Source organism: Copadichromis virginalis, linkage group LG7 (assembly GCF_057382275.1).
Source record: "Copadichromis virginalis isolate Kocher_CV1m ecotype Utaka linkage group LG7, C_Virginalis_male_GT1.1, whole genome shotgun sequence".
In the NCBI taxonomy this organism is placed as follows: domain Eukaryota; kingdom Metazoa; phylum Chordata; class Actinopteri; order Cichliformes; family Cichlidae; genus Copadichromis; species Copadichromis virginalis.
The window spans coordinates 32157685-32229773 of NC_140624.1; the positions used below are offsets into that span (position 1 = coordinate 32157685).

At 40.5% G+C, this 72089-nt stretch overlaps 2 protein-coding genes across 2 annotated transcripts; one reads left to right on the forward strand and one right to left on the reverse strand.

The window, feature by feature from the left end:
* The first annotated feature begins 1733 nt into the window (after positions 1 to 1733).
* Positions 1734 to 31751, forward strand: LOC146705415 (netrin receptor DCC-like). The gene is made up of 5 exons (XM_085461000.1): positions 1734 to 1764; positions 3505 to 3861; positions 15418 to 15705; positions 26501 to 26651; positions 31195 to 31751. The coding sequence occupies exons 1-5, from the start codon at positions 1734 to 1736 to the stop codon at positions 31376 to 31378; spliced, it is 1011 nt and encodes a 336-aa protein (XP_085317126.1). The 3' UTR covers positions 31379 to 31751.
* A 17956-nt stretch (positions 31752 to 49707) lies between these two features.
* On the reverse strand, positions 49708 to 52446 carry LOC146705416 (uncharacterized). Its single transcript, XM_085461001.1, has 2 exons — positions 52058 to 52446; positions 49708 to 51559 (listed from the first exon to the last, which is right to left on the reverse strand). Exon 2 carries the CDS (start codon positions 51553 to 51555, stop codon positions 49708 to 49710), a length of 1848 nt encoding a protein of 615 aa, XP_085317127.1. The 5' UTR covers positions 51556 to 51559; positions 52058 to 52446.
* Between the last annotated feature and the right edge of the window lie 19643 nt (positions 52447 to 72089).

A 72089-nucleotide genomic window follows, 5' to 3' on the forward strand; every position in this document is an offset into this window, starting at 1 on the left:
GGGGTCAAAATGATCATGAGAACGGTGAGCAAAGATCCCAGAACCACACGGGGGGACCTGGTGAATGACCTGCAGAGAGCTGGGACCAAAGTAACAAAGGTCACCATCAGTAACACACTACAACGGCAGGGAATCAAATCCCGCAGTGCCAGACGTGTTCCGCTGCTGAAGCCAGTGCATGTCCAGGCCCGTCTGAAGTTTGCCAGAGAGCACATGGATGATACAGCAGAGGATTGGGAGAATGTCATGTGGTCAGATGAAACCAAAGTAGAACTTTTTGGTATAAACTCAACTCGTCGTGTTTGGAGGAAGAAGAATACTGAGTTGCATCCCAAGAACACCATACCTACTGTGAAGCATGGGGGTGGAAACATCATGCTATGGGGCTGTTTTTCTGCCAAGGGGACAGGACGACTGATCCGTGTTAAGGACAGAATGAATGGGGCCATGTATCGTGAGATTTTGAGCCAAAACCTCCTTCCATCAGTGAGAACTTTGAAGATGAAACGAGGCTGGGTCTTCCAACATGACAATGATCCAAAACACACCGCCCGGGCAACAAAGGAGTGGCTCCGTAAGAAGCATTTGAAAGTCCTGGAGTGGCCTAGCCAGTCTCCAGACCTCAACCCCATAGAAAATCTGTGGCGGGAGTTGAAAGTCCGTGTTGCTCGGCGACAGCCCCAAAACATCACTGCTCTCGAGAAGATCTGCATGGAGGAATGGGCCAAAATACCAGCTACTGTGTGTGCAAACCTGGTAAAGACCTATAGTAAACGTCTGACCTCTGTTATTGCCAACAAAGGTTATGTTACAAAGTATTGAGTTGTATTTTTGTTATTGACCAAATACTTATTTTCCACCCTGATTTACGAATAAATTCTTTACAAATCCTACCATGTGGATTCATGGATTTTTTTTTTCACATTCTGTCTCTCACAGTTGAAGTGTACCTGTGGTGCAAATTACTGACCTCTGTCATCATTTTAAGTGGGGGAACTTGCACAATCGGTGGCTGACTAAATACTTTTTTGCCCCACTGTATGTCTGGAAGAGTTTGTGGTCAAATAATAAAGTGAAGACTGGCTTCATGTTACAGATGAAATATGAAGATAAAGTGAGTGAGAGGCAACAAAGAGAGAAGAAGAGAGTAGAGACGAAGGCTGAGCAGAGACTGATAGCATCAAACTGCAGGACAACGAGGACAAGGACAAGCTGATGAAGTGACTGGCTCTGAGCGTGCGTGCGTGTGTGTGTGTGTGTGTGTGTGTGTGTGTGTGTGTGTGTGTGTGTGTGTGTGTGTGTGTGGTGGAAGTGAATACAGATAGAGCTGTCAAGATAGTGAGTTACTGATAGAGAGAGAGGGGGACGACTGCTGAAGGAGAATCAATAAGAAGGAAACCATGAAGGAAAAGAGAGCGCAAAAGAAGAAATAAGAAAGGGAGAAGGAGCAAGATTGAGATAAACAAGGGATGATGTGTGGGGAAGGAAACTAGGATGTTTTGGAAGGAGTGAAGGATCCTAAGGTATGGGTGGGGGATTGGCTGCAGGCGGAGTTACCTGTGATACCTGTGATGTTGCTCTTCTACAAGATTCTTTTCTGTACTGTAAGTGTGCTGTTAATGTTATTGTCTCTCAGTATAACACACTTTAATACTTTTAAGGCCTTTTGTTTGTTAATAAAAGGCCCTTAAAATGACTTTAAGCACCCTTAGCCACGCTCTCTTAGCCTCAATATGACAGATGGGTTTGCAGGGTATCTGCCAGGTGTGTTGTTTGGAGAGATGAAGGTGGGAAATTGTTGTGAGTAACAGCTTTGTAGCAGCTAACGAGCCTAAATTAAGAACAATTAACTTGATTCTCACCATTTTTTTTTTGAAGAGCCAGTGTTAAGTACATTAGAATAAAGTACCTTTGGTTAATTTGAGTTGTACTGCACATGCATCTATAAATACATATATTGGGAATCCGTTGTTGGTTGACAAATGTTTCAATTAAATCGTTTTATTCACTGACTGTGATGTTTGTTGGCATCCACCTTGTGCGTAGAGTGTGGTTTCAGATTCATTCTGGTTCTGTTTTTGCCTTTTTTGTTGAGTTCAGTTTTATTGATAAAGTGCCAATCCACAAGATAAGTCATTTCACGGCTCTTGTTATAGTGAGGTAAGGAGAAACCTGATAATTTGCAATGAAAACACACTCAGCACTATATTGTTATACGAGAAAAGGATGTTGCTTTGCTGAAAGCAAATCCCAGTTCTTAGAGATAAAGACTTTTTTATGAAGTGCTGTTCGTTTTATTTCTCCGGTCCCAATTGGAACAGGCCCAACTGGGATTAACTTTTATACAGAAGTTTTTGCTCTGATTAGTTTTCCTATAGGAGCAACTGAAATGAAAAACAGAAAAAAAGAACATCTGCTGCTCTTCAAAGTCAACTCTGCGCTGTGACGCTGTGACTCCAGGTCGTTCTAAAGCCTCCATTCAGGTTTTCCGGGAAATGCGGAGACGTTGAACGGCGGCTTTGACTGAACAAACTGCCTCTCTGATCACGATGAAAGACGTTTAAGCAGACTCAACATCAAAGAAGGGAGGAGATGCCGCCACTGCTCGCCTTTCAGCAGATTAAAGAAAGTCTATAAACCTGAAAACAAAGAATACAGCAGGTTCCTGTGGCTTTGATAGCAGTGATGAGTTATCCTGCTGAGTGAAGCTCTACAGGTTGGGGGTTAATACTCAGAGCCACACTCTCTTCTCTGAAGAGACATGTCTGGCAGAGCTAATGACAAACATGGATAAAAACACGAAGCAAAAAGAGGATAAAGCATTAGAAAATGTATTAGAATTCTAGTCCTGATTGATCTGCTTTAGAAAACAGAACAAAGCCCTGAGTAAGGCATTATTGGTTTGGAGTTCAATTTTGGAAAAAAATGACAGGAACAAAAGTACATAAAGCTACAAAAAGAAGCAACAAGATGCACCTTTAACTTCAGTCATACTATATATGTATATATAATGCATTTACTGTCACACTGTGTGGGCAGTTACTGGGTTTCAATCAGTGGTAGATGTTTTGACCTGTGCTACGGTATACAAATTGCTGATTCCTGGGGAGTTTATTTATTAAATGAATTATTTCTACAATGTTTATGTTGGTTGTCTGTCTGCTTTTGTGATTGTCCAGTTTAACCGGTGAATACGGGCGGCATAAGTGTTGTCTTCCAGAAATGTGCCCTGGATGTATTTGTATAGAAAGAGAACAGTACAGACTGAACACTATCACCTCTGAGGATCTTTTAGCAATTTTGTGCTTTGTATTTTTTATGATTTAAAATCAGCATAATATGAGATTTGTTTATATTTTTATTATTTATAAGTATAAATAATTAAATAGTGATTTGCAGATGTGTGTTAAAGCACACCTGTATTTGATGTAGATGAGTTTATTTGTCCTGTTGGTGTCTTGCTTCCCTCTAACTCCTTTTCGTCTCCTTTGCTTTTTCCTGCAGCCTCAGATGCCTCCTCATCTTCTTCCTCCTCGTCTGGTCTTGGAGGTTTTGTGGACTTCATTTTCACCCAGGAGCCTCAGGACACGGTGACAGTACGCGGCAGTGTGCTGCAGCTAGACTGCCAGGCACAGTCAGATGCTGTGGCAGGACCCCCCACCATCACATGGCGTAAAGATGGAGTGCTGCTTAGCACGGTGGTCGATGAGCGACGGCGACAGCTGAGTAACGGCTCGCTGCTGGTGCAAAATGTGATGCACTCGCGGCACCATCGGCCTGATGAGGGAGAATATCAGTGCCTCGCCACGCTGGATGGACTGGGAAGCATTGTGAGCCGGACAGCAAGAGTGACTGTGGCAGGTAAGAGACTACTTGAATCTACAAGTATCTATTCATTCAAACAGACTCATGAACTCAAAATGCAAAAATGTGATTTCATAGTTCACACTTAAAAGTAGTTGGTTTCTCAGTTTGAAGATCCTGTAATTTTTAGGAAACCATGAAATCATTTTCTTTCTCATCTCTACAATCATAACAAGTTCTGTAGATGAACCATTTTCACTCAGTTCCAGTTAGTTTAGCTTCTTCGATATAGTTTTGTGAGCTAAACCTTTGCTTTGTGAGGGCCAAATGCTCTGGAAACTTTTGATCCACAGTTGGCGGATGAAGATGCTAGATGTTGTTAGCTGTAATTGTGATTGGCTGAGTCTTTAGCAAATTGCTTTAGTCACCCATACTTTGTCTGCAAACACTCTTCAAAAGAAGGGCTTTGAAATAAAAGCTGTGCCTCACCATGCATTTAGATCAAGTAGGTTAGACTATTGTAAAACTTTATTCGCAGTATAATGCAAATCATTGGAACAACAACTTCAACTCCATCACAATGCAGCAACCACTGTCCTGAAACTCACACGGAAATGTGAACATAACACTCCAGTACTGAAGTCCCTTCACTGGCTCCCAGTTCAGTCCTTTTAGAAAAGCAATGCAAGCTCACAATGCTTTGACCCGTCAGTACATCTCTGACTGGTCGGTCTCTATAACCCAATCAGACCTTTCAGGTCACCAGGTGCCGACCTGTGTTTTTTTTTGTGTGTTCCCAGAATTAGATGTGTGCTCAGGGTTCTCTCACTGTGGTCTAGTTTGTTGGAACAAGCTGGCTGCTGACCTGAGGTCAATTACAACAGTGTGTGTTTAATTAAAAAAACACACACTCAAAGATTTTATGTGATTTTATATAAATACACATTTTTCCAGAGGCCACTGACTGGTCCATGGGTCTGCTTGACTGGGGCTAACAGTCGATTTCACAGCAAATACCATCAACTTCCAGCAACCATTCACCAACTGATTGGGAAATACACATTATTCCCTCCAAATTCATGCTTGCCAGATGATTTCTAGCCCTCTGTGCTTTGAGCTTTAGCTGTTAGTAATTGTAGCTCACAAAACTTGGAGGTTTTTCTTATACTTGGTGTGTGAGTTAATTTATCTTTAAACATATATTGATATACTTTATATTTGAATCTATTCATTTGAAGTTTAATAACTTTAGCCCTGTCCTCTGAACCTGCTAATATTAAAATATACAACAAATAAATAAACAGCACATTCGTGCTGTTAGAAGCCATGGTGCCCCTCAGGAGTCGTTTTCAATCTCCTTTTCGTTGTGTGACTGGTTTTCTAGTATGTCGCGCAAAAATAGAAAAAAAGAGAGTCATTCAATTGTTTTTCATAGACAAATGAAATGGGATTTGGATGCTATAAATAGACTCAGAGTTGTATTAAAGATTAAAGCACAGATTGTTTTTGACTTTGTCTTTGACTGTCAACCATAATCACACCAGCTGGTATTTGTTGGAGTTGTAAGTTTGGGTTCTTGTGTATAGCCTCATGATTTTTGGTTGCTGATTTTGTTTTGTTTGTTCCACTGATATCAACCATCATGCATTGTAAGAACACATCATTTGTTTGTGCATTTTGCTTGGATACAAAAAGAATAGAAGCGATCCAGCATGCACTGAATACGAAATCACTGGACTTGAAAATAAGAATAGAGCAACATTGTTGAAAAACCTTTCCTTCAACTGACAGATACAGATGTGTCTGAAACCTGGGCTTTGTAAACAGTAAATATTTGCATGTTGTCCACATGTGTATTTACATAACATACAATTTCTATACAACAGAAGAGAAAATGTAAGCATAAAAAAACTGAACAAATGGCAAGAGTGAAAGAAAGAAATAATGAGCAGAAGAAGAATGATATAGAAGGAGATGATTGAATGAATAAAGAGTATCGGAGAGGAGATTCCCCTCATTTAGATTAACATGGCCACAACACCTTCACCTCTCCTTGAAAGTTATAGCAACACAACACACATACACACACATGCTCCCATAATATTGCCGTTTCCATTTATTTTGCTGTTCATATTTACTTAATAACACCAAAGTAATTCACCTGTAATGTAATTTAGTAAGTGGAGCGAGGCTTAAGATCAATACAGTTTATGGAAGACATTAATAGAAAGCAGCTCTGAGGCTTTAGTGCATCACCATGACCATCAGTCTGCGCAGCCTGTTCTGTGTGCACTATGTTGTATGACAGCTTATTGAAAGTGTGATGGGATTAAAGACAAATGCAACTAATCAAATATTCTGTCACACAACAACACGCCAGAAAGTGACCCGTGCGTGACATCTCAACAGGTAAAGATTAATGCAGTCAAAAGCAATTCAGAAAAAATAACATTCAGTAGCTTGTGAAGTTTAACATTTATATTGCAGATCTAAACAATTTGGAAAAAAGGAGAGCAGCTGCACAAGGTTTCAGACATTTATAATCGTGTAGTAGCTCATTGTTACTTTTACTTTTGGAGGTTTTTCATTGCCACACTGGTGGTTAGGCAGTTTATTGATACATGCTGGCAGTAGTATTTTTAAGTGGTTTTGCATTTTTTAAGTCAAAAAATAATCGTTATATTTATGAATCACTGATATTTTGTCTTTCTTTCTATTTGTGTCAGTGTGTTAAAAGTGCATAGCAGAGAAAGTGAAAAAGGCAAAAAATAAAAAAAATTCTTTTGGGAAACTTTGAAGTGGCTACACCCATATATCCAAAATGTAACAGATTGAGATTCTAAATGAACTCACAGAGCAGTTAAATTATCCATGGAGCCCAAAATGTCTTTGTTGTTGTTGTTGTTTCTTGTTGTTTCTTTGCTTTTAACATAAAACCCTATGGGGATCAACTTACTTTTGAAGACAACCTTATGTGATCAGCACGTCTCTGCTGACTAAAGTTTTCTGCCCTGGATATTGCAGCATTGTGAAGACATAAGGATGAGATAAGTCAATGTCAAAACGCCTACTAAATCAAGATGACTCTGAGTGTAGTCAAACCCCTCCAGGAGGCTGAGACAAGTCTGAGTCAAGATGAAATAAGGAGGGAAAAACAGGACAACTTGCTCATTTCATGGTCTGTTTGGCATGTGAGTGAGGAAAGAATAAGTGGAGCTGATATGGTCAGGCCTAAATTGATGCACCAAAATACAGCGCTGGGCACTGCCTCGGCTCGGTACTGGCCCAGAATCCACTGGTTATATGAGCTGCCTGATACCAGTGCAATGGTAAAATGGTTCCAGCTATGGTGACCAGCACTGTGGGACATGCAGCACACCACTTCATCACCGAAAGAACTCACTGTGAATTTTAAACTCTTATCCAAACCTGACCTGAATCATTAAACACACATGTTCCAATCAAAGTCAATTAACCCACATTCAAGCATTACATTAAAATATGAATCAGCCCTACCTCCATGTCATTCACACAAACGCACACATAGACACGCATGGGCAACACTCAAGCAAGCACACAATGCATTACATGGCAAAATGCTAATGAAAGGCAGAAGCTTAAAATTCAATTAGCAGTCTGGCTGTGTGCGCGTGTGTGTTCAGAGATGACTGTAAACTGGGAATTAATTAGAAACACTGAACTCTCAGAGAGAAAGCATATCAGACTGAACAGAGAAGAAACGCTATTGAAGAATGAAAAGAGAGAACAAAGAAAGTGAATCTATTGCTGAAGGGTGGTAGAATAAGAAAAGAAGAAAAAAAGAGACATCCTACACAAAGTGAATACCAAGGAAAATGAAGTGGAAACACTGGGAAAAGAGAGAGATCAGATCATAATGAGGAGTACCCGTTTATGAAGAGAGTTTAAATTTAGACTTCATTTATCTACAGAAAAGGCACATTTTACCATTGAGGTATCTGTTGCATTCAGGGTCTATAAGACCCTAAACAAACATTTGAAGTGTCGTTTAATAGTGTTTAAAGAAAAGAATGATAATGTAATTTATTTGATTTCGAAACCAGTCAAGCCCGTCATATTGTTATAGAGCATGGTGTAATGTATTTCTTACTTTTGGCTTTCACTTTTCAATTATCTAACCTACTGCTGTTTGTTTAATAATTCAGGTATTAGTGACATTAAAGGAGAATAGTTAATACTTATTGTGACTGCACCATAAGCCCTTTCAAATCTGCTTTCATGGAGCTCATAAACCCTCATGAATCAGTTGTTTATTGCTTCCACAAGAATTTAAAGTCAAAACCTAAACAGACAAAATGCATTATTTACCTTATTTCTGAATAACTTAAACCTGTACACAGATTGTGCTTAGAGTATACTACTTAGTGCATGTGGGGGGGTGGCATGAAAAGGGAAAAGAACAAAATAATGCTTGGACACTGCTGGCACGGGGCGCCTACATAAATGCAAAGCAGGAGATGAAGCATCGCTGAATATGTTTCCAAACCACCTTCATTCCAAGCCAAAGACTAGAAAATATGGTGAAGCAGATCTTTCCTTTGGTCTCCTCTGCAGAATTGGTTTTCCCTTCGTCGGGAGCACCACTGGGCTCTCCAAATCACAGACAAACAGTATCCCACATTCTTGATTTTTAGTTCACAAACACTTGTTGTAATGACTAACTACTCCTGACATTTTGGAGATGTTGGCTCTTTATACAGTAAAGTTACAGTGAGATACAAATAATATCAGGCTGATCCTGCCACGATTTGTTCCCCGGTTCAAATCCCAGACAAACAGTATCCAACAGCTGTTTATGTTTTTAAACCTATTTTGCACAGAGAGGCATTTTTTGAAAAATTTATTGATAGCAATGTTGAATATTATTACACAGGAAAAAAAACAACTACACGTAAAATAATTACACCGTGACGCCTCTGCCTTTGTAAATGGAGGGACATTAACTCCGTGTGTATGTAAGCGTGTAAAACCTGCAGATAGTCAGATTAACAGTATTTTGTCTCTATCTATATACTCTCTAATTCATCTCATGTAAACAATAACATGGCGCACAGTGTGACGTGAAAAAAGGCACACCTTTAATGTTGCGTGACGAACTCTGTATTCCTCGTCCACACATAAACCCAAAAAAGGAGTTTTAAAAATCTCAGTTTTCGGTGATTCGAAACGCCGTTTACGTGTGGACGAAACAGCTGCGTTTTCAAAATTACCCGTGTAGGTGCGGACGTAACGTAAAAGAGTTTATTTCATTACTACCTGTAATTTATTGCAGATTACTTGTATTTGCTCAACTGTTTACTAAATGAGCAAAATATGGGTGTGTGGTTGGAGGATGTGTTTGTGTGCGTGCGTGGGGTGGGGTGGGGGGGCATATTTTTTTCTTGTAAAACAAAGGGGGGCCCAGCAAAAAAAGTTTGGGAACCACTGACTTAGTGTATACTTGAGGTTGAAAAGGTCATCTTGTAAGTATATGCACTTACTAATGGCAACTGCTCACTTTATTCTTTGTCATTTTACTCTGAGTATACTCAAAATAAATAAGTTGCCCTAACTTAATCATCTTAGCAGATGTTGAGAATCAATAAAAAGCGCTGTTTAAAATACACTGTAAAATTAAAGGGCAACCAGGGAAGAGAACCTAAAATAGGAGTGATATATTTGGTTTTTTTTTCTTCAGTCTGGTGGCAGGGGCAATGGTGATTATAGGTTTAAAATGATTTCTCAGACCACACAGTGGTGGAGGTGTAAAGATGAAACCGCCTCCAGCATGCCCATTCCCAATTAGCCATCAACTCTTAGAGGATTTGTGCCAAGTCCCAATTAATGCTGGTGAGGAGGAGCGAGGTTCAACCCACAGAAGCAAATAATAATCGTTCCCAAGGCAAAGACTTGAAGCAGGAACGTCCCGCAAAATCCCTCCGCTGCCCTCGCCTGTTTGCTGTGATTTGCATGTTATTATTAGTCTGAGTCATTTTGATCTATTTGTGTAATGAGGATGAAAACAGCAGGAGACAGCAGCCACCACCATAAAAATGTATTTGTTAGTACATATATATATTTTAAAATGTTTATTTAACACTGTGTGTTTGTGTATGTCAGTGGTTTATTTCCAAAGACAGGAAGTTTAAGTACTTTAATGCTGAGTTCAGGGTCAAAGTTTATTCTTTTCTTTTAAGTGTTTCTGTTCTCCTCCATGTTCTGTCCTCCCCATCATTCCTCAGTCTCGACGGACTGATCTATTTCTCGTCCTCTCAGAATTTCCGTCCTGCTGCTTTCCTTCATTTTCTTTTGTTGTTTCATTCTTTGTGATCAGAATTTCATCTCTGACTGAAGATCTCCTTTGATGCTCCTCACTTTTGATAAATGAGGCTCAGTTTTATTAAATTCAAACAGGATGTTCTCAGATCCCATCCAATGAAAACAGACACAGTGTCTCATGGAATACCAAAAAAATCTGCTCATCGGATTTCAGTTTCTAGAAAATGCCAAGAAAAGGGTTGAACAATATAAAATTTAAAACAGCTGCCTTAAGAACATTTATTAATGTGAACTTAAGAAGAGCACGTTAATCTAATATTTTTTTAGAGTGCAAAGTACTGAAGGAGGACGAGTGACATGACCTGAACTTTAATGATCCTTTAAGTTTTTGCACTTTTCCATTGAATTAGAGAAATCAAGTATTAACAATTAAGCATGGAGACTTACTCATAGATTTGTAATAGTAAACTTCTAAAGCAAAAAATACGTTCAGTGTACTCATCATCCTGTAAATTTCAGTTGATTAAATTTATATTTGTCGGCTAATTAACCATGATTATACATGACAAATCAATTCACACATCTTTATTTGAACAGAAGAGGTCATTTGCATCAGTCAGTTACAAGGTAGGAGAAAATCTTATTGGTAAATTTGGAGTTAGTGTTAACTTCTCTTCCATTTTCAGTCCTTTCAAACCCATCCAGTCATGCTGATCTGACAGGCCAGTTTTGTCCCCCTGGGCCACATATTTAATGAGTGGAGTTAAATGCCTCACGCATAACAGACCTTAAAGTTTACACAGCTGCATCTTAGAAACCTCCACTTGTTGGCCTTGTTCATGAATATAACAGCTATGCAGCAAAACATGTCCCAAATCATAATTTTGCCTATTAGGTTTAAAATGGATGACTGATTCTCCAGCCAGCGTAAACTGCAGTCAGCCGGCACAACAGCTGATTAAATATGAAGCTCTGTCTGGACAGACATCTTTTCAGCCACGGTCGTCTCATGAGTGTCTGGTGGAAGAGAAAACACTTCTATTCTAATCAGTCCAGATGTCCACACAGGCTGTGGAGTAGGCTGAATTTTACCCTGTAAATGAATCCTTGAATCTCATTTTTATTGTGCTTTATGTGCACAGCATCATTGTGTTTTACGTCTAGAATTAGATTGACAGCAGTATTTATTTTGTGAAATTATATTCATATGTCCTGGCAATGAAAAAAGCCAAAGGCTTGCTTGTCAGCTTAAATCTTCATACTGTTCCCATGAGTCCTACTTGTACATTATTCTATTGTAGTTGTGGCTAAATAAGCAAAATGAATAAAAATGCAAAAGTCACCTGATGAGGGCTCAGGTTTTTTTAATGCTCAGCATTAACCTTTGACCAAACAGTGCAATAGAAAATACTGTTTTCCATCTTATATGTTACTTTAATGTTTGGGTTAGACAGGTAGCAGGGTTGGTTAGGCCTCCAGGAATGAGTCCTAGCAAGTAACAAAAACAAAAATCTGTGTGTGTGTGCCATTTCTTCCAGCTGCAGGCAGCATAGTGATCCATACAGGAGAAGACAGCAGCAGAACTTATGTAAGATGCACACTCCAAATTCACATCAGTGTTACCGTCGTCTCCGATATGCGTGATGTCACAGCCGCTCAAGTCCCCGCCGCTGTGAAACCCTGTATCCAGCGGCGGCTCGTCTGACGATGCGAGAGTCAAACTGGAGCTTCTTTAATGTCTCAGAACAGAAAGAGAAGAAAGCTGACGTTTGTTTCCGAGTTCAGGTTTCCCAGCTGTTTGTGTGTCGAGGTAAAATGGAGGAAGCATAAACCGATTCAAACCAGCATGAAACAAAAACACAAACCGCAAGAAAATCAGACCCCAAACTGCGTTTTCTCTCTTTTCCAGATGAAAATATTTCAGAGTATTTGTATGCTGACAGAAATGTAGGACTCCTGGGATTTTCGAAACTTGCTTAAAACTCAAGAAAATAAACATTGCTTGTCTATCAAACTTTTTCTACATGAAGCAGGTGATCTTTCTCCAAAATGTTATTTTAAACTTGTTAAAATGCACCTACAAGACATCACATTTTGAGAAATTAAGGACAGTAAATGGTTGAATGTATATATGTATGTTGGAAGCTCAGCAGTTTGGATGCCAGAAAACTGACTTAAAAAACTAGGCCCTGAACTAGGCCTTGTTAGCCATCAAACGATACATTTAAAACTGATTATAGAGACACTGCTATGCTAATTTCATTAGTTTTATACATTTTGTGTGATCACAAACTAAAAGAATTAAGAGTAAATAACAAAAACAACATATACAAATCTTAATATAAGTAGTGAATTTACTCAGACAGGCCCAGATATATTTGGATGCAGATAATACCCATCTGAGAGAATGACATCCTGAGCCACTAATTTATTACTCAGCAGTCCACTTGCTCTTATTTTGACATTTCAGTTGCTGCTAATAACAAGCCCAGGCACTTCCTTTCTTCTCTTCCCCTACAAGCTAGCTCACCTGCTGTGTCCCTATTGTCATGGTGCTTGCTATTCAGCTGCATCTCCGTGGGTTTCCTCAGAGGTATTCCAGCTCTACCATTTTGGACTGCAGCTTGTGTTGGTAGTTCTTTTTATCCTCTGATAACCTTGATTGTCTCTCTAACCAAAACCTGCACGTATTACAGGTGTACACATGTGTGCACACACGTGGAAAACGGACTCTATCATGATGTAACAGCCGTTTTCTGTTTGTACTGTGTTACCAATTGAAGCGATTTTCTAAAGAGTTCAAACGCTGATCATCCTTCTGCTTGTATATTCTTCCCGTTCTTGCATGGTTTACTTCCTGCACCAATGTTAGCTTAAAATTCATGTCACCCTTGACCAGTGTACTAGCTCACACCTGTACTGGTAACCAAGCACAGCTGCTCCACTGGTCCCAACATCGACGGGATAAATAAAGACAAATTTTCCTACTTAATTTATGAAACAGAAAAAAAGAGCTAATTTGAATGCTGGATATTAGTCCACTCTTAGTGAGGGTTTTGTAAACGGCTTTGTGGTGTAAATATAGCTTAAATATATCAGAGTTTACATCATAAAGACACTATAAATCCAGGTGGATGTACACCTCTGCTCAGGCAGCATGTGGTTGTTGAGACCTGCCTTGCTTGTTTATTTTGTCACAGTGCATGGATGACCAAACCTCTTCCCCTCTGAGATTTATGTAGGTGTCTAATCTTATCATAATCACAATATTTCCTACCTTTTGCCTCGAATACTGACTTCCCTTGGAGACTTGTTGACATGGAACCAGCAGAGATGTTGCACACAAGTACTAAAGTGGATGAATAAAGTGGAATATGTCAGGAATACAATATTCACAGCTGTGTCTTTGAAGAGGAGAAAAAAACGAGCCCACGCGAAGACCTGAATGAACTGTATGTCAAAAAGCTCAGATTCTCATTTAATCAATTAATCCGCATTACATTCTCAGAGAGAATAGAGAGGAAAACAACACTGCTCTTCACTGAATTCCTGACATTCCTGCACCTTCTTCTTAATCTACTCAGAGCTCCCTGCAGCCATGTTGAAATTAAAACACAACTGCACTAGAGCTTCAGATAATAAAATGCCCTGCAAGAGCCGAGCGAGGCCGGCAGTCAGAACATTCCTGTGTTTCTGTTGCTACAGGCTGTTTATTGTTGAAGGGAATCTGATCAGACGGGAAACTGTGTGGGTCCTGAACACAGCAGGCCCTACGTTGGTTGGCCGCGCTGTCCCTGTCTCTCAGTCTCTTGTCTGACTTTCATCTGTCCTCCCGCTGGTCCCAGTCTAACTCTCTCTGGAGTTTTTCACATTTTCACCCGCTGAGTTTCGCTGCTTCTTCTGCTCCATCTTTGTCTTTATTATTTTCTCCCTGTTGACCTGAGAAACCTTTGCTGTCAGCTCCCTTCTTCTTCACCTCTGCTGCTTGTGTCTTTTGTTTCTCACGCAGAGGCTGTGGGTATTAACGGTAATGTTTTCATGTCGCATTTAGACTACACAGGCTTTTCATCTGGTTACTTTGACAATGTAGGTGATTAAAAACCACAAACTGACCAAACAAGACCTGCTTGATTCAGTTTGATTGAACTTTATAGAACACTAATTAACGACAACCAGGAGCTCAGGATGCTTTATATTGAAAGCAAAGTACAATACTAGAGAGAGAGACACAGGCAATAGTGGGAAGGACGAACTCCTGTTGAACAGGAAGAACGACGTTAATGACATGCAGTGGTGGTGCTGGAGCGACAGTCACTCATTGGAAGTTAACTACTTAATCTCTACTTCCAGCCACAGTGGTTCTTTGCTATCTTTACACTGTTTCCAATCATAGTCTTGAAACCACACTGCACATTCTTAATAATCAAAGTACAAATGTAACATAATAGAAGTGGCCATCCCTATACTTCTAGATTATCTGAACTTAAGCATGTACCATAGGATGAAACTTTGCACTGCAGCATAATCCATAAAGGTGACCTGGGTTGCTGCAACTGCTTTTTAATTTCTTTATGCTGACTCGGTGCCAAATGACCTAGAGCGGCTTGCTATTTATATTCTCTCCCACAAAGACAGCATTAAAAGTATTGGACTGCACTGTTTGCAAATGATAGTTTTTAGGCATATTTAATAACTCATTTAAGCATTTATATATTTTTTTCCTGTGTGACTATGACATCCTCATCGATTTATTTGTGGTCTCTGTATTCTAGCCAGTTAGTGGTGCTTTGTGTCTTGTGCTTTCTGGCTTGCTTGTTAGTTATTTCTGTGGAGATCCTCTCCGGTCCAGCAGTTGAATGTCTGAAGACCACCATGTTTGATTGCAGCTGGTGGAGTAGTTCTTCTACTGATCTGGAGAGCTGCTAGGAGTTGGATAGGCACTCTAACCAGAGTACTGGTTCATCGTCAGTAGTCCAAGGTCACTGAAGCAGCAAAAACTAAAATCCAAGATGATGGAAGTTAGATACATTATACGAAAGAACAAAGTGATTTATTGCAGTGTACACAGTTCAGGGGAGCTTTTCCCCTTGTAGTATCTGCTTACACAGTTCTGATTTGAAGTGTACAAAACCTGAAGCTGCTGATTATTTTCTCTATCTTTTGTTTTCTTCTGGGTGAGCCTAAGAGATAATTCCATGCAGAGAAAACTGAATACTCTCACACACAGTTTTCAACAAAACCCATTGTGTGTATATATTTACACTAAATGACTTGTTGTCAATACTTTTCTTACTCACAAAACTCATTTCCCAACAGGTCCACTCAAAGTGGTCGTCCCCACTGAGTCCGTCTCATCGTACCTCGGCGATACTGCCCTGCTCCGCTGCGAGGTTTCAGGTGACCCAACACCTGTCATCCGCTGGCAGAAGAACCGAGAGGACTTGCCACTGACCTTTGAACCTGACTCCCGTCTCGCTGTGCTGCCATCAGGTTCGCTGCAGGTCAGCCGAGTCCAGCCCCCGGACTCGGCTACATACCGCTGTCTGGCTGATAACCCCAGCAGCACCAGGACGGGGACGGACGCAGAGCTCCGTGTGCTCCCAGGTAACTGATGGAACAATGATGCCCTCCAAACACATGATTTTAGATCTATTGATCGACTGGCTCACTGATAACTGTTCATTGGCTTAAAGAACTTTTGAGACTAAGTTGATTTCATTTATCTTGTTGCGTTGCAATATTTTGGCATAATGTGTTGATTGTAAACATGTATAATACATGATGCATATTTCAAATGTTTGTATTATCACAGTTAAGTGGACTGGTTTAGATTTCCAGTCCTTTTATGGTTAGGTGCTGCACCAGCAGTTTTTACTTAGCGGTGAGTTATACTTTTCCTACAGTCATCACTCTGTCAGGTAGTAATTCTTGTTCATTTCCTCCCAGTCCTGGATGTCTCATTTTAAAATGAAATGTGATGTAATGAATATATGTGAATTTAATAACACGTCTCCGGGCTGAGAGGGAGCAGCTTCTCCGCGGTCTGCAGGGAGTCTGTCAGCCGCTGATGGTCCGTACACTCCACATCATCCAATTATACGAGTCCATACGCCGTCCACTTCATCACTCAGATTACAGCTCGTGTTAGCTCACGCTCTCCGCAGTTAAACACCACTTTGAGTCGAACTGGTGAAGTGTTCCCGCGTTCGTTCCCAGCGGGGGCTCCGTGCAGCCGAAGCGTCGACCTTCAGAGGGATAATCACATGTACTTTGCATTTCAAAGTACATGTATTGACTCTCAGCTAAACTGCTCTTTCATAAACGCACACAGTGACACAGAAAGCCACATTCACAACTCAACTTTTAAGAATTACACAAATATGAATAAAAACTTACAATAGCTTTGTCAGAACAGACAAAACTTATAAGTACAAAACAAATAAAATATAACTGAAATGAAGTTATAAAGACGGAAAAATGCCAAATGTGATCATTTGATTACGAATTATATAGTAGTCTGTAATGAAGATTTTATTACCAATCAACTGAGCCCATCCTCATTACCAGGACATCAAATGCTGGTGTTTTGCTGAAGTTGGCTCCACAAGGTCCTTTATCATCATCCCAGGATACATGTGTTACAGCAGGAGTGAGAATTTTCACCGCTCTTGCTTTAGGAATATCATGTTTTCTGATCCATGAGATCCCGCAAGATGTGGATTTCAGAAGTGTCCCAGAAGTGGTTCCTTGCAACACAGATAGTGCTGTATCCATCTCTTAATGCAAACCCATCAAGCTGCATGGAGCAGATAAAGAAACCATGAAGTCAGATACAAGAATGGCATAGAACAGCTATTTAAATTTCAAAATAAAAGACCCCATGCGGACTAAATACTCTGCATCTGACTGAAAGATGTGCAGAGAATGGAAAAACAGCTTCAGAGATGCAGTGTCACAGGTATACTCTTGGGGTAGCATTTTGCATTTTAAGCACAATCTTTCCTTAAAAGGACTCAATTTTGGTGACTGAACAAGAACTGGAAACGTTGCCACTCATGGTGCCTACTTTCTTAAACAGCTTTTGAACCCACTATTAAAATCATTTAAAACTTAATACAACCATCAAAATAATGTTGTAAAAAATTATTAACCAGGTAGTAAAACTAAAAATGACCGTTAATTTGACATTTTTTAATAATTTTTACTACCAAGGTGAATGAGTATACATTTATCTGGATTAAGTAAAAGAAAACAATGTTCAAGTTTCAACAATAAATGTTGTAACATTATTATTATTACTAGTAGTAACGATACCAACAACAACAACAATAACAATAATAATAGCAAAATTCCAAAATATAAATCAGTGCAGGTTTTGTATGGCATACATACTGTATTTCCCGATTGCATTTAATTGCATTTAACCGACTGTTGTTGTAAGCCTGGCGGAGCATTTTTATTTTTGAAGGCTGTGTATCTGCTCTGCAGCATCCTGCAGAGATGTGGCTGTAATGTGCGATTCTCACAGACACTTGACACAGACTCAGCTGCCTGAGTCGAATCTGTTGCCAGATAAATGGACACTCAGTCGGTTCACACATTCAGTTTGAGTGGTGAAAGGGCAGAAAACAGAAAACTGTTGCAACATGTAAGCTGAACGAAATCTGGCTTTTTTAGCCTTTAGTGAAGCAGTTTTCCTTCCATTTCCACATGTTGTGAAATATTTGATAAGACTTGTACTTTTATGAAGCGAAAATCTCGACCTGATTTTGGTGTCAACAGAAACAAAATGAAAAAATTTAGACTTGTTACCTTTGATGTATAAAGTTTGTTGGTTTTAGTCTATTAAAGTTTTGGTTAAGGGTGACATACAGTGTTTCCCCACTGTGTTGCAAAGCCACTGGCTTTGACAAGGTTTTCCCTTTAATCCTTTCATGTTTTTTTTATCCTCTTTTCTCTTTGATGTATATGACGTTTTAATGGGTCACATGATTAAACTTTAATCATTCTAATCCATGAAGATTTGATTAACTTTGCCTTTGTAAAGTTTTTATCAAATGGAGCCATCAGAGAAAATCTGACGTGAAAGGTCAGGGATTATCACGTCTGATTTCTCTGAATGATGCCTCGCTGTGTGTGTGGCCTTACACTGCATTTCTGCTCAGGGCTCAGCTCTACAAGTATGGATGGAGCGTTAAGATAAAATGATGTAATATAACTGGTTTGGTTACCTCATCAAAGTAATGTAACTTATTTCAGAAATGTTACTGTATGTTTGCATGGAATATGGAGGCAAATTACATTGCAAACACCCATAAAAACATGGTGTGTTAGAAGGTATGGATTGAAGTTGTCAGTGGACCTCTTTTGGCTTAGAGCTTGGTAAGATTCACGTTGGCCTTTTTACATGTTTTTTTTAAACTAAATCGAATCAGCATGGATGACCACTCCAAATCAACCAAATCAATTGAGAAGGTAAGAGAAGAGGTCACAACTCTCATAAACAGGTTGTGATCTCTTTGGAACACATTTTTAATTTTTACCTTTCCTTTCTGTTTTGCGCCCTCTGTCTCTAGACACATGGATATATGTTTGATTTTGTAGTCAGTTCCAGTTTTATTTTGTTGGTCACTTTCCTTTGGCACGTTTTTAACCTTTAAACTATACACAACATGCCAACCTGTCATCTTGGTATCCCCCACTGATGAACAGTAAATTTACAGTCAGCAGCTAATTAGCCTAGCTTAGCATGTATTGTCGATCAAAGAATGAAAGTAAGAAACTGTTGTGCTACAGGGGTGCAATGTGCCACAGAGTTTCAAAGACAGGATTATTTAATTGTCCCTCTCTCTGCCAACCTGTTCTAAAGAAAAACTGCAGGTATCTCAGTTATACAGTGAGATTCCCTTTGAAGTCAATGCCATGACCTAACGGTAATTCTGAGACCAGTTCAACGTCCTCACAGATAAAGTAAAAAAGTAAAACAACAAACTTTTGTTATCATATTTAAACAAAACAAGAAACTTTCAGAATTCAGGTATTTGCCACCTTGGGATGAGAACACATTCTATGAACCCCTTCCAACATGATTCTAATATAAAAGTAGGTGGACAAAGCCCACAATAGACTCTTAGGAAAATATATTTTTCAAAATAAAACACCTTCTGCTGGAGAGGTACACTCTAAGATACTGCGATCATATCCTTGATGGCAAGGATTTGTGCCCGTGTACCAGCTTTGAAAGCCTTGCTACAATGTTGCACCTTAACGCAGCACAGAGCACTTAAAAGTTTCATTTGCTGTCTAGTCTCACTGACCACCTACAGTCAATTTAGAATCTTTAACCTAATTAAAATCTTTTAACCTGTCATTTAGGTAATTTAATCAATTAACCTAAATGACAGGTGCCACATGGGAGGAACCTGGAGAAAGCCAACCAGTAAGATTCAAATCCCAAATCTGTGACATGGAAGCACTATTCTCTGCAGCTCTGCGCTGATATAAGAAACAGCATAAATATGCCTTTTGTACTTCTGAGGAACATATGCAAGCTATGAAAGATTAAATAGTTACACATAATTACTAGGGGTGCAACGATACACAAAATTCACGGTTCGGTTCGATACTTTGGTGTCACGGTTCGATATTTTTTTCAATACAAAAAAAATGTTCATGCCTTTTTAATTTGTCATTTATTAAAATTATAAATATATATTTTAACTCAAAAGTACAGTTTTTAAATTTAACCCTAACCCTTGTGCGTGTTTTTTATTTTGACAGCGAATGCGCACCTGCGGACCACTTATGTGCAGCCCTGGTTATTTAGCTCGTCATATTGCAGCCACAGAAATTATTTTGTCCATGAAACCATAAAGCTGCACTTTCTTTTTGCCTTATAGTCTGATTTGTCATAACTTCTCCGTTTTGTGGTAAGCTTTTCTTTGGCTGTCACTTCTTCACCCTGACCTGTCTTATTTGGCTCAGCATAACTAAAATATATATCTGTCTGTGAAGGTTCTCAGTCATCCAGGTCATCGTAGTCAAATATATATCCTGCTGCTTTTACACACGCACTCACATAAGCTCAGCGATTCTCTGCGCGATCAACCTCTCACATGTTTAAGCTTGCTGCGGGAGATTTCACTTGTCATGTTTGCATAGTAAGCTAACGATTGATAAGACGATGTCAGAGGAATTGGTCCTAGTTAAATTTACCCTTTTTAATTTTTCATATTTATTTCCTATCTTATTCATAGCCTTTTCCTTTTTTGTTTTCTTTAGGTCACGAGCAGTTGTCCAAGCATTTCACTACATATCGTACTGTGTATGACTGTGTACGTGACAAATAAAATTTGAATTTGAATTTGAAATTATCATCACTCACAGATCAGTGCTGTCGCTCTCTATACACAGTTCGCACGATTGCAAAGTGAAAGCAAAAAAACAAGCGCAAATTCAAACGCGACTTCAATATGTCACATATTGACAGTGGCTCACCGATGCCAATGACATAATTACCCAGCTACATTTCCGAAAGAATGCAAAAGCATTGACATATATTTTTCCTTCCTACAATAGCCCGACGGGCAGGGCAGAGATAGATTTTGGTAGCCCGACTGAAAAAATCGCTAGCCCCAGGACGTCAGGCTAGCGATATTGCAAGCCCTGTATCTGATTGAGGAATCATGCATCTTTGGAAAAGAGAGTTTATTACAGAGAAATGTCTCTTTCCAAAATAAAAGCTATACTATCCGCTTCTTCTGGGCTATATTCTCAGCAGCATAAGGAGAATCATGTGCTAACAGCTGTCTAAATGACTCGGCTAAAGTTAGTAGCATGCTTGTTGTTTTTGTCTTTGCACTAGGATGATGTCGGCGTAAATGTGCAGTCATATTCGTTGTGTTCCCACTAGTGCTTTCAGGTTAATCTCGTTGAAATGACCTTAACGCCACAACACGGCAAATCTCCGTTAACGAGCTACCGCCGATCGCCCCGTGCATGGGGCTAGACGGCCAACACGTTAACGAGCTAACTGCGCTAACACACTAGTTCCCACCCATGTAATTGAGCATTGCATGGCACATCCAACATACTGTTTTACTTTAGTCCATGACTCGCTTACCTTCAGGGTCATACGTCACATGAAAACCAAAATAATTCCAAACGCCAGATCTGAATGAGGGTGGGGGAGGTGCCCTGCGCTCTTCCTTCTGACTATGCTGTCTGTGTTGAGCGCTCAGTGGATCTGCGCTCGACAGTGCAGCCTAGGCGGAGTAGTCGAACGCAGATTCACTGAGCGCTCAACACAGACAGCATCGTCAGAAGGAAAGTTGATAAAATAAATTACAAATGTTGTATTGTTCGATACATATGCGTACCGAACCGAAAGCACTGTATCGAACGGTTCAATATCGATACGAATATCGTTGCACCCCTAATAATTACCTTGTGGCTCAATATGCAGTTAGCCTTATGGGGTGCATCCATTCAGACTGTACCTCTGTGGTGTTATAGAAATTTAAAACAAATGATCTACACATAAGCATGTTGTCTTTGTGAGGTTTTAATTTGCCTTTGCAAAGGGGTCAAAACAATAATACAGAATGCAACAGCAATTTGCATCACTTTTAAGAAACAACAACAACAACAACAAGTGTAGACGAGCAACATTTTCTAATTACCACTGTCCACAGAATACATTCAGAAAATTCCATATAACATAACTTACAGTAAAGTCCAGTACATCTAGTATTAAAACATTACATAAAGACATAAAGACAAAACATGATAGTATGGATCCTTCCATTGAGCCAGGCCAGCTTTTCAATTTCCCGTGACACGGGACAAAAAATACGTTTCTGAGAGTCGTTTTCAAACTCTGTCTCTCAGACTCCACTGCAGCAAGAAAACACTTGGAAATTCAAGTATGGAAATTTCTTACAGGAAGCCTACCTTAATTTGCTAAACTCAAACTGCTGGTGCTTCATTTTACCTTCAGATGAACCCGAGTTACAAAAGGACAGAAGAACAGAAGGCAGGATCGCAGCGAGCCAAAGATGTCCTCTTACATCCTGCTGTGAGATACACTAAAGCTTAAAAATTAAGCCTTGGAAGTCCTGATGAACAAAAAAAAATCAGCAGGTTAAATCCTATCAGAATCCAGACAGGACCGGGATTAATCCACTTACCTTGGAAATGGGATTTGTTCGGAAACAGTGAACAAAGAAGTGCCTTGATTTTGATCTCTTACCACATTTACTGACCCTAAAAACTTAGCTGTTTAGGGTCAGGGTGTGTTTATATTTATCACTTTAAAGATGAGATTTTCTAGTTTCTGAAACTATGCATATTTTGTTCTTGGCTAAAACACCCTAATCCTAACCATACACTTAAGTGGTTGGTTGGTGATGTGGTGAAGGCTGCAACCTTCGTTATAACTCAGTGCAGAATCACAAGTGGGTAGGAGGAGTACCGAAAGCTACCGACTACACCAAACTGGGAAAATCCACACAGTCCCAGATTTTTCTGGTTTGTGAATTAAAAGTCCACCTTAAATACAAATAAATACATAAAAATAAAAGGATTATATATATTAGATTTACTTTTCTAGCATTTAAAAGAGCAACTCTTAAGTCTGTGATTTATTACCTTTATTAGTTTGGTGCAGCATGAAAACTAAAGAAGAAACAAGGTTGTAAGATGAGAACATGGTAATAACATGATGTGAGAACACGCCTCTTGGCCTGTTGGGTACAAATAATAACTGAGTGTGTTTGTGCAGTGAACTGAGCTGAAGGTCTGGGAAAAGGATGACTTATCTAATAATTAGCTTCGAAAACGCATTAAAGGGACAGTTTATCTTTGTTTCAACATTTCAGAGGAGAACAGCGCTGAATATATTTGTCGTCGTTCCTCAAAGGTGTTGTGTGTCTTTGTCTGCATGCAGTGAATAGCTCGTGACTGCGCGTGTGTCCTCCTTGTTGTGATGCGAGGTGTGCCAGTGTTTCATCTGATTTGCTGACAGCCTCCTTGGGCGACGTGCCTGTGAAAATATTAAAGGATCAACGCTTCTGCTCAGTGATTATCTCCGTGATCCCTCGCTCTTTACTCGCCTCTGCGACCAGCACACACAAAAAGAAAATCTGCTGCGTGGACATTTCTCCCGCTGCTTCTTCTTTTCTTTGCTCGTGTTCACCGCGCGCGGTTTTCTGCTGATGATGCTTGTTTTACGTTTCCGATTCTTGTGGTTTCTTTCTTTTTTTTTTCAAAATCATGAAGTTGCACAGCTTTACATCTTATTTATTATCCATGTGTATACTTTTGAACCTCACAGATGGGATCCTAGTACAGGGAACACTTGCTGAATTAAATATGTAAATATGTAAACGGGTAGACAAACGGGCAGTTTGTTGTGTAACTTAAACTGTTATTGAGGCAGTTTTTGTATCAGCTGAATCTGGGTTCAGTACAGGTCAGTCACCTCAAGGTGCTTCATATTGTAAGGTAAATACCCTGTATTATTCTAAAGAAGCACACAGTGTATAAATTATGTAATTCTGTATGTAAAACTGTATTTTCATAAGTTTTCCGACTCATAAAGACCTCCCTCATGGCTGTTCATGCTACACTAAAGTAAATAAAAAACAAGTGAACAATTAAATTACACAAAGTTCCTGTTTTTCACTAACTACAATAGAAATGTGGGATTCATATTAACATATTCCACTAATAAACAAAGATTTTCAGTTTTAGAACAGGACAGGAGAGTCTGCACAACGAGCTGACGGCATGTTTTCTGTCTTTTTATACATTTCTTACAATTGAAGAGTCATGCTGACAGATGGACAGATTTACTACAGAAGTATTTTTTTTTTAATTTTGACATTAAATGTGTAATTTAACTTCTATACATTGACATAAAGGGCAGTTCCACTGGTTTGGCGCTCTTAAGGTCAAAGTGACATCCCTGCTCTTGGTGGTACTTGGAAGGAAAAGCAGCCTTTTTAACAGGCTGGTTGGGTATTGAGGGCAATGAGAAAAGAAAGGCTGATTTTAGTGAATTTAAAAATATGGTGGTACTTGGTGCCAGGTGAGCACCATCAACCATCTCTGACGAATGTTTCCAGGGCACCTTATTTAGACTTTAAGGCAGTTCTGGAAGTAAGAGGTCTGACCTACAAGCAAAATGTACCAAAGAAAGGGTCTTAATTATTAAATTAATTTAAGCTGTAGATACGGTATAGTTTATAAAGTCAAGCTAGAATGAGCTGTAATCTGCAAAGGGTCACACAAGTTTGAAAAACTTGTGAATCTTAGAATATTCATGCTCTGATCACCTTAATTCACTTTCAGGGGGAAACGGCTCGGCTGTTTCTTATTTCACGACGAGCAGCAGATGTGAAATAACTTCATGCCTATTCAAAGATAAGGAGTAAAAGATGATTACAAAATATTTCACGTTAGAGGTGCATATTGGTGTGTGTCAGTGCCACTGGCGGATGATGGTGATTATGATAATGATGTAACTTCCTGTCTACTAAAGGAAATAGTCTGGTTCTGGGTCTAGTCACTCTGAGTCAGATTTGCTTTCACCCTGAGGGGGTGCCCGAGGATGAACACAAGCCTGACCCAGTATAGATGTCGTGTGTGTACGTGTGTGTACGTGTGTACGTGTGTACGTGCGTGTTCCTTCAGGCCCTTAGGTTTTCTTAGATGAAAGCTTGTGTTGGATATCAGACCACTAAACGCCTTTGCCAGTGGATGAAACACAACGCGACTTCTTCTGGTTTGTCCATCAAAGGAGCACATTCACACTGTTTTCTTGGAGATGCATCTGGGTTTCAAATCAGCTTGGTGGAAAACTGCATGAGCTCATCAAGGTTAGGCCTCAAATAAAGAAATGTCAATGTGGAAGCAGAATTAGGTTATAAACGAGAGATGATTTCTCAAAATGCATTCAATCTTTTTCATCTAAATTGTTTATTTTTTTCCACTGAACTAAATGATCTGCATACAGATGCTTACCTGACAGTTATTTACAAGCTTTTTTCTTTTCTTTTTTTAAATTAAGCCTAGTCTCATAGCATAAACTAAAATATTTTAGGAGACCTTGTATGTTTTAAGGAATCCCTTGCAGGGACTTATCACCCTGGAAAGCAAGAAAAAAAAACAACATAAAAATTCAGATGATTCACGTGTCTTTTAAGAAACCATTTTATTGCACCAGCCTGAGACCTTTTATATTTCCAACCAAGAACCATTTTCCCTTTTCTTGTGTTGTGTTTACAGGTAGGAATACAACCAAAAGAGCTTTTTATTTAAGCTTGTTTTTTGTACCTCTCCATACCGATGCTAGGTGAATTCAACCTTGGAGAAATCCAATAGTTGCTTTCTAATTAGTGTCAGGTCCTCAGCTGAGATGTCATCCAAGGAACTCCTCCCAAGAACAAAGAAAGAAACAAAAGCAGAACCTTTGACTTTAGCTTATGCTTCTTATAGCTTACCTTTACTGACACATTTTTCTCAATAAGTTGGTTACTCATTGGCATGTAAATGATTACTGATTAGCTGTTCACATCTGTCCTCAGAACCAGCTAATCTTGCAGGACCAAGGACAGCAGTCACATCAATCAGCAATCATATAAACATGAAGAACTTTCTAAATAATGCATCTATCATAGTTTAAAAAGCTCCAATGGTTTACATGCTAATACAATTAAAATGAGGGCATTTGTTTCATTGCCAGGGCAGCATGTTGGTTAGCACTGTTGCCTTGCAGCAGGAAGGTCTTGAGTTCAATTCCACCATCAGGCCGGGGTCTTTCTGTGTGGAATTCGCATGTTCTCCCCGTGTTTGTGTGGGTTCTCTCCGGGTACTCTGGCTTCATCCCACAATCCAAAGACATGCAGTTAGTGGGGATAGGTTAATTGGAAACTTTAAATTGCCCATAGGTGCACGGCACACTGGCAACCTGTCAAGGGTCTCTCTCACGCTAAGACAGCTGTGATAGGCTCCAGTCCCCCCACCCTGTGACTCTGAAAAGAAAAGCAGAAGAGAGGGGATAGATTATTTTATTTCCTGCCCACTTATGGAAGCCAATAATTCACACTTTTCTGGTTCAACACAACCACCCATGATCCATCCATGCACAAAATTACTGTAAGGAAATTATTTATCCCGTTTTGTGCAGAATCCTCCTTCACTACCTTTGTGAAAAAATAGAACACAATGAATGCTAAAAATGCTCTTTTGGCTGACTGGTTAACAAGCAGATGATTGCTGTTGTTTTCACACGGCATCCTTATAAAATGACACGTGGCCAAATTGTGTGTGTCTTAGAATGTATTAGACTATGTTTGACCTTTACCCTCTCCTTTTCTCCTTTTCTTTTCTCTTTCAGAACCTGGCGTCAGCAGGAACCTCCAGTTCCTTCAGAGCCCGACCCGAGTAACAGCTCTGCTGGGATCAGATGCGGTGCTTGAGTGTTCAGCCTCTGGTTACCCGACTCCGAGCATCCAGTGGAGGACAGGAGAGGAACTGATTCAGAGCTGGTCTGTCTGCTTTACTGTGTTAATCCATGTTTAAACCACCAACAGCACACATCTTATTTTACCCACACTGATCCCAGTATGGCCCAGTGATTGCTATGCCTTGGTGGTAAATGTTTGAATGATTATGCGTATTCATAGCATTATATTTTTACATTCCTTTGCAGAAAAGAGTTATTACAACATATTAGCGATTCACTAATACACTGAATTACCTTTTTTTAGTATGACCAATAGACAGCTGTAGTAAAACTAAAGTTGTGGACTCTTTATGTAAAAATAAATAACCTGAAACAACCTTTTGTAAACAACCTTTGGTGCAGTCTTCACTGACCCTACTTGCCCAACTTGGCTCCTAGAAATTTCACCAAATAAATTGGAAGAGATAACAGTAAGAACAAGATTTAGAATAAGACTTAATAAGAAGTTTTTATTTATATTCATATTCCATAATTCTTCTTTAACACTGTTTGTCCCCTCTCATTTTCACCCACTCTTTGGCTCATCTCTGTGTGTGTAGTCAGTCCTTGTCTCTGTTTTTGTTTACCTTTGGTCTGTGTCTAGTTTGTAGTGGCATGCCTAGCTCTTACTCAGCACAATTATAGGAACCCATATGAGCAAGCACTTTGGTGACAATGGGGAGGAAAAGCTTTTAAAAGGAAGAAACCTCCAGAATAACCACACTCAGGCCATCTACCACGACTGGTTTGGGTGGGGGGAGGACGACAGGACCAAGACATGCTTTGGAAGTGAGCCAGAGATTAATGATGACTAATCATTAAATGCAGAGTGGTGTATAGACAATAGAACAGGCTTTTATTGACATTGTACAACAAAAATTTGGGTGTTCCACACAAACGGTGCAGGAATAAATATAAATATTAGGACAGCAAGAATAAATAACAGACAAGGAGAGTACATACAAGCAAGTGGAATATATACAAAACAGGAAGAAGGCACATAATATAAAAGGCACATTAGAGGACACGTCGCAAAGTGCTTGAAAGTAGTGCAAAGGGTTTTGTCTGAGTAGAGTCTGTGTGCGAGTGGTCTGAGTGATGAGGGTTGCTCAGACCATGGCTCATGGCTTGGTGGGGTTTGTTTGTTTGCTGTCCTGGCCAAGAGGATGAAGCTGTTTGTGAGTCTGATCGTGTAGGACCTGGTCCAGAGGGCATTGGGTCATTCAGGTGGGGGGGGGGGGGGGGTGCAATTGGTCGCCTGTGATGGTCTTGATTTTTCTGAGACAGGAGGATCTGACAACGGCATCCAGGGATGGCAGTCAATGATTTTTTTGGCAGTATTAATTACCCTCTGAACAGCCTTCCTTTAGCGTACCTGCGTACCAAACACCCAGGCAGTAGGAGAGCTTACTGTCCACTGAGGAGAGGTAGAATTTCTGGAGCAGCTTGCCATGCATTCATGTGTGGCTGGCAGTTTGCAGATGGAGATGGAAACTGAACTCGAACAGCTTATATTGCTGGAGCTTCAGAAAACTAAAATGCACAATCACAGAAACTGCAGACTAACACAGACATGAGGCGAAACAAAAGTGGAACAGAGGAACAATGAGGACGTAAATACAGATGAGAGGATAGGAAACGGGTGGAGACACAGCTGCAACAAATCCAACTAATGAAAGAGGGGAAGCAAAACTGAACAAACACACATGGGATGAGGAACTGTCAAAATAAAACAGGAAGTGACATGCACACTGAGACAGACATGAGCTCTACATTAGGACAGCGAATAATCAGACATGGAAGCACATGACAGAAAGAAGAGACAAAACACAGACTGGACACGAAAAAGGGAACAGGCATGAAAGCAAGCAATAACCAAAAGCTAAAACTCAGAGGCTCTTAAAAACTGAACATAACCATCTCTTTATTCCAGAGGATAAGAAAAGTCCAAACATACTCAAAAACCATGACACAGCTTCTCGGGCAGGTTAGGTACTGCTGGGCCTTCTTTATTAGGGTGATGATGTTGTGGCTCCAGGTGAGGTGTATGGAGAACATATAGTGAATGAAAAAGGTGAGTGAAGATGCCCCCAGTAGTTTAGAGCTATTACCGCATAACTAAGGGAGGATTCAGAGTCACCTGGGTCATATAGCCCTAACAATATGCTTTATCAAAAAGGAAAGTTTTAAGCCTTATCTTAAAAGTAGAGATGGTGACTTTTCCCCAAATCCAAACAGGAAGCTTGTTTCACAGAAGAGAAACATGAAAGTTAAAGGATCTGCCTCCCATAGTATTTTTAAATACTATAGGAACCACAAACAAGCCCAGTCTGTTGGGGTTTTATAGGTAGTAAGATAAGATAAGATAAGATAAGATAGAACTTTATTAATCCCTCGGGTGGGTTCCTCTGGGAAATTCGATTTCCAAAAAAAGCACAGCAACGACCGAAGTTACAGTTACAGAATTGTTATATATATATAAATATATACACACACACACACACACACACACACACACACACACACACACACACACATATATAAATACAGAAACAAATATAAATAAAATATATAAAGGGGATAAATAGAATAAATGGAATAAAAAATAAAAATACAAGTGAATTGCACATTTCAAGTATTGAGTCTATTGCACTGTTGACTATTTACAAAAAGTATTGCACAAGGTATTGCACAGTGAGGTGAAGAGGCACTACAGCTTAGTTGTTCCCCCCTCCTTTGTCCTCCTGTTTCCCCTCCCTCTCCCCTCCAGAGAGGAGTTAAACAGTTTGATGGCGTGTGGGACAAAGGAGTTTTTAAGTCTGTTAGTTCTTGTCTTGGGGAGAAGCAACCTGTCACTGAACAGACTCTTCTGGTTGTTTATGGCCGTGTGCAGAGGATGCCCAGCATTGTCCATAATGTCCATCAGTTTCTTTAATGTCCTTTTCTCTGCCACTGTCACCAGAGTGTCCAGCTTCATGCCGACCACAGAGCTAGCCTTCCTGATCAGTTTCTCCAGCCTGGATGAGTCCTTCTTTGCTGTGCTGCTCCCCCAGCACACCACAGCATAGAAAAGTACTCCAGCAACATCCGACTGGTAAAACATCCTCAGGAGCTTCCTGCAGATGTTGAAAGACCTCAGCCTCCTGAGGAAGTACAGTCGGCTTTGGGCTTTTTTATACAGGTGCTCTGTGTTGCATGACCAGTCCAGTTTATTGTCCACCCACAGCCCGAGGTACTTGTACTTGTTGACCACCTCCACCTCCTCCCCCTCTATCTGAACCGGCAGTGGACCTTCTCTGGACCTCCCGAAGTCCACAACCAGTTCCTTAGTCTTTGAGGTGTTGAGTTGCAGGTGGCTTGTGTGACTCCATGCGACAAAGTTCCTCACCAGACTTCTGTACTCCTCTTCCTGATCATCCCAGATACACCCCATGATGGCCGTGTCATCTGCAAACTTCTGAATATGGCATAATTCAGAGTTGTAGCAGAAGTCAGAGGTGTACAGGGAAGTACAGTGTAGTATGAAATCTTAAAGATAGGATGGAGCCTGATTATTTAAGAACTTGGATGTGATGAAAAGGATATAAATGATTTATATCTTAGTTTTGTAATGTTTGGTTATCATCATTTGTGGTCCCCATCATGTTTCTCTTTCTCGCTGTCTCTGTGGTTGTCTGGTCCTGTTAGTTTTATCAGGTGACTCTTGTGTCCTCTCTCAGTCATGTCTCTGTGTTTATGCTTTTGCTACATAGAGTTTGCATGTTTTGAGTCTGGGTCTCTGTCTATAAGCTTATGTTCCCTGTCTAATTTTGTCTCATGTCCCATGTGTATTTTGTTTTGCTGTTTGTAGATTCTGTTCACCTGTGTTCTCCAGGTGTTTCCAATCTGTTCTTACCTCATGTGTGTATTTAAGTCTTCCATCTTCTTTTGTTCATAGTCATGTTGTTGTCATACTTCTCCTTGCGTGTGATCTGTATTATCAGTATTGGAAACTAGTAAGTTTTTGATTTGTGTCAGAGTTTTGGTAATTTTGTATCTCCCTCATTAAAATCCAGCAATAAAACTGTTTTATGTTCAGTCCTGTGTTCTGCAATTGGGTCCACAGTTTGCCAGCCACACACTGACTCATGGCAGAAAGTGTGTGGCCAGTCTTCTCTGACCTCCAACCTTAACAAATCATTTTTAAAAAATTGTTACTCAATATGTATTTTTGCTTTTATGGACCATTATCTGTAAACTGTAGAGATGGTTGTGTTGGAAAATCCCAGTAGATTATTGGTTTTTGAAATATTCAGACCAGGCTGTCTGGCATAATGAACCATGCCAAGTTCAAAGTCACTTAAATCCCCTTCCTTCCCATTTCCAATGCTCTGTTTGTACTTTATCACATTGTCTTGACCATGTCTGCATGCCTAAATGCACTGAGCTGCAGCAATGGGTCAGATAGTTGCGTAGATCAGTTGCATGGGCAACAAGTATATATAGAAATAACTTATTATTAAGGTAACAAAGCTAGGCTGATCGTTCCTCTATGCAAGTAACAAAGAAGCAATAATGAAATGCAAAAACTCTTTCCTCCCTTTTAGGAACAAGAAGTACTCTCTACTGGCGGGCAGCAACTTGATCATCAGAAGCGTCACTGACGACGACTCTGGCAGTTACAGCTGTACAGCCTCCAACAAGAACCACAACATCACTGCATACGCTGAGCTCAGTGTACTAGGTGAGGAAATAGAATTATTATATGACCCTTTCCCACCAGGCGCATGACAATACTTACTTGGTCAAGTATCAACTTACGTCCTAACTTGGATAGAAAAACAAGAACACACAAAGGTTTCTGTGTAAAATTAAAGAGCAAAACTGTGTCACTTACCAATGCTCCTTAGGTAAAAAAGGAAAAAAATAACAAGAGTTGTTCCACCTCTGTGGAAATTTAAAAAATAAAAATAAAAATGAATAAGCAAACAGAATAGGGCGAAAACAGTTGGCATTGCTACATTGACAGATAACCTCCAGAATCAAATGCAGTGTTGTTGTTTTTCTGAGCTGACTGTTTGCTTCAGGAGGTTTTCATAAATAAAATATATTTGTATTTATTGTCTTACTGCTCCTCAGCAGCTCGTACATTCAAACTGAAGTTGCTCAAGGATTCTGTTGATTGTTTGGTTTGAAGCAATTATTTTCAAAATTTCTTTTTTCCTGAAATTCATTTCATATCAGTGCTAGCAGTTTTTCCTGTGAAGCGATTGTGTAGAGGTAATTATGAACATCCTGTAACTCAGCAGCTGTGGCAAACCGTTCCCCCCAAAGTTTACAGACAAAATCTTTAAAAGGCTAAATGATAAACTAATATTGGTAAATATTGGTAAATATGAAAATCACCATTTGAATGTCTAGAGACTTCTGTAGTTTTTATTTAATTTATTTTTAAATTCATCGTGTATTCAGATATCCCCTGAAAAAGTTCAGGTTCAACAAGATTAAATTAGTTGTAAAAACAGATGAAACTGAGAATATGTAACAGAAGAGTTCTGAATAATGACTCTTCACTGACAGAGAAATAGCTGACCTAACTATCGGTATGCTAGAAAAGCTTTCTGGTGAAATATACAGATAAAACACTCTCTGTGTGGAGAGTAAGCAGCATTTAGCAGAAAAAGCCGTTTAATAATGTTCTTATGTGATGATGTACAAATTAGCCACGTACTTTTATTGGTTAACTACGCGGAGCTGTAAATGTCATGTTAAAAGCATACAAGTCTGCTGATAGCTACAATGTGCACAGGTCATTCAGGTAAAGCGAGAGCTACAAATAAACTGAGTTAATTTTTAATCCATGATCTAACTGAGGAATCACACCTGTGGTAAAAATTGGTTTCCCCTCATTATAAATATCAATCCCCACTAACAAAACAAAAGAAAAACTATAGACTGTGGAAAGAAGAATTGAGGTATCCACTCTGAAGTGTGGATTTTGAGAATTACACCTCTGCTAAATATTTAAATAAAAGGTCTTTCAGTTGCCAGAATCACTCCTAATGTTATAATCAAGGCTCCAGACCATCTGTTTCAGGAGAGAAGCTGGTTCTTTAGGGCTGGTAGTGTCACTTTGAAACCAAGCAGAAACCTTCCTGTATTCCAGATCAGAAAACAAACTTCTAGAAGTCTAAAACAAAATGTTCTCATCATTAATTGTGCCCTGAGTTTCTGGTTTTGTGTGTAATTCTGTCACAAAACCAGAAACTAATTGTTTGTGTTAAGGTCTTAGGATCACAAAACTATTTCCCAAGATAAAACTTTTATATAATTTGGGATAAATAATGTTCTAAATTGTTATTTTCCTCTAATTACAGTAAAATGACTTTGTAGCATCTTTCAAAACTTTGTTGTTTGCTTCACAGATGTAGGCTTACCCTAAAATTATACGGATATATTCACATCAAGCTTTGCGAAAGCTAAACTTCCCCCAGGCTTCGTACGAGACTGAAAGCAATCTATATTTGTAGTTGAATCCCATCAGGCTGCTGCTGTGCTTTAAAGTCAGCACAATCTGTAGGGAAGTTTATCGTGCATGAAGTCTCTCAGCATCACCTCAGGAACAGCGCTGGACTGCAGGGTGAAATTTGTCCTGCGGTGACCAGAGCCAGAATTAGGTCAGTGGTCAAATGACGCCCACTGGGCTGAAAATACTTTTTTCCCCACATAAACACACATTCAAAAAAAAAAAAAAAAAAAAAAGCTGTCAGTGCCAGTAACAGTGAACTCATTTGTGTCACGAGCAGTTAAACATGACTGTTACAGCAATTTGTTTTTGCACCACTTGTGTTCGTGAGGAGTCAGCGAGAAGTCAGTGCCTCAGGCAGAGGAAGTGTTCGGGGGGATTTGCATGTGCGGCTTACTTAAATTAGCTTTCAGTCCTGTTTTAAAGTGCTCACCTGGACCAGGGTAAGGGAACTCAGAGCTATTTTTCCTATAGACTACTATACAATGAGCAATTCTTTGCAACCAGAGAAGTCTTCCCCTGCTGGTCAAGAATGCAGGTTTAAGGCCCATTTATATTGTCTTCACTTTTCAGACGTAACAGCTACATCAGTCTTTTCTGCTTTCTGTAGTTTGAGGAAAGGATAAATGTGAAATATTCTTTAAGTGGATTCAAGTTGCAGAAACTTTATCCCAGATGACCGTATATTCTTTTTGCACAACTTAATTGGCATTCTCATTTAGTTAAATGGCAGGGCTTTGTTTTTACAGAACTAAAGTTAGGAAGTGACAGACAGAAAAGTTTTCTTGCCACATGAAGACATTAGGTCTTCTTCAGACTAGCTGATGAACAGGTGTTTCTTTTAATGCTGTCAGTACCACAAGATTTTTCCGTACAATTAGAATCCGTGATAGCACCTCTAATGAAACACAAGCTAGTCTTATTTTTCTACAGCAGAGAAAGCTGAAATCAAACAGAAGCAGCTGTTGTTTGTTGGACTCAGGAGAAAATCTGCAAATTAACCTTCGGGTATTTTCAGTCTCCTTCCAGCTGGGCCTCTCTGCTCGTCTCTGTCCTTTCATGTCTTTGTCTCGGTGTCCCCTCTGAGTCTTTCTCTGTGCTCGCACCACATTCATATTCTGTTTACACTCCACTCTCAACGGCCACCGCCGGCAAACATCACATGATGTTTACAATAAACAGAAGAAGAGTCTGCGTCTTCAGTGTGTCACGCCTCAAATCTGATCATAAAGTGCCATGTTCTGACATGTAAACACGAGTCGTACATTTCCAAAGTGTGTATTTGTTCCTGAAATGTACCATAACACACAATGGTCCCAGAGACTGTGTTGGTTTGTGTTGACAGAGAATTTCAGGAGGAGCCTTCATATGTAAAGGAGAGAACCTTTTAAAAAAAGCTCTTGAATCTTTGTTTTCTTCTGCTTATGCAGCTCAGAGTTACAGAGAAATGGGTGAAAAAAAGTGTCCACATGTGTCTTTCCTCTTATAGATCTGAAATAGCAATAAGCTGGATGAGCTGGCAGTGAATGGAAGGCTCTGCTCTTTTATTCTCTAATAGCTAATGTGCAGTCACTAATGTATATTGATCCACTATTCCTGAAAACAAACATTTTTTTTACATAAATCTCTAAAGGCAAAGGTTAAAAAGGGATAATTTGGGGTTGAGAAGAGACGTCCCCTGATTCCCCAAAAAGAGAAGCATTTAACAAACAATAAAAGCGCACCTTTCTGCTCATTTCAGCTCCAGCTTTATTTTATTTTTGGATTTTACTAGAACAGCTGTGTATAATGCAGTTTAAAATAATGCTTATTTGTCTTTTAGTTCTATTTAATTCGATTAAATTGAATTCTATTTATATAGTACGAAATCACAGTTGCCTCAAATTGGTGTATAATTTAAAAGAAAGAAACCCCCAGCAATCAGCCAACTATCTGTGAGCAAGCACATTGTGACAGTAGGAAAGAAAACCTTTTAACAGGAACACACAGGCTCAGGGAGCGGCAGCTATCTGCCACAACTGGATGAGGATGATGGGAGTTGGACAAAAAATCATGTTCTGAACTGTTTTAGCCCCCCCACCAAGTTTTTTTTTCCTGAGCAATTGCCACACAACACACAAGTGTAAAGCAAGTGGGTGGGGCAACTCATGGATGTAAGGCCAAGATAAGTAGGGATGGGTATCATTTAGGTTTTATCCGATACCGGTGCCAAATCGGTACTTTTGAAACGGTGCCGGTGCTCAAACGGTGCTCAAACCGGTGCTTAAAGAATGGAGAACACAAAATTGGTCCAAAAACCTCTCATGTTCAGCTGTTTTTTGTAAAAATATAACAATGTTAGCCTTTTCTGCAGCTATGGGGCATATATGGTATCACTCTTGGCTGGAAGCAGTGCTTAAACAATGGAAAAAACACAAACTTTGTCCAAAAACCTCTCATGTTTAACTGTTTTCCACTTTTTCTTTGGTCATTTTAGCCTTTTTAGCCAGGGTGAAGGGAGTATCTGCCATCAAACAAGAGGACAGCCGCATGTAGCTATGATGATGTTTGCTAGTTCACCTTACATGCATTAATGTAATAACGTGGTTAGCCTACTCAACGTAAATTAGCTACTCACGCAGAGAAGAACGGCTGCTGCTGCCACCATCATCCGTCATCATTTCTGCTACACTGGCAGGGCTAGGGGCCAGGACTCTCCTCTTCGTGTTTTTGGGGGATGTTGCATAACAGGCAACACACCCGCAGTAGATGTGCTCGGTGTGAGGTCTCGCAGCAAGCTATCAAATACGGCGCATTTCTGGGCTTTTAAAAAAAACGCTATGCGTCGCCAGGTGTTTCATCGGATTTGAGGTGTTACCTCCTTTGACAGTATCACAGTATCAGCTTAAAGCACTTGTTGCAGGCTGCTGAGTTTGCATATTTTGCTATGAAGTACAGCCAGACTTTTGACCGCTTCGCCTTGGACATTTTTAATCTGTAGCTCTGCTCTAACAGAACGTACGTACCTGGCCCCGCCTACTATCCTCGGAAACGTAAAATGATTGGCTAGAATCTAAAGTGTATCACAGCTCAGGAAAAAAAAGCACCGAAATAAAGCACCGAAATGTGCGCTGCTTTTCGGTCTGGTTACTACCGTTTATGTCAGAACCGGTGCCATCATGGCACCGGACACCGGTACCCATCCCTAAAGATAAGTGTATACGCAATAACCTCTGCTATACAGAGCCAGGAATATAGAAAACTGTGAAGCTTGGCATTGAAAGCTTGTACTTGTACATACACTAACATTTTAACATGTTTTGTATTGCAACAGTAAAATAATTAAAAACATATTAGACTCCCTTTAAGTCACAATAGTGGCTGCCGTCTGCCCGTCCTTTACCATGGAGTCCTTTGTACAGCTACGGTACTTTCTTGAAAATTTATTTAACTGCACTCTAATCCCTGTGCAATTAAATGTCTGAGTGGGCTAGGGTTGAATGAAAGAAAATGTTCAGCTAAGGCCGCCAGATGAAGAAATCCAATTCAGACAGATTTGAAATCAAAAGCAAACTTTAATCAAAGTTACTTGCATGCACACCAGAAAATAGCTGGATAATCAGCAATAAATCCAACATAAGATGATGAAACAGAAGAACAGCAACTTAAAACAAAAAAAGGGATACATGGAAACACTGTAAATGAGGTGATAACTCAAGTAGGTGAATAACAAAGGATAAATGCTAAAAGAAAAAGCATGACATGAACTGTACCAGAGCCTGCAGGAGGTGGGTGGGATTGATGGGGGGCATATAAAGCCCCCCACATGACTGTCACACTAGAGACGTTTCATCTACAATAAATGAATATAAATCAGTCGGTAACGGCTCCACACCTGTAAGGCCAAACAGCCTGGGGCTCTGTGAATAAGCATCACTTGGGGAGTTTTGAAATAGAATTAAAATCCTTGTCCCCATCATAATGTCAGTGAGCAGAAGCCCCATTGCAGTAACTCAATTAATGATGATGTCAGCACAATGATGGAGCCTACGGCTATTATTACAAAGAACAATTATAAACAGACACATAAAAAATACTGAAAGTCAAAGCAACCATTTTAATAACTTTAAATGAGAACTACAATTACTCTACACATAATGGGCTCAGGACAATCTTCTCAGGACAACAATTATCACACCTTTGAACAAATAATTGAGCTGAACCTTTCTCCAGAGTGAACTTTGTGTCTTCTCTCTATAATGGCAGATTTTCTTTCCGCAAAGCAGTGTCAGTAACCACATGCAAGTCTTTACAGAGGGAAGAAACAAAGCATTAAGCAGATGTAAGAAGAAGGGGGAGAATAAGGAAAAAGAATTCAACTTTGTGGAGTAAAGCTGGTGCATTTCTGATGGAGGTGAAGCCTTTCTACACTTTGTGCATTTTAATCCATCTCTCCATCATTTCCCCTCTTTAAATGTTTTTTTGATTCCTTATTTCAGAGCTGAAGGCGACATGGTATTAAACTGAAGTTTCTCTTATCATGACGAGCCTCGAGCTATCTGTAAATCCACTCTCAATTTATTCATTCATCCCTCCTGTGTCTGCCTTTTATCTCCGTTTGCTTCATCTGCAAATTAAATATATTTGATAACGTGAGCAGTTTACCTACACGCTCCATTTACACACTTTCTCTGCATATTTATGGACAAACTAACATGCAGATACATACATACACCGGAAACATTCCTCTGAGATTTCTATACGAAATGTCGTCATCACACAGTTTCTACAGATTTGTTGGTATCGCATCCATAATGACAATCTTCCATTCCACCAAATCCCGAACGTTCTTCATTGGACCAAGAGGAACAACTGAACAGGTCTACCTAAGAGTGTGAGTGTTCTGAGGTCCTCGTGACTCACAGAAATATGGAAATGATTACAATCAAATTTCATAAATGCTTCACATTAAAGGTCTTCGAGCAGCTGAGCAGGAATGTTATCTCGCTCTTGTTGGAGGCTTTTAATGTGAAACGTCTTCAGGAGATCCTAATTTGCCTTGAACTCTTATAAAGTGGCAGGAAAGTAAAAGTAAAGAGAAAAATGTGCTTCAAAAAGAAACTGAGGTGGCGTCATATTTAACGTTTGTTTTTTATTTTTATACACATATTCAGTCTCTTCATAACCTGCATTTAAATTTTTTGCATGGTGCCATAAATGCTGCATATACTTTTTTTATCAGCTCATTAGTGTTAAGGATTTGGAAATGAAATCTCGCTGTTTATGGCCTCTAAAACATTTTACTGAGTTCAAAGGTCCTCTGAGGACAAAGTAAACAGTTCAAGAGTGTTTATTGGTACTTCCTCTTTAAGTTTAAAATATAAGAAGTCATAAAAACCCTACATATTAATGACAAAGTTTCCCGGACATGTGAGCGACTCACTTCCCCAGTGTCTCCCCTACATTGGCATTAAACTAAGAAATATGTTGTGCTAATATGCCCCATTACACTTTGTTTTTTTGCTAAATGGAGGCAGTTAGATGCTGATGAATATCCACAGCTAGGTGAAGTATGGAGATGTGTGTGTTCTGACTCCACAGGGCAGTGACCATGATTAGATGATTAGGATAACGAATGTGTGTGTTGTTTTCCATAATAATGAGTGCAGCCCGGCTCATTAGCCACTTCCTGTTAGCAGCTTAATGAAAGCTGTGAGAAACAAAGCCAGCGCTGCAGCTATCAGTCATATTCACGGTGCTGCTGTCAGCACAGCCAGCTAATATTTCAGGAGGATGCTAATAGAAAAAAAACAAGACAAAAGCATCTTACAGGTCAGAGGAGAAATGTTTATTTTGTTATTGTAAAGATTTTATAGTGTTATCATGAGAGGTTCTTCTTGCTTTCATAGCTTTTAATGGTTGTTTTTAATTGCAGGGTATTGTTGTATTATTTTAATATTATATATGGGATTCCAGTGCTGTTACAGTATTTATGACGTAATCTGTTTTTGAAATATAAACTCATTTTCAGTAAAATGAGTGCAAAATAGAATGAACTCAATAAAACTGAAGAAAATAGCAGATATTAGCTTTGCGTTAGATTTGACTAAAAATAATCAAACGATCCCTCCAAGAATCGAATGCCGTTCTTATGGTGACTGTTGAATGCTGCCTTGTTTGATGAGTCAGGCTTCACTAAATCAGCTGAATAGCATTAGCTTACTTGCTAACACAGACAAAATATATGATCCCCCAGCATAACCAGCTGTACACAGCGAATCAAGCAATCTTGTTGCCTTCGAAATTGTTCCTGTTTGATGCCTTCTTGTTTTTTCTTGTTTTTTCTTTTCTTCTTATGCTTGGTTGCCTGTTTTCTTTTCTTTTCTTTTTTTTTTTTGCCTGTCCTGTTTGGATCTTTAGTCATCAGAATTGTTGTCTGAAGGCCAAGAAAGATGCCAGGCGGATTTACTTTACCAATTGGATCATCATGGCCTTGCCATATTGGTCCATTTGATTGACCTTTATTATAATTATGTATTTATTTGATTTGATTTTCGGTTGTTACAGACATGACTGGGGGATAGGACAGGGAGAAAGAATGAAAGAAAGAGAGGGAGAGAAAGAAAAATAGAGGGGAGAAGAGATGGTGAGAAAGGGGGGAAGAAAAAAAAAGAAAAACAAACAAAACACCTGGATCACCTGTATGGAGATAAGAGAAAACAGAAGAGAAAACAAACAAGAAAGAGCAACATAATAAATACAACATCATCACAATAAACTAGCTAACGGTAGATACTAAATATTACATGTTATTGTGCAGTATGCAAGATCGAGAGCGCACAATGTGCTTTGAGGTAGCAGCCAAGAAAGGTGTAGTTTGTGTCTGTGAACACCCGTGTGTACACCTGTGTGCACACCTGTGTGGATCAGCACGCTTGTATTCAAAAGGTTTCTCCATGTAACGATCTGCTTGGGAGTGTGGGGAGCCATAGCCCCGCCCCCCCAGGGCATGAAGCAGGTATGGAGGAGATTCAGGCCCCAGAATACGAGGACCCAAGGAGGACCACCAGGGGGACCTTTTTGATGTCTTCAAAGCAGTTAGTGTGCTAACAGTCTGCTATTGCATATAATTGTTATCTTGATACCATTCATTAATTCGTTGTCATTATTTAACTATGATAAATTGGCAAAACCCACTAATTGCCATTTCTTACAAATCTTCATACAAAGAAAATCTGATTAAACAGAAATTAGCATGAAGTGCTTACATTTCGAGTCAAAACTAAATTCTTGTAAATGTGAAACAAATTCAGAAATTCCTCCACAAATAGTGAAATAGTTGCTGCAGAGAAGCACAATGACCCAGAATGACTTTGTGTACCTTTTTTTAGAGGAATATAACCAGTATACAATCAGCTGGCATTCATTTGAGTCAGACCGCTACTTCAAAGACACGAGCTGAGCTCATCAACGCAGGCTGACATTAAATGATTGCAGCTTGCTGGCAATCTGTCTGCATTTACAACGTGCCTCGAGGCAACTGCTGTAAACTTAATTAAATTGAATTGCAATTATTTGCAAACCAATCTGATAGTGACTACAGTCGGTCCGAGTCAGACTGTGATTGTTTGGAGACAGGTTGCCTCCCACCTAGAAATCTGTACATCATCTTGTAATGAAAAGATCCACCTAGACACCTCTGCTTGTCCAGTTGGTCACAGCTACTTCTATTTGGTCTCAGACAGCAAAAAAATTAATTGAAGTCATCAGTCAATGACCAATTTTTTTTCTAGTCACGTGGAGGTTGCTGTTCTACCTTTAGTGTGACTGAGCCACGACGTTAGCTGCGTTGCTAACTGTTGACCCAGAGGAAAATTCAACTGATGTTCTTCTCATAGAAGATACTCCATAGGCTGTTACGAGCAACAGTCTGTGGTATTGGCAATAAAAATCAGTTAAATTATGAAACACAAGTTACCTAAAATAGCTGGACTGTTCAGGCAATCGTTGCTGCGAGCAGAAGTGAGTGAGTCCTGAAGGTGCGACTGAAGCGTTACGTGCTTGCATTTAAAAGGAGAGCATTGTGGTGTAAACTGAAACACTGTTAATGCAGCTACAGATTCACTGCAGTCACATGCACACGGGCACACAAACATGGCTAAACCACTAACTGCACACGCACACACAAAACTAATTCACAGCAGCAAAACTGAGATTGGTTTAGTCTCTGTGGTCTGCGGTGATTGTCTCTCTTTGCTGTAGAATCATTAAGTCTCTGTTAAAAAAAAAAAGAAGAAGGATAGCAAACACACACACACACCCTCCTGGTTGTGGCCTGTGGGGTTCCTCTCCTGATTAATTACCGGCTCTGTGAATTACTGTGGGTGTTTTAGAAAACATTTAACAAGCTGCCAAACTCCCCCACTGAGCCGCCGGCCGGCCCCGCCGCCGCTTGCCTAAAGAGACTGAAAGACATGAAAGAAAGAGCGGAGCGATAGAGGGGGCGGGGTCACGGGGCTCCTGTAGAGAGGGAAGTCTTCACTAATACAGAGGGAGGATTTAAGCGTGTCAGTATGTCTGCCAGTGCAGCCAAAACCAGAACACTGTCAGAACGGACAAACTGCCAGAAGTGCCCCTGGCTCTCAGATATTTTAGAGTTGTCTCTTTGTGGCTTGCTGGATGAAAGCACAGTGTCCTGGAAAGTGTTTTTAGCATAAAAATAGCTTCAATTTAATTTGAAGTATCATGGGGAGTTGGAGGGAGCCGAGGGATGAATAACGCTTGAAACAAACTAATAGGCAATAAATAAAACAGTAAGTAAGTGAGGTTAAAGTTTAACTTAAAGTCTTTAAGTTGAAAAGTGTGTCAGCATCTACACGGATAACGTATGGTCATACTAAAGGTTTCGTATCCAGGACATAGGTAGAGACCTAGAAGCTACATTTTTACTTGCCTTTTTACTTATTTTCTTACTTGCCTCAATGCTTTCTTCCTTCAGTAGATGCTTTTGTTTCAGTGGTACGTTTTGTTTCTTTGCGTTTCTTTTCTAGACAATAGTCAGAACATATCTCCAGTTCTTTCTATGTCTCCAACTGATAAATAATCCTTCCAAACATTTTTTGATCCAGATGAACTCCAAAAGCCTCATCTCTGGTAACATTTTCATGCAATTCAGTGTATGACTTTTGGAGTAATTCTGCCTACAAACACAAGAAAATCAAGTGAGACCTTTTAGAAGAGGAAATTCGGCTAAACTTTTGTGAGAGGTATAAGGTTGGGAAAACATGGATTAGCATCTTACAATTTCCTTTAAGAGCTCGTGATAATTGACAAACAGATCGTATTACAAAACACCGTGAATGAGCCTAAAATGAGCACATGGTGTTCTCATCCCATGGTGTCAGACCTTACATCTCACAGTATGTCTTTTCTTGATTTATTGTACAGACTACATCTATATTGTCTGCTGACCCAGGTTTATCAGCTACCTTCTTTTTGGACCTTTGAAACACTTTGGTTTGGATAAAAATGTGCATGTTTGCAACATTGACCTCTAAGTTGAGAGTAAATGCCCTGGTCTCATCGATACCATGAACTGGTTTTCTGGACCTTGTGATGAAAGACACCTTGCAGGTTACTCACATGCCAGAAGGTTTGACAAAACAACATTATTTGGTAATGATGGGGTTAGACAGAAAATCTTGACCGTGGGCCAGGACACAAACTTTCCACCAACCTGTTATTGTCTTATGTTCTACATCTGTCGCACAATATGTACAGCGGAAGGAGTCCAAGACACACTTTGGGGTTTCTTTGGAGAAAAGTCAAACAGTCTTACCCTACCTACTTCATTAGTAACATTATGAAATCTTACAGCATTTTAAATACAGCAAAACATATAAAATATCTTAAATTCAAAGGTGCATTGTCTCCAAGACTCTGGACATGTAATCAAGCTTATGAGAATGTGTGGGAATTACAAAAGTCTGCAGGAGGTGTTTGGTACTTTTTGGGGATTTGACTTCATCCTGAACAGACAAGGAAGTTTCTGAAGACTAACCACCAGCCACCATAAATGCCATCATATCCGGTGTACATTATTTATGTCTGCTGTAGATTTTAGCGAGCAGTTCTATAAAATTCCGATACATATCATTCTCTTCTGTCTCTAATTCTTTTATAACCCCTCCTTTCCCCTCCATATCCATTATTCTACAGATTAAAGCACTGCTGGCTCTTTGGTCACGTATGTTCAGGCCATGTAATCCTTCTCAGTCTGTCCAGCGCACCGCCACTGCTCATTTCTTTCTGCCTGATCGCAGGTTTTTAATGCGTCCGCAGAGGCCAACAAATCAAATCATCCTGACCCGTCCTTTGTCTCTTAAGCTTTGTAATCCAGGATTTGAACTCAATCAAGTCGCAGTGGGAGAAAGAAAAAGGACTTTGTGTGACTTTTCCCTAGGGCTGACCCCGAAGGGAACTAACCTGCCTCATGTTTTATACCCATCAGGCTCTCTTTGAGCTGAAATTTCAGAGCTGATTATAAAATGTCGCTCTTGTAGAGGAATATCTTCTTCAGCTCGTCCATAAGACAAATGAAAGTAAAATGCAGGAGGTGATCAGTTGCAGACATCTGTTCGTTTTTACCATCTGTTAATGCTGCAGATTGTTTGGATGTTTGTGATGAATGTTGAGAGATTCCCAGTTCCTTTTCACCAGTCGGATCAGCGCCTGTTTCGTTCTTGTTTGCCGTCTTTATTCCTGCCATCTGTGTGTCTGTTGTTTGGGAATTTTTGTTATATAAAATTCTACTTCTTTGAGGTGATTTAAGAACTGAAGGTTATTCTGATTCTTTACTTTTAGCACAGTCTGTCCTTCTAGTCTGTCCTTTAAGACGATATGATGCCTAGACACTCATTCTCTGCGCTGCAGATAGTTTCTACACACAGCGGCTTGTTTGACCTTTAACCTTGCACTGCTCTCTCTCAGTCTGGTCTGGTTTTTCCTTACTACAATGTCAGTTTGTCAGTGTCCTCCCTCCTGCTTGTTTGTCTGAGGTGATTACCTTCACGCTGGCTTCACCTGTTCGTCCGGACGGACAGCTCCGGCAGGGAAGGGCAGGTGATGTCAGCCTCGGAGGTTTCGACCCAGCTGCATCTCTCAGCATGGAACATGACTTCACTGATCTGACAGGATTTAGGTCAGGGCTGTTGGACGGCGAGAGCCACGCTGAGCTAATTAGACTTTATAAATATCCACTGTGTCATCCCGTCATGATGACCACCGCTGTTGCCTGTTAAACTGCTGCCATGGCAACCAGCTGGAAGTCAGTCTTCCTGCTGTGAGCTGCATCTGAGGAAGAAATCCCATGTAAGCTTAGCTGTCTTTCACTTCTGTGTTCAGACAGCAGAGAACAATCAACAGAGAACAATCAGTCTGAGAAGGATTTGAGTGCTCAAAATTGTAGTAACATCAAGGGGGGCAATATGTTCGTGCCAAAAACTGGAATTTCTCTAATGACCCATACAGATCGGCACCACAGTGAGTCAATAACCCTGGACTTCACTGTTAAAACGCTTGACCTTATAGCAAAAAGCATGAATATAACATAAATGCACTTTGCTGCATTTCCTCTTGATAACAACTGAAAAGAGGGCAATTTTTTTAAAAGAAATTTAAATTAATTCACCGTCTTAAGTTGTATTAAAGTTTCCATTGTTAGGGCCTTGAATGGATATCAACATAGTCTTTTTGGCACTGAACTTGACTACTAGACAGTTTTGTATTGTTTGAGCCTTATGCAGTATTTTAACTGATTTTGTGCATTAAAACATGACTTGTTGTGCAGTCATGCTGATTTCCATGGTAATTTAACATTTTATTAGGACTTCATTAGAAAACAGCTACCATCAGATTGAACAGAAAGCATTGACCTAACATGTGGGGCGCATTGAAAACCTGGACGATTCACCTCATATGGTAAATTAGAAGACAAGACAATGGCTTTTGTACTAAGAGACCATTGAAAAAGTCTAGTACAGTGGCGATCGTGGATCAAGAGTTGGGAGTTCGCCTTCTAATCGGAAGGTTGCCGGTTCGAGCCCCGGCTTGGACAGTCTCAGTCGTCTTGTCCTTGGGCAAGACACTTCACCCGTTGCCTACTGGTGGTGGTCAGAGGGCCCGGTGGCGCCAGTGTCCGGCAGCCTCGCCTCTGTCAGTGCACCCCAGGGTGGCTGTGGCTACAATGTAGCTTACCATCACCTGTGTGTGAATGGGTGGATGACTAGATGTGTAAAGCGCTTTGGAGTCCTTAGGGACTAGTAAAGCGCTATACAAATACAGGCCATTTACCATGAAAACTGAATGTTACGTAGCACTAATTACCAGATATGTGTACTTTATGAATGCAGCTTGTTAACCAAGCTAGCTAGCATTAGCCGACTTATCCTCTAATTTATAAGAGGTCACTCTTCTACTCTTCTACCAAAGCAATAAAAAGGGGACTACCGTAGTGCCAGATTCAGTTTATCTAGTGTCAACTATCCACATGCAAAACCATAAATGGCAACAAGATGTTGGACACGTTCTTCTGAGATCCTATGACATTTATGCTAGCACACTGCTCTTGAACAGCCTCAAGGTCTTGCAGGATTCAGGATCTGGTAACTGTGAAAGTCACTGAAGTCCACTACACCAGTTTCCATGTTTATGAAACCAACTTTGCTTTGTGACACAATTTATTTTGGACACACGTGGTCAGCAGATATACTCAGTTATAGCGTGATAAACATAATTGATTGGAAAGACGACATTCCCTACACAATTTACAACACCAACAGCAGCAGCCTGGACTGTTGACACAGGGCAGGTTGAATCCATGTATTCATGCTGCAAATGCCAAATTTTGGACTGGCCATCTGCAGACCAGACCACATTTTTTCAATCTTAAACTGTCTAGTTCTGGTGAGCCTGTGCCCACTGAAGTCTCAGAGTTGTGTTCTTGGCTGACGGGACACCCAGAGTGGAACCCAGAGTGGTCATCTGCTGTTGTAGTGCCATCTGGCTTTAAGGGCGGATGTGTTGTGGATTCTGAGAAACCTTTCTGTGGTGAAAATGCAGATCACCAGTTTAAAACACCCAAACCAATCCAATCTTAGTCACAGAGTTCCCACTTCTTCCAGTTTGATTTGTAAAGTGAACATTAAACAAAGCTATTTTAACAATGTAATTGTTTTAAACAATTGTTAATATAATTTTTTGTCTGTTCCCTGGATATTTGACCTTCTCTTCTCTCTGTTTTTTTTTTACTTTTCTGTTCAGAAATCATTTCATTGTCATTCAGTCCATAAAGGAAATTTCAGTTGCGTTTTGATCAAAGATGCACTATTTAAATAGTGAGTCTTTGGTCCCCCACACAGCAAATCCAGCATGTCCAAATTAACACTGTCGGATTTGATTTCAACACTATTAAAGTGTCTATATGGGTCCACACCAGAGAGTGTTAATTTAACTCTTTTTGGAGAGTTGGTACGTTAACTCTGATTTAGTGTTAAACACCAAATCTGTCTGGAGTTGATAATTTAACACTTGGTGTTAAGAGTTTATATATTAACTCTCAAAGAGTATTTTAGTTTAACTACGTAAGAGTTATCTTCTAATTCATTCTAAAAAGCGGGAATTTTACTGTTCTGAACTTCTAGAAATTTCTTTTGGAAATAAACATTTACTAAAAAGATGCAATGGTTTTTGAAAAACATTTATTCTGAACTGTGCACCACAATTTCAAAACATTTTCTGAAAGATGTAACAGTATACATGTTCTCACTTTCATTAGAATTTTGTTTATCAAAAGGTCTGACATAGATGAGCTGGTAAATGCAAATAACAGCATTCTCATCACTTATTTCTTCAATACAATATGCATGTCCTTCATTCATCCCTTTGTGGAACTTCAACGCACTTCTGCTCTCCCCCATATTCCATCTTCACAAGCATATCCTGTGCGGAGATCGAATAAAAATTAGTTGACACTAATTAATGGCACAAATAATCCAGTAAACAATTGCAGCACAGTAAAAAGGAATCCTCTTTGAGCCATTACTTGTGTAAAGTATTTTCCCAAAAGACAAAGACACAGGTAACAGGTAATACTGAACTAAATGTAAAACCGCAACCTTTTTCATTTTTACCTAAACCGTGTGCACAAAACTCTGGAGGGATCTATGCTAACGTAGAACCCAGTCAGGACGTCTGCTACTGCTGTTTGCTCGTTTTTTTTGTTTTTTTTTTATGGGCGATCGTTTTCAGGCTTCAAGTAGCACCATTATACCAACATTTCACATTCTAGACATTGTTTTAGGTGTATTTGACCAAAAGTTTGACTGAAAATTCACATGCAAGCTTTTTTTCAAGGCTGTGGTATTTGCCCGCAAACAATACCTTTCAGCTAGCTAAAACAGAATATTATGCTATCAGCGAGCAACATGGCTAATGCCTTTCACACAGCTTTGTCTCAACTCCAAAGAGCCACAGAAGTAAAAGCTAATAACAATTGAAACAATCTTTGAAAAAATGACTTACCAAGCATGGCAAACAACTCAAATATGTAGAGCAAAATGTTCTGAAACGGCTTCACTTCAGCTTCGATTGGAGCCGTGCTGGGGGCGGAGTCTGTGAATGTACTCTGTTGGTGTCATAGCCCCTGTAGGAGTTCAGAGTTAAGAGGTCAAGAGTTAATGTTTCCATTGTAACACCTCCAGATTTGACAGAGAAACACTCATTTTTAACACTCGATTTTAACTACTATCATTTTACACCTCAGAGTTACATTAAAAGAATGTGACTCTGCTTAGAGTAAAATTAACTCTACTTTTGCAAGGAGACTATTAACACCAAAAAATGTAACACTTTTGAATTTGCTGTGCAGTTACCCATTAAAACATCTCTAAAGGCTTTTCAGTTTCACTGTTACGGTTTGGAGGAGGACTCAAGCGCAGGACTCCGGTTCTGATGCTCACAAGAAGGATTTATTTATAATTCACCAGGTGTATATACAAGAAGGTGCGGGGGGTGCTATATACAGCTGAGTGAGGGGTCTCCAGGGAAGTCCAGGGGGAGAGCACGCATTCTTCAGATCATCCACACACACGATCACAGGCTCACACTCCGACACTGCCACACGGGAATCACACGGGGAAAAATCCAGGAAGCTCTGTAGACAGGGAGACAGGGTTAAGTACGACACACAAAGGAAAATACTCTTAACTAGACTTGCTGTAGCTTGACTTCACTAACGCGTGGTAGACAACGATCCAGCGATGAACAGCAGTCGCCTCCTGATTTAAATGCTGATCGTCTTAATGAGACCCAGGTGTCTCATCTGTCGAGGGCGTGGGCCGAGGGTGTGAACCCACAGTGAGTTCCACCCAAGCGAGAGCGAGAGAGAGAGAGCTGATCAGCGTGCAGCTGATCCACCTGGCCGTGACATTAACCTTGAGTAATGTAAAACTGAATACTTTAGTGTACATGAATATAGTAAATGTGATTTAGTAAAATGAGAACGATGAGATCTCTGAACCCAATAAATGCAATGTAGTTTTTATCTTTTTTATCTTTTCTAAGTTTTTTTTAAAGTGTTTTACATTTTTACCTCACAGCGTTATACCAGTAGTTCTCAGATAATGTGCTGATCAAATTCAGGTTTGTGACAGCCACACATTATTTCTTGAACATATAAAAGACAACAAGGGAGTTATGAAACAAATGCTAATTTATTATATTAGTGATTTAAAAATAAACGTTTCATTTCCGTTTTATTTATATAGCACCAATGTCCTAACAGCAACAGTCGTCTCAAAGTGCTTTAAATTGTACAACCCTCTCAGTCAGAGACATGATTTCAAAGACACGTACACGGTAGATCCTGAGATTATGAAAACACGACACATTAAAGGCCCTGACTGATTGTGAAGAGGGTAATAAAGAAGGGGAAATCTATCACTTGTGTGGAGCCCTGCAACTTAAAAAAAATCGTTTAAAAAACTGTCAGGAAACAGTTCTGTGACAGAAAAGTCTAATGGCTTCATCTGTATGATGAACAGCCAGAAATAGTCTAATGCTAACTAGGGTTGCAAAGGGGCGGAAAATTTCCGGTAAATTTCCGAAAAGTTTCCGGTAAATTTCCATGGTAAGTTAAGCTTGGGAATTTTGGAAATATTCCATATTGGAAACTGTCCATGGAAATAATGGGAATTATGGAAATTAATGGGAATTTAGGAGAACTAACTGGGAATATATTATTTCCAAGCATAAATATAAACAGAAATCATAAGAAAACCTCCATGCAAAATGTTTTCAACAGATATTTAAACAGATTTATTTGTAAGTACAGTAGAATAGAACACGTTTCAATAACTTGTTTCATGGATGAATAAAAACAGAAATGTTGAGTTCAATATTGCCATCCCCTAACCCCGCTCATTCAAAAATGCCCCCTGTCCAAAAATCTCCACAAAGTCCCATTCAAAAGGTTAAATGAAAAATGCCACTTATCCTCCAAAACGTCCCATTAAACATTCAAATCTTCCTTCAAGCAATCCTCTTTTCTCATTTTTGCTCAGTCAATAGACTCTTCCTGGACCTCATCATCATCCAACAACATGTCCACTTCCTCAGCATCCAACTCTGAGTCTTCCTCTTCAGTGTCACTTTCCAGCTTTGTTGAGGATGGCTCTGTGTCAGGCTCAAAGAGCCGTAGGTTTGCCCGAATGCCGACCAGCTTTTCCACTCTCACATTTGTGAGCCTGTTGCGAACCTTTGTGTGGGTGTTCCCAAACAGTGACCAGTTGCGCTCGGAGGCGGCTGATGATGGTGGGATTTGGAGGAGGATGGAGGCTACAGGTGCAAGGGCCTCAGATTCACATAGTCCCTTCCACCAGGTGGCTGCAGATATGTGCTGGCATGACTGCCATATTCCATCCCCTTTCCAAAGGCCTTGCTTTGTTCGATACTTTGCCAAACTGCCTAGAACTTTGCCTTTATCGAGACCCAGGTGGTCAGACATGGCTGTAATGACCGCATAGGCACCGTTGATCTCTTCCCCGGAAAGTATGCCCTTGTCATATTTGGGGTCCAGCATGTATGCTGCTGCATGCACTGGCTTCATGCAGAACTCCCTCCGCTGTTCCAATGACTTGACCACAGCCATTTCCTCTGCTTTCAGTAGTAGGGAAGTGGGCATAATTGTCTGGATTTCTTCTTTGAGTTCTGCAAAAAGGCACTGGACATCTGACAAGATGGCACCATCCCCCTCTGTCTTCGCTATTGCTGCTGCAATAGGTTTGAGGATTTTCTGACTGCTAGATACTCTTTCCCAGAACACATCATCCAAGATGACCTTCTTGATGTCACTGTCGATGCCTACAGACTGGGATATGGCCATCTCTTGCAGAGACTCCTTTCCCTCCAGAAGGCTGTCAAACATGATAACAACACCACCCCATCGCGTTATGCTGGGAAGCTTCAGTGTAGTACTCTTGTTCTTTTCCTTTTGCTTTGACAGAAATGTAGCGGAAGTTACTTGTTTGCCTTTAACATATTTCAGAACTTGCTTCACTCTCTTATTCAGAGTGTCCATTGTTTTTAGTGCCATTATGTCTTTTAGGAGAAGGTTTAGTGTATGGGCTGCACAGCCAATAGTAGTTATATGAGGGTAGGTCTCCTCCACATGTGCCCAGGCAACCTTCATGTTGGCTGCATTGTCAGTGACCAGTGCAAAAACCTTATCTGGTCCAAGGTCATTGATGATCACTTTTAGCTCATCTGCAATGTATTGGCCTGTGTGTCTGTTTTCCTTTATGTCTACACTCTTGTAGAACACAGGCTGAGGAGTGGTGATTATGTAGTTAATAATTCCTTGTCCCCTGATATTGGACCATCCATCAGAGATGACTGAAATACAGTCAGCTTGGTCAATGGTCTGTTTCACCTTTGCTTGAACTCGACTGAACTCTTCATCCAGTAGATGAGTAGACAATGCATGTCTGGTTGGGGGAATGTATGCTGGTCGGAGAACATTCAAAAATCTCTTCCAGTACACATTGGATGTCAGCATCAGGGGTGAGCCAGTTGCATAGATTGCACGAGCGAAACACTCATCTGCGTTTTTCTGGCTAGTGTCATCCATAAAATCAAAGAATCCTCTGATGCCAGAGGGACCAGGAGCTGATGAGTGGGTATCTGACTCTGATACAGCTGAAACAGATTCATTTTCCCCTTGAGTGGAACTCCTGGCTGCTGCATGTGTTGGGCCTTGAGGAATTTTTTTGCACTTTGCAATGTGCTGCTGCATTTTTGTGGCATTCTTCACGTACGTCTTATCACAATACTTACACATATATACAGATTTCCCTTGTACATTAGCTGGTGTAAAATGTCTCCACACATCAGATAGCGCACGTGGCATTTTTCTGTAAAATAAAACAAGAGCTTGTAAAAATGCTAATGCAATGCAAGAGATTGTAATAATACAATTGCAATATGATAATAAACAGATATAAATAGTAAGGCTAGCTAAACAACTGGAATGATCTTCAAAACAAAACAACCAAATGAGGAAGCTAGCATCTTCTTTATGTTATACTAGCTATGGCTTATTTAGCATCTAACAGATGCTAGCATTTTATTTAGCATCTAACAGATGCTAGCATTTTATTTAGCATCTAACAGATGCTAGCATTTTATTTAGCATCTAACAGATGCTAGCATTTTATTTAGCATCTGATTAGATGCTAGCATTTTATTTAGCATCTAACAGATGCTAGCATTTTATTTAGCATCTTATCAGATGCTAGCATTTTATTTAGCATCTTATCAGATTGCTATCTACCAGATTAATACATTTTATGTGATATTCACAATTTAAACATTTAATGAATATATTTTCCCATAATATCATCAAAACTTACCTCACTTGTTAAGTCCACAGGCTCAAATGTGTGCCTTTAATACTCTTTGTCCTTCAGGCTCAAAAGTGTGGTCCATGTGTACATGTGATGGAGGCATGCACAGTGCCAGTAGGTGGTCTCAATAGCCATGCAGCAAGCTTGTGCTCTGTACATGTGATTAAGGAATGGCATGGATATTCAAGTGTATTTGAATTGCATTTGTTTGTTTTTGTCAATATTATGCTAAAATATACTTTCCTCAACTATATTTAAGTTCCCTAAGAAGAGCCAACCTTCAATTTTGAAAATTCCCACTTTATTCCCATAAATTCCCGTTAATTCCCGTTTATTCCCATAAATTCCCGTTAATTCCCGTTAATTCCCATGGAAAGATTCCATCTTTGAAAATTCCGGGAATTTTGCAACCCTAATGCTAACATGGTGTCACAATTTAACATCCCAGAGAATTCTGGGAAAAAACAACCAGATGTAGGAGTTTTGTTGGCTTGTTTGAAAGTCTCTGGTAAGACAGCGGTGTCTAATGTCTGTGCTAAGGGAATGATGATAGTCTTAAAACAAGTCCAAATCCTGCAAAATGCCTCATAAAAGTGTGTCACGTGATTAAAAAAAATCTGCTTTGAAACTAGAAATTTGCAAAAGCATTTATCTAATGAAGTCCAGTCACTTTCTTTCAAGCTGCTTAGACCACATTTCTGTACAACAATAATAGTTTTAAAGAGGTGAACAGAGTAAACAATGAATTCTGATTATTGTTACATGTAACCTCTTTACATCCACCAAGTCACTGATGACACGTTTAGGGCTAAGATCAGGTAACCCCGTTTTTGCCTGTATGTAACACTGTAACCCTCTAAGATCGAGCTTGTGTCCAGTGATGATACCAATTTTAAGCCTCACCCTGAGCAATTTTCATGAAAAATTTAATTTGCATGTGCCTTAAACCAAACCCACCCCTAACAGTACCTAGATTAGTGGTGACCTGGATGTAACTCAATGCATTACAAGGATACAGCCATTAAAGAGTAGTCTGTTACTTTATAGAGTGTCCTATGGTAGTGCACATTGCATTTCCACTAAGCATACTGGTGAAAGTATGCAGAGAGAGTGTGTACCTCTGAGTATACTGAAGTTTCCTCTAATAAATGGGAAACTGTATCTGTAGCGTGCTCTCGTGGATGGACACCAGTTTAAGTGTTTCCCTTGCTGCTCTTTGAACTCGCCCTGCTCTCACACATTGATTCATGCCAGGCCGTGCATCTTGATTTGCAAACTTGATTACCTTTCCTCTTTGCTTTGTGCTCGCTCAGTAATTCTGTCAAAAATGAGCACTTGTTTAAGAATGCGCAGACAGAAGATTCAGCAGCTCTCGGTGTGAACGGTTAGAGTCTCTGTAAGAAGTCTTGTGCTGGAGTTGTAATGAATCTGGCCCTGCTGAGACATGGAAGCCTAAAGTACCTCATTTTGATTGAAAATTGTTTGTTTTCAGTGGCACACAGAGACAAAAAGGTGCTCTTGATGAGTTTTCTCCTTTTCTCAGCTTTGACAAACACAACATCCATGAAAAGTACCTGTTGGCATCACGTTTGCCACCCTCAGAGACAGAGCACATTTGCTTGGGTGGTGCAGAAGAGTATGAATGTAATTGTCAAAGCTGACACAGGTTTAGAGTTAAAATACTGGTAAAGCATTGGTAAGAAAGAACCTGAAAACATCATCTATCTACAAATCCAATTCCCCGATGGACATGGATCAATTTGTCATTAGGAATAATCCAAGATTGTGCTAATACATAGACATATGGCACTGCTCTTCAAATTATTACATGTGCTTACAGTTACACAGAATGCGGTAATTTTCCAGAAGCCAATTTTATTTTTATTTTTTTTACATTTCTGCTTAAATCACACCCAAATTCAGCCAAAGTGGCTCCACAGCTGTGAGGTCAAACTGAATAACCTTGAGCTGTTTAAATAACACTTGGGAGATTTTAAAATGCAGTAAATCTTTGTGTTCCCATCCCAAGGACAGAATCTGGTTTGAAATGCAAATAGAAACTGACATTTTTACTCCTACATAATCAAAATGGTAAATTCACTGAGACCGATATTAATCAACCTGTTAGAGAAAAATTTCCTCTAAGACTCCACCAGATTTGCTCCTTTAAGTGAATATGTCACTTTTGGCAGCGGCAGCAGGTTGTTTTTAAATTCAGATCAGATATTACTTGGCCCTGTCACGAGGACCTCAGTGGTGGAAAGGAATAAGGGTTATAGGGAATACACAGGCAGTGAATGAGAAAGTACTAGAAAAAAACCCTTTGATTCATTAAACTAGTCACCTTGTATTCCTTATTCGGCCCCTAATGAGTCATTTAATTCTATTTAAGTTACACAATAAAATCTTTGCAGCCTTAATTCTTTTATATCAGACATTATGAGTGAGGCAAACCAATGCTGCTCATATGGTGCATCAACTCAGTCTCCGCATAAATCACAAATCAAGAGAGAACTAGGGCTCGTTTCTGATGACTTCTATACAACGAGATTTCTTTTTGAGATTTTTGCGAGAACAGTGTGTAAGGCTGAAAATAATATATTATTAATATTATATGATCAGCACCATGGACAGCAACTACAGCCAGAGGTCCAGGGAACACACGTGTATCTAAATTTATGCTCGGGATTCCCATATACTTGTTTGAACATTCACCTAGGGACCATTTTTGGCCCAAGGACAACACAAGGTTACACTCACTCAGTTTTCTTCAGTTAGGCTGACAGAAGCCCGAAAGAGATTCAGCCTCACTAAAGTAACATAACATAACATAGGTGCTGTAGTATCTATGAGTGTAAAACCAAAGAGCCCATTAACCTCAGATCCTCACAGACTGACTGGATTGGTCGCTATATAACAGGCAAAGTCATTTACAGATATCATCGTTCAACATTTATTTCCAATGGACTAGCTTCTCTCTATACGTCACACACACACACACACCCACACACACACACACACACATAATAATGTGTTTAAGAATGTTTAACAATATGTGTGTGTGTGTATATATATATATATATATACACATATATCCATCCATCGTCATCCGCTTTGTCCGGGGTCGGGTCGCGGGGGCAGCAGCCTAAGCAAAGAGGCCCAGACCTCCCTCTCCCCAGCCACCTCCTCCAGCTTGTCCGGGGGAATACCAAGGCGTTCCCAGGCCAGCCGAGAGATATAATCTCTCCAGCGTGTCCTGGGTCTGCCCCGGGGCCTCCTCCCGGTGGGACATGCCTGGAACACCTCACCCAGGAGGCGCCCAGGGGGCATCCTTGTCAGATGCCCGAACCACCTCAGCTGGCTCCTTTCGATGTGGAGCAGCAGCTGCTCTACTCTGAGCCCCTCCCGGATGGCCGAACTTCTCACCCTATCTCTAAGGGAGAGGCCAGCCACCCTTCGGAGGAAACTCATTTCTACCGCTTGTATCCGCGATCTCGTTCTTTCGGTCACTACCCACAGCTCGTGGCCATAGGTGAGGGTAGGGACGTAGATCGACCGGTAAATTGAGAGCTTCGCTTTTACACTCAGCTCCCTCTTCACCACGACGGACCGGTGCAACGTCCGCATTACTGCAGCTGCAGCCCCAATCCGTCTGTCGATCTCCGGCTCCCTTCTCCCATCACTCGCGAACAAGACCCCGAGATACTTGAACTCCTCCACTTGGGGCAGGAACTCATCCCCGACCCGGAGTGGGCACTCCACCCTTTTCCGGCTGAGAACCATGGCCTCGGATTTGGAGGTGCTGATCCTCATTCCCGCTGCTTCACACTCGGCTGCGAACCGTTCCAGTGCGAGCTGGAGGCCCTCACCCGATGAAGCCAACAGAACCACATCATCCGCAAAAAGCAGAGATGAGATTCTGAGGCCACCAAAGCGAAAGCCCTCCGCCACTTGGCTGCGCCTAGAAATCCTGTCCATAAAAATTATGAACAGAACCGGAGACAAAGGGCAGCCCTGGCGAAGCCCATCACCCACCGGGAACGAGTCCGACTTATTGCCGGCAATGCGAACCAAGCTCTTGCAACGGTTGTATAGGGATCGAATGGCCCGTAGCAATGGGCCAGACACCCGGGAATATACACACACGTACTTATAATATATATATATATATATATATATATATATATATATATATATATATATATATATATATATATATATATATATAAGTAATACATTTCCTAGCATGCAACTCCGCTTAGGTTGTCTGTTCTAATCAATGGACTATAAAATTACTGAGTAAATATTTTTAGCTAAAATTCAATTCATGGCCCCTCATGTAAGCCATGTTCCCTGTACATAGATTCAACACAGAACATAAATAAAGCTGAAGGACTTGTCATTAGCCAGTATGAGTGCCATGTTCCTCAGTTTCACAGTTACATCCACCCCACACTCACAGCTGCAATACTCTCTAAAGGTAAAGGCTTGAAGTTTTACAGTGGGACTTCGCTAACCAGTGGGTAACGTCATGGTGACTGTGTCTAGCATTCCTGTACGGTCTGTCACTAGAAACTACTACTGCAGAGGCTGATGTGTCAGTATTTTTTTTTATCTGTCACCCCAACTTTACAGAAGTCTTTCACTAAATTGCTGCAGTTTCCCTTTAAATGTCCCCACATTATGGACAATACATTTACATCACTTAAAATTAAGGTCAGCAGTGGTGGATGAAAATGATATGCAAAATGGGCTCAACATCCAGCAGCAGCAGCCATGTTAGCCCTTCACTCTTCAATGATAGTGGCTTTACAGCCCATTAACTCTTTGAGGCATCATGCGCGCAGAGTGGATGATAAGGTGTGTGTGGGGGTGTTTGAGCCTCCATGGATAAACTTAATGACTAATAATTGGTAGTTAAGTGCAGATTGAAAGAGCCCGCTAACGAGTGTCTGCTCAGAATTCAACTGTGTGTGTGTGTGTGTGTGTGTGTGTGTGTGTGTGTGTGTGTGTGTGTGTGTGTGTGTGTGCGTGCGTGTGTGCGTGTGTCTAAAGCTATAGATGTGTGTGAGTGCCCTTCACTGGATGCTATCATGATGATAGCACACACACAGCAGATGTTCACTGAAATGAATGATGGTGCTGATTTCCATTTGAATGCTGAGTGGAAGTTATCAGGTGCAGCTATGGAGGGACAGCATCGCTGATGCTGTGTATGAGGCAGATGATAAAAAGATCACAACAGCACATAACAGTCGTATTGTTTCAGATTCTCTTTGTTTTGTGGCTTTGCATTAACTTTTCTCTATGATATGATGGGAAATGATAATCCATGTTTACCCAGACGAGGTGGAGTCAGACTTGTTGTGTCTGGCTGGGGTGGGAGAGGGTCAGCTAGTTGTTGATGCATTCCATTACCATATGAATGACCGCTCCTCCAGCAGGAAATCACATTAATACACCGCCCTGCCTGCTGTTGTTCGCATTATTAAAAGAATGAAAAAAAAGGAAAAATAGGTGCCAGGAAGCGCACACACACTTTTGTATAAACCTTTCCTTAGATGACCAGGTAATCAGTGCTAAACTTGCAGCATCCAAACAATCGATGGACGCTCAGGGACTTCCCCAAACAGAACAAAGGCTGCTGGGTAATCAGCCAGTGAGCTTCGACTGTAACGAGGGAGATTGCTGAAGAGGAAGAAACGGACAACATTTATTCTTTAGTCGATTCTTTTTTTTCTTAGTTTGTTTAAGGAAAACTTTTTATATATTTTTTTCGTCTTTTCTGAACGAAGACACTACAAGCAGACACCAAACACATGAAAACACACCTGAGAATCGTTGAGCTTGTCAGGTACAATCTTACGTGTCCCCCTATATTTTGTACATGTAACGTATGGTGTTCTCAAGGGGTCAAAAATAGAAGAACATGCTGTTATCCTACAACCCTGAACGTAAAATATCATTATCTAAAGAGTGTGCCTTCACGGTGTAGTTGTTAAGACATTTGCCTTATACACAGGAGATCTCCACTTTGAGCGCAGGAGAAGACACAAACTCATCCCCAGGGAGAAAAAAAAATACTGTGCCAAATTAAAAATGTGGATCCCTCCACAATGAGGGAGCAAACAAAAGTAGCTGTGTTTCGGCCTCATTGGCAGAAACACAAGTAGCTCTGGCGAAAACAGCATGAAGGTTAAACTGAAGTCTGCATCCTGCTATTTTAGGGACAAATTTACCACATTTGGTGTTTGCATTTAAAAAAAGGACTGTCGGTATTTACAAAACGGGATTGCATGTAAAAGGTGGGAAACCTTTTGCATATTCTGTGAATTAGTGATGTGTCGGTCGCGAACAAAACGGGTCTTAGAGCCAACTCTTTGAAGTGAATGACGCGAGCCGTGGGTTTTTTTTCCTTTCTCTCACCCTCTCTTGCACTTTTTTTCACTTCACTCCACACGCTAGCCTTTGCTTTGCGCTGGGAAGAGGGGGGAGGGGCCATAGTTACATTCACTGTAGCACAGGAACAGAGCCGGAGGGAAAGAGACAGAGAGCCAGGGACAACAACGTCACTTTAGAAAAGTATAGTAATCATCCACAACTATTTTCAGTTGCGGATGATAAAGGATTCAGAAACTTTATTCATGCAGCCCCATATGACAGAGAATGTGAATCTTCTTTTTGTTTTCATATTTTTTCATATTTATATTTAATTGCCTCTCCGTGAATTGCTACCTTATCGTGGTGGAGGGCTTTGTGTGCCCCAGGGATCTCAGGGGCTATGTTGTCTGCGGGCTTTTGCCCCCTGGTAGGGTCTCCCATGGCAAATTGGTCCTGGTGAGGGACCAGACAAAGAGCGATTCAGAAGACTCTTATGAGGAAAACATTGAGGGAACAGGTTACCGGGGCCTCGCCCTGGAGCCAGGCCAGGGGAGGGTGCCCGAGGGCGAGCATCTAGTGGCCAGGCCTTAGTCCATGGGGCCCAGCCCGAAAAGGGGACATGGGCCCATCCTCCCGCAGGCCCACCACCCACAGGAGGCGCCGTAGGGGTGGGGTGCATTGTGTGCCGGGCGGTGGTCAGGAGCGGAGCCCCTGGCTGACTGACCCCCGGATACCAAGACTGGCAATTGGGACATGGAATGTCACCTCTCTGGTGGGGAAAGAGCCTGAGTTACTGCATGAGGTTGAGAGGTATCGGCTAGATATAGTCAGGCTCACCTCTACGCATGGCTTGGGCTCTGGAACCAGTCTCCTGGAGAGGGGCTGGACTCTGTCTCAGTCTGGAGTTGCCCCTGGTGAGAGGCGGCGGGCTGGGGTGGGTATTCTAATATCCCCTCGGCTTGCTGTCGGTATGTTGGGGTTCTTCCCGGTGGATGAGAGGGTTTGTTCCCTGCGCCTTAGGGTCAGGGAACGGGTCCTGACTGTCATCTGCACTTATGCGCCGAGTGGCAGTTCAGAGTACCCAGCCTTCTTAGAGTCCCTGGGTGGGGTGCTGGAAGGTTCTCCACCTGGAGACTCTGTTGTCCCACTGGAAGACTTCAATGCTTACGTGGGTAACAACAGCGAGACCTGGATGGGCGTGATTGGCGGTGTTTTGTTATTGGACTTCTGTGCAAATCACAGTTTGGCCATAATGAACACCTTGTTCGAACATAAGAGTGTCCATAAGTGCACGTGGCACCAGGAAGCTCTAGGCCGCAGGTCGATAATCGATTTTGTTATTGTATCACCAGACCTGCGACCATATGTTCTGTACACTAGGATAAAGAGAGGGGCTGCGCTGTCAACTGATCACCACCTGGTGGTGTGTTGGATCAGGTGGCAGGGGAGGATGCTGGACAGACCCGGTGCACCTAAACACGTAGTGAGGGTGTGCTGGCAACGTCTAGCAGAGGCCCCAGTTCGCAAGATCTTCAACGCACACCCAGAGCTTCAACGGCATTTTGAGGGAGACTGGGGACATTGAGTCCGAATGGACCATGTTCAGCATCTCCATTGCCGAAGCTGCTGCATTGAGCTGCGGCCGCAAGGTGGTTGGTGCCTGCCGTGGTGGTAATCCCAGAACCAAATGGTGGAGCCACCAGGCTGAAGAAGGAGTCCTATCGTGCTTGGTTAGCCTGTGGGACTCCGGAGGCAGCCGACAGGTATCGACAGGCCAAGCGGAATGCGGCTCGGGCAGTGGCTGAAGCAAAAACTCGGGTGTGGGAGGAGTTCGGAGAGGCCATGGAAAAAGACTTTCGGACTGCCTCGAAGAGATTCTGGCAAACCGTCAGGCATCTCAGGAGGGGTAAGCGGTGCTCTACCTGCACTGTGTATAGTGCTGGCAGAGCGCTGCTGACTTTGACTGAGAAAATTGTCAGACGGTGGAAGGAATACTTCGAGGACCTCCTTAATCCCACTGACACGTCTTCTGAGGAGGAAGCAGAATCTGGGGATGAGGGGGATGACCGCCAACTTCCGGGGGCGAGGTCACCGAGGCAGTTAAACAACTCCTTGGTGGCAGAGCCTCTGGTCTGGATGAGGTCCGCCCCGAGTTCCTGAAGGCTCTGGACATTGTAGGGCTGTCCTGGCTGGAAATCCCATTACTACTGTGAGTTATAGGAAGGATTCTTTTTAACACTTTGCCATTCTTTGGCCGCTGATTTAACCCCCCCCCCCCCAAAAAAAAAAAAAAAAAAAAGAATAAAATGACATGATCATTTCCACTACTTGTTCTTCACTCCCTCTTACAAAACTATAGAGTGAACCTTCAGAATAAAATGGATTTAAGGCTACTTTTGAAAGAAGTCTTCCAGAGTGAAGTCAGTTTTCAAAACTTAGTTCCACGTGTCCTAGCTTTGTTTATCCAATCAAATAGATGTGCCCATCTGGGATTTTTTTTACACCATTTAAAAAAATAATTGGCTAACCAGAGCTGATGCTGTTTGCATGTCACTTGGGAGGTAAGGTAATGATGGGAAACACTCTGGAGATTCAGCTGTGCTGATCGATTGATACTAACAACACAACACAATACAAGACAGAGACACAAACTGCATTTTACCTAATAGACTATAACAATGCTGGTCTTGTATTTTTAGCCTTTATGGACTCTGGATTTGTGAGCACTTCTGTATGTTTTAGTTCTTAGTTATATTAATATTTTTTACAAATATTTTAGTTTTGACTGAAACTTTTATATATATGTTGCTTAGTAAATATAACTAAAGTATAAAATGTCATAGCAGGTAAATTGCAGACACAGGACATGAGTTGGTTGGAAGAGTATTAAACAAGATATATCTCTAAACAAATGTCTTATATCGTAAGGAAAAGACCCTACATTATTTTACTGAAAACCCAACGACCTGACATTCACCATAAGCAAAAATTCAGATGTGGTGGGTAGGAATAATTTAATAAGAATAGATTTCTGACGGAGTCATAGACATTGTAAGGAATAGATGTAGCTTCTGGAAAACAGCCTTCAGTTTGCTCTCTCTGTGACCTCAGTAAAGACTTCTGATTATTGAGGGCTCAACCACTAGTTTCAGGTCAAAATGAATTAAATATGAAGGCCATTTTGTAAATTATGGTCATTATTAAATTCAGAAAGAAAGATTATCCAGGGTATGTTCATTGGCTAATGACTTGTCAATCACCATGTTCAGCTAAAAGCCTCAAAATAAGACTTCACCAACCAACCAGCGATGTTGTGTTGGCTACACCTATCTTTTATACTCGTTATGAGGAGCCATTTATGGACAGGGGAGGGGGCAGCCATCTGCCATAACTAGTTGGGGGTAGAGGGGAAAGTGAAGATCGACTTATTCTGAAGGTCAAATCACAACACCGGGTAAGGCATTAGCCATAAAATACTGTTTACACATTTCACTTTCTATGTTGCTGAATATTTGAATTGTTTTCTGATCTCCACTGGGGAATGTGAACTTAAAAAAAATATACAGTATGGAGTGTTTTGTTTGTTTGTTTGTTTTACATGTCCAAATATTAACTGTTTGCAGGTGAATATTATGGTACCCAAGCACATAACACTACACAGGCATAAATATCCCGCAATGATGATTGCTGAGATCTAACCAATGCTGTCATTAACCCTTTAAAGCCGGTCGGAGCGGGCACGCTCCGTTTTGTGCAACTATTTTTAAATCCCGGTAGCACTGCAACCACGTAAGCTAGCGCAATCATTTTTTTTGCATATGAAACCGGAGGAGTTGTACTTACATCTTATGCCATCAGCTTGTCCTAGGTCACAGTTTCCTTCCACATATAGCTTTGCAAAAACTGCATAAAAAGCACTTGCAGCAACAAAAACATAATACTCCAGAAACACGCTTTGCCGATCCGATCAGCTGTTTGTAACATTGGAGTAGATGTCAGTGCGAAATACCGCATGTCCGCCATTGCCTGCCCGAAACTGTCTCTGTGTTAAAATGTATTTGTACTGTTGTATTTTGATATTGAACTTCTCAACAATATCACAAACTAAATGATTTTGAGCAATAAAACAACTCAACAAACCAACTGAAACTAAACAGATTTTTTTAAAGAACATAAATGCAAAAAACCAAACAAAATATTAGAAAACTGATAATAAACGAATAACTCTGGATCTTACATTAACTGTTATTTTTTCACTTTGTCAGACAAAATGATAATCAAGACTGTCTAATGAAGAATTCTCTCTAATTGGCTAAACATTCTCATGAAGTGACATGTTATGACTTAACTAGTGCAGCTGAAACAATTCATACCTCTGAAATTCATTCAGACCCAGGTTAAACAATAGTACTGGATAATTAGACACAAGCTCTGACAGGCACAGCTGACAAAACCAGAGCAAACTTGTTATTCTTAAGATGGAGTAAGCAGGATATTGTGGTCTTAAAAACTCAATTAACTTTGTATTTGCAAATAAAAAGTTGTGTGTTCTATCACTCGCTGTAATACAAAGTTTCTCTGGAGCTGCTAAACCCACTTGAACTGTGACCTCAGCACTGAACTGAAGAGGAAGCTGATTGCTTTAGACGTGTTCTCCTGTGTCTCCTGTGTCTCCTGTGTTTAGTTACTTAGACTAATTCTTGGAAGCCGTGTTGTGATCTGTGTCGTATGTACCTGAGTGTGTAGTTTGTCGGTGTGGTGAAGAGGCAGCCGCTCACACTTTAAAGGAAATCGTTACCTCTTAATTAGAGCATTACTGCAGTGATAAAGTTACACCTCCAGATAATGATGTGTCTATCGGAGGCACATACAGAGCTCTACCTCTGCTAACTTTCTTCCTTTTCTTTTCTCTTGCTTTGTTCATTCAACCTTTAGTCTTTTTTTACTTCCCTCTATTCATTCTCACCTTTTATTTTATTTTCTTGATTTCCAACTCTTCTTCTCACAATTTTTTAAATTCTTTTTTCTATTCAAGTTGCAGTTCCACTAATGGCCACTTGAGGCCGCTTCCAAAAGTGAGTCAATATCCATAGACTCCTATGTTAAAATGTCCAAACTTAAAGCAGAAATAAACATGTTTACTTTAAAATAAAATGTGTGCCAACATAGGATGCACCAGCCAGCTGCTTACCTCATAACCTTTTAGGTTTAATTCAGCAAAACTATATTTCTAACCACAAGTCTAAGCGTAGGAGCAAAGCAAAAATTACTGTTTGAAAAAAAAAATGGTTTTGATGGCATGCCAGTTAGAATGATTACTTTTTGTCTCCTGGTTTCCAAGGCATGCTTCTGTCTTTTTGTCTCTCTTGGCTCTTCACCATATTCTTTGTGTTTTTACATTTAACAGCTCTTACATACTGTGGCATCATGTATATCTGTGAGTCTGGTGACAGTTACAGGACATTCCCGTGTGTGTGTTTGCTGACACGCAGTGTTTGTAGTCTCGCAGCACTGACAGCGTCAGCGTGGCGCTCGGTGCTACACAAGGCCCTTCAGGCTTCCTCCTCTCTGCTGAGGCTCAAAATGGCTTCTGTCTCACATCTCCGTTCTCAGTCATGAGCTACTGACGCGTGTTCAAAGACGACAACAGAGCTGGAACATGGCAGCCGCTTCGCCTGCCTTCAAACCTGTTTACAATCGAATGAACTGAAGACAGTTCGCTATGACCTCATACCTGAACGCTGCTCGGTCTGTCAGCTGCTTCAGACACTTTGCATCTTAATGGCTTGAACCTCTCCCACAGAATCCAGACTACTGATACGATTAAAAGGGTTAAGTTGTGGTGTTAAACGATTGGCAGTGACTCCCAGTCTCTCAGTATATGAGTTTAGCGCCTCTATAGACTGTTTACTGTGTTTTTGCTTGCTTCGGGTACTCTGTCTGATTCCTATAGCCATATTTCTTGTTATAATAGCTTTTGGTCTTTGTTTTGGAGAAGGAAAACCACAAAAAAACAGGAAAGAATGCCAGCTAACCTCACCCCAGGGTCATGCTAATGTCACATTAATGCAGGAAAAGTTCTAATTGATTTTCTCAACGCAGTATTGATTCATGTAGTAATGCTCGCGTCTGTTTGTTGGAAGTACTGAAACACCGTAATGTTTGTTTCTGACTCCTTCACTATGTTAACTAGTTGCTATGTTTTCTGTTGTTTGATTTGAAACTAAGAATTTACCACATTAATCTGCTGCTTTGTTCACTTAGTTAAACCTCAAGAATTGCAGCCATCCTCCAACTAACACCTGAAAATGTTAAGTTAAGCAGCAGCTGTCTGTGAGCAGATGAATGTGTGATGATCCACTGAGGCTAATGAGATCAAACACATTTAGGGCTTTACTAATAAGCTGATGGCTCAGGCTATATTTCTGTTAATTAGTCAGTAATTAACTGAGGCTGTTATAGAAACTTGTTAATGTGAAACATAATCCCAAAAGGCAACTAAGTAAAGGTGTGTGTGAACACTCGGACTGAGCAGCAGTAGCATTGATGCAGAGATGCTCCAGCATGCAGGAAGAGGTGTTTATATGTGCTGTTTTCACTCTATGTTTCTGCAGTGCCTCCTCAGTTCCTCAACTACCCGACCAACACGTACGCCTATGAGTCAACCGACATCGAGCTGGAGTGTGCTGTGACAGGAAACCCGCCGCCGACCGTCCGCTGGATGAAGAACGGGGAGGAAGTCATCCCGAGTGACTACTTCCAGATAGTGGTGAGTCACTCAGAAAAGTATACACATACAGTCCTTGTGAAAAATGGCGGTACAAGGTACAAGATGGCGGCGCGCACAGACGCAGCGGCCCGGAGCTCCTACACTTTTGCACTTTTGGTGGTACTGTGTATTATTTCACACAGTCTGGGGTTACTTCAATACAACAAATATGTACACTTGGGTTTTAAGGGGTATTTATTATTTTCTTCTTTTTTTGGGTTGTATGGAAGCCCCAAACGCAATTTCATTGTTCTTGACAATGACAATAAATAAATACTACTAAAAATGTGGACACACCTACAGAGGTAAACTAAGCCCACCTCAGCTATGAAATACCACATATGGAGTTCTGTAGCAAATAAAAGTATTAAAAAGTAGCCTGTGTTTCACATTTTAGACCATAGCCTTACACGCGTCACCTGTTACTACACGTTATAACTCTTTTATCTTTTCACCAGTATTAATTCAATAGCTTCCAGCCTACAGTAGTTACTGTGTGTAAAATACCCATCTGAAAAAAGGGCAAACAGACTGTAACTGTAATACACATGTATTCCAAGTTTACTAGGTACATATTGTTAGTACTGTTTTTTGCCTTAAGAAAAGCTTAAATTTTTGGTCTCTTAGATTTACCAAGGTGCTAGAAACAGAGGTTTTGGTCCATATTAGCATGACAGCATCACCTAGTTCCTGCAGATTTGTCAACTGCACATCCATGAAGCAAGTCTCTCATGCAACCACTTCCCAAAGGTCCTGTATTGGATTGAGATCTGGTGACTGTGGAGATCGTTTGAGTACAGAACTCACTGTCATGATCAAGAAACCAGTTTGAAATGATTTGAGCATTCTGACATGGTGTGTTGTCCTGCTGGAAGCAACCTTCAGATGATGGGTTTTGCTGCGGTGCTCTGACTTCAGTCAGCAAGGCATTTTTGCCCAGAGATCTGCAGCTCGCTGGATATTTTCTCTTTTTCAGACCATGCCATAAACTCTAGAGACGGGCGTGTGAAAGAATCCCAGCAGATCAGCAGTTTCTAAAATACTCAGACCAGCCCACCTGGCACTAACAACCACACCACACTCAAAGTCACTTTATTCCGATGCTGAGTTTGTCTTCACCTTGCCTACATGCATGTGATTCCATTTTCCAGTAAAGAAGCATTTTAATAAACATAAACAGAATCTTTAAAAAAAACACAAATAAATAAAGCAGCACAGACACACCATTTTTTCCCGTATATGTTTTTAATGTGAAAAATTATGCAGTTATAACAGAACCGCAGGGAGCTGTGAAATCAGTGAATTTGAGAATTAGAGAGAGCGTTAGAGAGAGAGAGAGCTAGAATATGGACTCTTGTAATTGAATAATCCAATAATCTGGGTCATCCAACATATTCTGCTGCAGACATTTTTGTTCATGCACACTTTTTGATTTGGTGTAACTGACATATTTTTCACTTGTACAAAGCTCTTAGCCAGACTCTTAATTTTCTGACATGTTGTTGCCTTTCTTGTGTCTTAGGACGGCAGTAACCTGCAGATTTTGGGCTTGGTGAAATCAGATGAAGGATTTTATCAGTGCATCGCGGAGAACTCTGCCGGCAGCTCTCAGGCGATGGCTCAGCTGCTGCTCCGAGAGCCAGGTAGGAACACACACACACACACACACACACACACACACACACACACAGCTTACACATGTCATATCCCTCTGCTGGTTACAACCTAAACATCCAGCTGTCATCACCTGCCATCCTCATTTCTATCATTACCTCTTCAGTTTCAAACTTTTGTTCATATTTCTGCCCCCATGTGGTGGTAGTCTATCTAATTAACTGGCAGATGTCGCTGATTAGAGTTATTTAAGTTGTAATTATATGTGAGGGAAGCAATAATTATAAATTATAACATTATTAGGGTTTACAGAGGAATGGTCTAAAGTCCTGACCAGAAGTCCTGGTTAAAGTAATATTAATATATATATTTATATGTAAATAAGCATTAATAATCTTTTTGTTGACTTACAGTAATTTTGCAATGACAAATATTCTGAAATTCATATTCTGAAGCCCAACAGTTTCTCTGCAGTCTGCTTTATGGGTACATTTTTTCCACGTTAAATATTTCCTATTGATGGATTTATTTTAGCTCTATGAATTATGCTAACTTTGCTAAAAAGAACAAGATGACTTAAACACCCTGCACGACATCAGTCATGTTCATCCATGTATATCAGGTTTTTTTTAAATGTGTGAGCTAGGTCCCTTTAAGCTCTGGGTTCAGTCCATCCCAAATACATTAATACAGACCCTCTCAGTGTGATCAGAGGTACCCTACAAAGATGTATCTGTTCTGTTAGGGTGTATAAAGAAGCTGGATACAGGTAGAGCGTGTGCAGCTATTAAATCAGGGCTTGCTGTAACTCTTTTAGCTGCTTTTGTGTTGGTAATGCATACAGTGATGCTCCTCCTATTTCTTTCTTTGCCTACACATTTAATGTAACAGTAGGTAATTAACATGTGTTTGCTGTGTTTGCTGTTAAATTTGTTGATTTTGTTTTTTTTCTGAATGGCTGTAGGGTGTTGAGAGTGAGAGTGCTAATGTGTATTAACAGTTTAATTAGATGCACATTGTAATGTTAAATTGTATCTGTAATATTCTTGTGTTAGTTTATAGAAGGGCAGCCTTGAATGAGCAGTCTAAAGACATTACATTTTGTTTATTGGATATTAACTCTAGCCAATAATTATTTTCATCTTGCTTCCCAGAGGAGATTGGTTATAGCTACCGACCAGCGATGGACAATTAATTTTCTCAGGAGGCCACATGAGAAACTGGAACTGTTTTGGAGAGGCGCAACAATAAACTGAACTCGATTCTACTTGATATTAATTGTCTCTTGTCTCTTCATAAGCTTAACAACAGTTCCAGGTTCTCATGTATCCCATTGGGAAAATTAATTGCCCACCCCTACATAAAGACAGTATAAAATATGAACATACTTTCTAGCTCTGAAAAGTGAAGCCATTGGAGAGGTTCCAATGGTCCTATGGAAGTCTATGGGAAAATGGGCTTTTCCTGAGGAGCTCATGTTTCAGTTCAAGTCAGTCTTGTAAACTTTCTCCACTGTTCGTATTATAGAGGTTTAGACAAGTGAAAGACTCCTGATTCATTCTTGGGAGGAGACACAAATCCTTTTAGGGCTGCATGACATCTTGGTGTATATCAATACAGATGTGGTTTGATGACCATTGGAACAGTTTCTGTGTTCACTCTGATTCAAACCCAGTCATTTCTTCTATAAATAGGCTGAAATAGGAGTGAAAATACTCAGTTCAGAAAGAACCAGAGTTCAATTTAAATAGACTAAATGCAGCAGGTGTGAAAACATTGAAAACACAAAACAAAATCTATATCAAAGACCACCTGACCCAAATCAGCAGCCTACTGGTCAACCGCTCAAACCACTGGATCATCCCAAGTTTTCCACCTTTCATTTTTTAGTTGCTCCACCCTAACTGATGCTGGATACACATTTATTAGACTTTATTTACCATACAGAGGGCTGGCCCTTTCAGGGCGGTCTGCTCGAGCAACGATCCTTTGGCCCTGTCCCCGGTGGATGTGGCCTGTTCTTACATTTGGTTTTGTCAGTAATCACATCACAGTCACAGCTGAGAGAACAGCAGGAGCTGGCCCATTTTGGCAAAGCCATTATTTGTTGTGTTGTTGTTTGTGTTGGTGTTGAAATCCAGTTAGTCATGTGGAGCGACATAAGCTACCATCTGACACACCCACAGACACACACACATGCACAGTAATAGGGAGATGTGAACAGCTCAGCCACTCTGCAGAACACCTGAGTCAGCACAATAGAATCATTTTGCATCTAAATGGACCAGCAGCTGTGTGCATGTGTGGATGTGTGCGTTTGTTTATGTGTATGGCTATAACCACTCTGAATTATCCTGGTTGTGATCCTGGACTGTGTAGTATCTGTTTATTTGAAACCTAGATGTTTTAGAGAAGCTAAGCTCGTTGCGAGATAATTGTTACAGGAGCTCGGATATGTGCGCTCCTGTAAACAGCTGATGCAGGCTACTGGTCTGCAGCCTGCAGTCTTCAGCTGAAGTCATGTGATGTGAGTGGAACAAATGTGCTGCCAGCAGCAAATAATCATCTTTTTTTATTTTTAGATTGCATTTTTAGTCTCCAAGTCACAGAGGAGCACATAGCTTTATTTACTGCACAGACAACCAGGCTTTAATTGGAAATGGGCTGCGTGTCTTCTGTTATCATTTAAACTTAACTCACCACAGCTGCTTTTTGTTGTCAACACGAACTTCAGGCTTTCTTCATCTGTTTTATATTAAAAGCCTTGCAGTGAAGCAAGTCAGCATCGCCAGGCTTTATTGTGAAATGACAGCAAGAAAATATTTTTAAAAAGAACCCTGATTTCAAAAATATATATAGCCTATTATAACATGAACATCAGCACACACACACACACACACACACACACACACGTGTGTGTACATATATATATATCGCCCGGATCAACAAGGTCCGCGTCAGGTATTGAGGAACCAGGGCACCCTGACGAGAAGTGGGCTACACTGTAAACCCGGATAAGTTCAATACACTTAAATCGTTTGAGGAAACCGATTCCCTTCAAATGATTTGAGTAATCAACCCAAAACAAAAAATTAACTGATTTAGTCAAGTAAACTTAAAAGTAAAATTGTCACAATTTACTATATTGAGTCATCGCTACCTAAAGTGTTTAAGTATTCAATATTTCAAAAATAATTTGTTTAAGTACAGTTAACTTAATACTAATAGAAAAAACTAAATTGTTTAAGTGGTGCTAATATTACAAAACTCACTTTTTTGCGTAGTGTTTAATTAAAAGCGTCTTTTAATTAAATGTATTATTATTACTAAAACTTAATATGTTAAGGCAAACACACTCAAAACCAAAGACCACTAAGGTGTTTTGTTTTTTTTTAACTTTATTTATAACAAAACAAGACTTTTGTTTTCCTTTGAACAATATTCCAATTTTTACACATGGCGCTTCTAAGAAGACATTTCTTTCAGAAACAAACACAATATTTCAGTTGTTCCTAGCCACTTCCTAGTTTTTTTGAACAGTAAGTTTTTTGTTTGCACAATTGGGCTTCCAATAAAACATTTTCTTTAAAACAATCCTTTTAAACAGATAAAACTGTGTATCACAAGTAAAGAACTTTGGTGCGACATTCAGGGTAACAAGTTGTAACAGTAAAACTTATTTTCACAAATATTTTAACTTGTAAAAATAAAAACTATGGAATAAGGAATGGCCCCAGCGAGACAATGAAATTAAAGGAATAGTTCACTGATTTTACATAATAAGATATGTTCTTACCTTAGCTTTGACGAGTTGATGTGTACCAGTCTTGTCTTTGTGCGTGCCCTCAGTCATGCAAATGGAGCAAAGCCTCTCCCATATATTCCAAATACCTCCACTTTTTGCTCCTTTTAGAAGCTACCGAGCTCCTCCACGTTTTCCCTATTTATGTAAAATTACATAAAAAGTGACACTCTCCAAGTTTAGTTTAACTAAATTTAACGTGTGGATTTTCTAAGCCGATAAGAAGGGACTCTATATTACAAGGTGTAATAACACTGTAGGAGCACTTCTTCATCCCCCCAGTAACTCAGTCTATGCTCCAGAGTGCACTAGGGTTACTGCGCGCTTGTAATATAGTGCCCCTTTTTATCGGCTTAAAAAATCTATCCGTTAAATTTAGTGAAACTAAACTTAGATAGTGTAACTTTTCATGTAATTTTACATAAATAGGGAAAACGTGGAGGAGCTCGGTAGCTTCTAAAAGGAGCAAAAAGTGGAGGTAGTTGGAATATATGGGAGAGCCTTTCTCTCGCACAAAGACAAGACAGGTATGCATCAACTCTTCAAAGCTAAGGTAAGAACATATCTCAGTATGTAAAATCAGTGAACTACTCCTTTAAGCCCTGGTTTTGCCATCCACTAAAAACAAAAAAAGACAATTACAAACACAATAATGACTTCCTGAACTTGAGAAAAAGCTGCTCAATGAAGAGTGAACATTCAATGTATCTATGCACACATTGAAAGCTCATTTTTTAGCCTTTGGAGTTTTGGAGGAGGATCGTTTCGTCCCAGATTCAGCATAATCTGCTGGATAAACAGGAATGTATTCTTCATGCACTTTGGGTACTCCAAGTGGAGTGCATAAGTCAGTCCAAACAGGAGACACATTGCCAAAGGAAGACTGCAGATGGAATCCATTACCACATTGCCCTCTAGAAGGATTCCCAGCTGGGAGGGGTTCAGTTCTTGCTCTAGACTTCCGTTTTCACCATTGAAGATGATTCCTATTGGGATTTCAAGGTCACCATCAGCAGCATTCTACAGAGGGGGGGAACTGTGAGTTAACCTGTTGGTGGAGAGTAAGTCCAGAGAGAGGAAAAAAACACGAGTTTTTCTGAAACACGAGTCCTGTTTGCAGAGTTCAGTACGATGTACCGCACGGAGCAGCGAGGGCCGAGGACGAGACGCTGCTCAGCTCTGTATGGCGCTGCAGCGGCGCACATGTTAATAAAGTAAACTTTACGAGAGGCCGTACAGGTGCAGAGGAGCGGTGTTCAGCCCCTCGAGCCTCAGCGAGGGGCTGAGCGTCAGAGCGCGGCTGTGCGGAGAATAATGACAGGTTTATTTGTCCGTGTGAACGGCTGGAGGTGCCCGGCCGTGCTCTGGTCCTCCTCCTCTGACCGGGGCCGGAGTCCGGACCCGGGCTAACCCTGAACACGGTTTGGATGTGCTCACATCACACAATGGAACCGCGCAGTTTGGATGGACGA

Coding starts and splice junctions, on each gene's coding strand:
- LOC146705416 (XM_085461001.1), bottom strand. CDS start 51,555: ATGCCACGTGCGCTATCTGATGTGTGGAGACATTTTACACCAGCTAAT.
- LOC146705415 (XM_085461000.1), top strand. CDS start 1,734: ATGACAGATGGGTTTGCAGGGTATCTGCCAG. Junction 1,765..3,504: donor GTTTGCAGGGTATCTGCCAG/GTGTGTTGTTTG, acceptor TTTTTCCTGCAG/CCTCAGATGCCTCCTCATCT. Junction 26,652..31,194: donor GAGGAACTGATTCAGAGCTG/GTCTGTCTGCTT, acceptor CCTCCCTTTTAG/GAACAAGAAGTACTCTCTAC.